Below are 71,860 nucleotides of genomic sequence, written 5' to 3'. Positions count from 1 at the left end.
GACATTGTCCCCACCAGGTCTCTGGAGGCAGAGCCACCCCAGCAGGAGGCAGCTGCCATGGGGGCAGGGAGCAATCTCCTAATCCCTTCTGCTCAGGTGACCAGCAGCAAATTTGCTCCCAGTCAGCTGTCTACACATGCTATACCATGCAGTAATTACTTGGCAATTCATTTGCTACTTGCATTAGCAGGTAGCAAGTTAACTGCCAAGGAAAGAAAATTACTGCACAGTAAGGGTTAGCATGTATAGATAGTGACACTTACTATTCAGTAATTAGCTCTTCTGTACAATAAAGCATCTCATGTAGATGTACCCATAAGGAATAATGCATCAGTTTAATTATGCTTAAGTGGGGTCATAGGTAACAATGTAGCAAAAACAGTTTGTTTTTACTTCATGAATATTTTCTTCGCCCTTATATGTTGCAGTCAGCAACATCTAGTTTTCCAAGGGATATGCCTGACTTTATCTGAGCCATAAAACCTGGGAAGGCATGAACAGTGTAAATGTCTGTACTGAGGAGAAAGACAGTGACTGACAAAACACAGCTGCATGACTGTTTTTTTCCCCCACATGGAAAACCTGAAAACACTATTGCAGTTAAACACACATACCTGGGGAACTCTAAATCCAAAAACAATCGCCTGACAAAATCCCATTGCTGACAAAATCCCATTGTTACTGGGTGTTAGATGCTGGAGGAGGACGAGATGGTACAAGTTTTAGCCGAAAGGTCCAGTGGTTAGGATGTTTCCCCAGGAAGCAACAGACCTAGATGTTTGTACCTGCATCACTTGGAGGGGGTTTGAATCTGTTTCCATCACAGTGCTGTAACCAGCAGTCCACATTTTTTAATACCCTCCCCAGTGCTCCTTATGAACAATGAAGGGAGTGAGATATGTGCAACCAAGAAGAAACATGAAAGCTGGAGGGTGTGTGGCTCAGTGCGATGAATGCTGCTGTGACCAATCGATGCATCTGCAGCAAAACCAAGGAGGTGATTCTTCCACTCTACTCAGCACTGGTGAGACTGCAGCTGAAGTACTGCATCCAGTTCTAGGTGCCATACTGTAGCAAGGACATTGACAAGCTTGAGAGAGTCCAAAGAAAAGCCACCCATATGATTAGCGTCTTACATGGCAAGCCATACAAGGAAAGGCTGAGGGATCTGGGACTCAGCCTGAAGAAAAGAAGACTGAGAGGGGACTTGGTACCAGCTTACTGCTACACTAGGGGAGTACTGTTCACCAGGGCACCCGAGGGGAAAACTAGGAGTAATAGCCACAAACTCCTGGAAGATCGATTCAGGCTCAACATTAAGAAAAACTTCTTCACAGTCAGGGTGTCCAGAATGTGGAATAAGCTCCCTCCAGAGGTGGTGCAATCACCTACCCTGGAAATCTTCAAGAAGAGACATGACAGTCCCTTGACCCCCAGTTGTCTTTCCTGCCTGGTGTAGGGGACTGGACCCGATGATCTTCCAAGGTCCCTTCTGGCCTTACAATCTATGAATCTATGTCCTACTGGTTAAAGTTCTCACCCTACTATTTTTGTATTAGGAGTGCCTCAAACCCAAAATTCGGTCTAATAAAAGATATCACATTTACCCAAAGAACCTTGTCTGCCTCAAACCCAAAAGAGTTGCAGCCCACATCTCCTGATCTTCCAGAAGGTCAGTCTACTAGGCTATTGGCAAGTCTGTGTGCACATTTGTGTGTATGTATGTTTGGGCGAGAGGAGAGAAGAACTCATCCCTCCTCTTGTAACTGGCTGCTGTGCAGACAAGAATGCCAGAGACAAAATGCAAGACTCTGTAGTTTAGCTGTTAGCGAATTTTTGTGGGAGTGGGGATTTGTGGGGTTTGGTCCCTACTTAAGGGACCATTTGTAACAGCCAGAAACAGAGGGATTAATAAGCAATAAATATGTGCTTCTTGGAGGCATTTGGTATTTTGCCTAAACAGATAATATTAGTTAATATAAAGCTTGTAAGTTTGTAAACCACAAATGTAACTTGTCTGTCATAAGTTTAACCAAAATGATAAATTAACTGTTTGTGGAACTGACTGGGCCCCATAGGTAAAGCTGTAACTGTGAGATTAGCTGACCTAATGGTTCCTGCTCAGGGTTCAGCTTTAGCGATGAAAAACTGGATCCAACTGCCTGGCACACCCAACACTTTCCAGGAAAGCACGTTCCAAGAAAGCATATTCAAATGAAACCTAAAAGGGGTTGGGGCTTAGGCGGAGCAATGTCAATTTCAAACCTAAAGGTGCTGCATTGTAATTTGCTTATTGGATAAACCCAAATTTGGGTAGTAACCTTTTATGATCATTTTTAACACCTTTCAATCCCATAGGGTAACAGCTATAAGGTAACATTGTGAGTGGCTCTGAAGCCAACAGATTAGCATAAGACTAGGTATAAAAAGCGCGTGCATCAGGTGACCAGCAGGAAGGAGGGAACAGAATGACCACTGCTGTTCCACGTCCAGACCCTGGACTCCTGCTGTGAGTGAGGATTGGATCCTGATCAAGGGATCTTCCCCAGTAATCCCTCCAACAGCGTCGATCAGGGACGCCTGACTTTGCTGGAATCTCTTGACGTGTACCTGGCATCGAGGGACTATCGATAAATTGCCAACCCATGTCTGTCTATCTGTTGTTTTGAACAGCCCAGTAGCTAATACACTCATAGTGCCCAGCTGGCCTGTGACAACCGTTATGCTGTATTTGCATTTTATGTTAAATAGTCATCAATGCAATATAAAACCAATCCTTAAAAGTCTTCTTTTCTTGCTCTCTTCTAAAAGAAATAGGCCACAAGTGAATTTTGGTGGGAAGGTGTACTATGAGGATACCTGTTGGATTGGGCCTCCCAGGGGTCTTAGGCTGAGGTGTACCTAATTCCTGGATCCCAGCTAGTCCCATAAGTGTGGCTCTGTAGTCTAACACTAGGCTCAGAACTCTTTGTCAGCTGTTCACAGTTTGCTGCTCAACCACCCGTCATTCTATGTGAACACAACTTCTGAGTAAGAGGAAAATGGGGCTGGACGGGGCTTCCTGGGCCATCAAATCAGGTCCATGCATTTGCAGTCAACCGTTTATGAGGAAATCCCCACTTTGAATGAATGGCTTATGAACAACACACTGTGACAGAATGTTGAACTGTTCTGTAATATTTCTATCATTGTTGTGCCTGCCTCAGTTTCCCCAATGGTTCTTGCATGCAAAGTGAGCTTTTAAGAGCAGCTGAAAAAGGTTACATCAGTGTGTCTTTGCCAGTGGATATCCATATGAACACCATGTGCCTCTGGAGGCTGGGGGGGCGTGGCAAGCTCTCTCAGATGGTGGTGGCACTGTTGGTGGCAGAAACATGGCTGCGGCAAGCGGGGAGCTCCCACAGGTGACCACAGTGCTGTCAGTGGCAGAGGCGGGGGGAGGGGTGGATCAGGAGCGCCAACCAGTGGTTGGCGACCACCCGCAGATGCCACTGGCAGCAGCAGCCAGTGGAAACTGGGGACCACCCGCAGACACCACTGGCAGTGTCAGCAGCGCCTTTTTGCAGGGGGTGCACTGCCATACTCAGTGGGTGCATGTGCACCCATGTGCACCTCCTACATATTGCCAATGGATATTCAGATTTGGAGCATCCTCCCTGTCTTGCTGTGATTCACTACCAGTTACACTCTTTTCCCCAAAAGGGGGGCATTGTTCCCACCAAAAGCTGAGCCAGTTTGAGATTACTCATACAACTGTGAACAAGAAGGGGTGTTATGATCAGGGGCACATCCAGAGTTTCCCAGATGGCGGTGAGGGAGCAGCAACCCACACTGCAACACCCCTACTTGCAGCCTCCTCAACCCCATCAGTGTAGACACACCACACTGCAGGAGGCTCTGGGGAGTTTTTAAAGTCCAAAAGCAGGTAAAAATACTTCCTCTCTTCCCCTTCCTGCTCCGAGGTGGCCCCCTCCCCGACTCACTCCTGTGCTGCATTCTCCTCGGTTGGGGGGCAGGGACTTTCCAGAGCCAGCTGGGCTGAGCAGGGGCAGGGCTCAGCTGTGGAGGGTGCAGCAGCAATAGGGTGACAGGAGAGTACCTGGAGAGTTCCCCCAATCCTGCCTGGTCACAGCATGGGAAAGGGGAACCCTTGTCCATCCCTGCAGCTTCTGTCCCTATCCCCAGCTAAACCAAGCCCCTGTGTAAAAGGTAGGAATGGCTTTGATGCTTCTACACCCTCTGGACAGTAGGGAAAGGCAAGTAGGAGATGGGGAAGAGGGGCAGGGGCAGGGACGGGAGTGTTTCTTTGAGCAGGAAAGGGAAGTATTTGCACCTGCTTTAGGAACTTTAAAAAGTCCCTGGAGGCTCCTGTGGTATAGTCTAATCCACAAGCAGGGTACAGCCACACCACTGTCGCATCTCTGGATCCACCCTTGGCTATTGTCTTCAGGCCTGGCCTCCAAACCCAAGAAGCCATTATCCTAGAGCAAAGTGAAACCATTCAGATGTCCATACCCATTGTCTCTGCATAACTACTAAAAAGGATAAGAAGTACTAGTAGTTTATCCTGGTGCCTCTCAAAGTGTGTCTGAATGGTTATCTCAGGATTGCATCATTGTATCAATGGCAGAAAAGCAGCAATGCATTCAGCCACTCATTGAACCCTGATTGGAAGGCCAATGTGTATACGTCAATCCCAGGAAATTTCTGTTCCAGGACAAACACAGGCACAACTTGTCCAGGGATAAATTCAGTGTCTTTAAGCCTTTGTCAGTGTCTGAGCCTTTTTTGGGAAGGAAGGCATACAGTTAAGTCCTATCTGGCCTTCTGTTGGTCTCTGACTGTTACACTGCCTTTTAGAGCAACCGTTGAAGCTATCTTCAGATAATGATTTTTGTTCAAACATGTGCTTTATTTGTAATCTCTCTTTATTTTGACATGTTATAGTTGCATTTTTTGTTACTCAGCAACTCCTGTAGATTTATACAATGTCTGCTCCTTTTGTTTTTGTTTTGCTCCTTTGTTCCCAAAAAACTATTCTGGATTGGTCTCATGCATTCTTGTGAAGGCCACATAGATTCATAGATGCTAGGGTCGGAAGGGACCTCAATAGGTCATCGAGTCCGACCCCCTGCATAGGCAGGAAAGAGCGCTGGGTTCAGATGACCCCAGCTAGATGCTTATCTAACCTCCTCTTGAAGACCCCCAGGGTAAAGGAGAGCTCCACCTCCCTTGGGAGCCCGTTCCAGACCTTGGTCACTCGAACTGTGAAGAAGTTCTTCCTAATGTCCAGTCTAAATCTGCTCTCTGCTAGCTTGTGGTCATTATTTCTTGTAACCCCTGGGGGCGCCTTGGTGAATAAAACCTCACCAATTCCCTTCTGTGCCCCCCTGATGAACTTATAGGCAGCCACAAGGTCGCCTCTCAACCTTCTTTTGCGGAGGCTGAAGAGGTCCAGGTGCCCTAGTCTCTCCTCATAGGGCTTGGCCTGCAAGCCCTTAACCATACGAGTGGCCCTTCTCTGGACCCTCTCCAGGTTATCCACATCCCTCTTGAAGTGTGGTGCTCAAAACTGCACACAGTATTCCAACTGCGGTCTGACCAGCACCCAATAGAGGGGAAGTATTACCTCCTTGGATCTGTTCGTCATGTATCTGCTGATGCACGAAAAAGTGCCATTAGCTTTTCTGATGGCTTCGTCACACTGCCGACTCGTGTTCATCTTGGAGCCCACTAGGACTCCAAGATCCCTTTCCACTTCCGTGCCACCAAGCAGGTCATTTCCTAGGCAGTAGGTATGCTGGACATTTTTCCTCCCTAGGTGCAGCACTTTGCATTTCTCCTTGTTGAACTGCATCCTGTTGTTTTCTGCCCATATGTCCAACCTGTCCAGGTCTGCTTGCAGCTGTTCCCTGCCCTCTGGCATGTCCACTTCTCCCCACAGTTTTGTGTCATCCGCAAACTTGGACAGAGTACACTTCACTCCCTCAGCCACAGGTAAAAGCAAGTAAAAATGGCCAACACATATATGGATATTTAAAAAAAACTTAAAACTATCCACAAAGTCCATACATTTTGAGCCTGCCTATTTGACCAAAAGTTTCATGAGAGAAAATTTTCTTTCTAGATCTAACAGGCTGCCTCCTGTTTTGAGCCCTAATTCAAGCATGTGCTTGTATTTAAACTAATGGGATTCATAGCCTTGTTACATGGTAATTTTGGGCAGCTCCTGGAGCTCTTAATTTCTGGACTGCCCACACATTAACACCTTAAAGTGGTTTTAAACACTCAATATGGGTCTCAAAAGGAGTCCTCTATGGTTCGGTGGTAGAATTCTTGTCTGTCCCACAGAAGACCTGGGTTCAATTTCCAGCTTTTTATACAAATACAGCTATGGAGGCACCAAATGTCCAGGCCTGGTCTACCCTTTGGATTCCATTTCAGTACTCAAAAGGGGGAGATAGAAGGTTTGGGTAGCCTCCACTCCAAAAAAACTTCCTGCCTAGGCATATGCATCATAGATGTTAAAGCTGAAGGGAGATCATCAGGTTCTGCCCAAAGGGCAGGAAGTCAGCTGGGGTCAGATGACCCCCATAAGGTAAGCATCCAGGTGTTTCTTGACTGTATCCAAAGTAGATGCTTGGACCACTTCTGGGGTGAGTCTACTCCAGGCTCTAGAGACTCAGATGGTAAAGAAGTTTTTCCTTATGTCCTGTCTAAAATGGTCTTCCAGCACTTTGTGACCACTAGACCTTGTCTTCCCTTGGAGTGCCCTGCTGAACAGATGTTCTCCCAGTTCCTGATGCACACCCCTTATATACTTCTAAGTTACCACCAAGTTTCTCCTGAGCCTTCTTTTCTCCAGGCAGAAGAGTCCTGTGCCTCAGCCTCTCCTCATAGGGCCTTTTCTCTTGACCTCTAATCACATGTGTGGCTCTCTTCTGGACTCTCTCAAGTTTCTCCACATACTTTCTGAAGTGGGGAGCCCAGAATTGGATGCAGTACTCCAGCTGTGGCCTCACCAAGATCTGGGTGACCTCTCATGCATACACCATGATCCAGAAGGATCAACAGTTGCCAAACTTCTCATGTGGCTCAAAGTTATGCCATTCCAGTGCAGGATTATCTCTGATCCCTACTACCCAGCTCCTGTTCCATTAAGATGTGGTCACTCCCCACAGATGTGCTACTCAAATTGAAGTCCTCCAGTATCCCAGGATCTCTCTCACCCCTCCCTGTAAAGCAGGGATAGAACCTGGTCTGGGTTCACCAGTCTTCTAGTAGCAACTCACAGATACAGTTCCTAGTCCTGTCCCTGCTTGCTAGGCCTCTAGTGGCCAGTCACAGCTGTCCAGGTGTGGGAGTCAGAGAAAGTTTCTAGATGAAGAGTGTGACTGCACCAAATTCCAAGATAGCATTCACAGAGCAAAGAGAGAATGAGACATATTTTTTGTGACTATTTTGACCATACCTACTTAATTGTCATCAATCATCTTTGGATTCCACCTTTCCTGATGATATCCTTATTTTGGAAGTAATTATAGTATTTCCTTTCTTCTATCTTCCATATCTCTATTAATATATTTAATTAATATTTTGTTGGAACCTAGAAACCTAAGTCAGACTAAGCCCCAGTTGTGCTAGGGACTTTGAGTCAGATCCGGAAATGAATTTAGCTTCCTGGGGTAACAGTCTATTCCCTTCCTGGCCATCTAAGTATCTGACATTTTCAGTCATTTATGTGCCAAAAATGCCACCTGCACACGGGTTGGAATTCTATTCTAGGTGTATAGCCCTTCCTGCATAGACCACTATGCATGACTATGCAATCACACAGATTTGGCATGTACAGTAGTATCCAAGGCCCATACATCCATCTCTTGTGGAAGCATAGTAGACTTAAACACCTAGAAAACAGAATTGGCCCAAACCCCTGACTACCGGTCTCAGACTCAGGAACAGAAAAGAGGTATGGGTGGATGTTCACCAATCCTTTTTCTTCATAGGTCAGGGAATAAAGCACTCACCTTGGAAGCTGGTGGCCCTAGGTTCCATCTCCAATTCACCCAGAGGAGGTTTGAGTCTGAGTGCCTCCCAGCATAGAACACTAACCACCACACCACAAGTTAGCCAATATTATACCCCTTCTTCAGCACTTCTTTTGAGGCTAAGGCACTAATATAGTCATTGGAAAAAATGGAGGTCAGTACGGGGGCGGGGGGGCATTGTGAGCAAGGGTCCCAGATAAAACCCAGAGCCTCTTCCCTTACAGGCCAACATACATCATAGGCTAAGTATAGACAGTTACAAAGCCCAAGGCTGAATCAATTCAGTCTTTGGAGGTTAGTCTAAACTGCAAAAATTAAACTTAGAAACAACTAGAGAAACATTCACTTCTCATGCTGGAAATGCAGCTACATACCTACAGTAGCTCAGACCAGAAGCCAGGGAGCACTACAGCATGGCTCTCTGGCACATAGCAAACATGGGCTGTGTGTTTGCTTCCTCTTCCACTCTGGGGTTTGCAGTCCAGAATCACAACAATAGGACTCTGCAGGGTTGTTCATCACTTCCTTTTTCTGCTTCCAGGTGTCCCTGTGATTTGTAGTCCATAATCACAGCCAGCAGTAAGTTTTTAGCAGGGCAGGGTATCTCTGTACTCAGGGGAAGGGAAATTTAACCCCCATCCCTGGCCCTAGACCACAGACCCCATCCACGATTTGCCTGGGTGCAAACAGTCCCTGCCTCTGCTCTCCCCCACCACCCCAACTTTTTCTGCTGGAGCAGACAGTATAGCCAAGCCCAGGGCTAGAAAGCATGCTGGGATGGTCAGGGACTTGGATTTAACTTGAAGCAGGAAGGGGTCTGGGACAGAAGTTTCATAACCCAGTTTGACTCAAATCACTTAAGTCTGATACTGCATTCAATCATGTTTATATTAAACCAGTTTCAGCCATTTTGAAACTAGTTTATGTGCACTGAACTTCTATTCTGTTAAAGGTTTAAGCCAGGTTAAGTAATCAGAAATGTATATGTAACTTATGGCCCTAGCCATTGAGTCATACATTGTCTATTTTTGCTTCCTACCTCCTGGACCCACATATCTCCCACATACTTCCCCTCTCCTAGTTGCCCAGGGAGCCATCTTCTTCAGAGAAAGCAATGAATGATGCCCCGATCTGTGATGTGATGGTTAAAGTGCTAAGCTGGGAAGTCAGGAAGACACACGTGTCACAGGTTCCTCAAGAGGGCATTTGCTTAGTCCTTATAGCCTCAGATAGTCTGAGAACCTGCTGAAGCTAGCTCAGGCATAGCTTCTAGAGAGGGTGAATCCATGGTTTCTTAGTTTCCAAGATATGGTCCCTTTGGTTCTGGTTACCTCTGTGGACTTCGAAGGTTAGTTATGATTTATATCCTTGAGAAAGAAAGAGAGAGGGATTTTCTATCTCCTTTCTTTCCCCATTGTAGTGTGTGCTCAATGCGGGCCTGTTTTTTTTCTTTTATCTTAGTTTATGGTCTTCTCTTTCAAGGTTGTTTTTGTTTTTAAAAATTATGTAAGCCTCAACAAAAATATATCGATTATAGCAAAATAATATCTAATACATTTGGTTACATCAATCACTACTACTACTATTTTAATATAAAGCAATGATACAATGTATTTGGATTATTGAATGTATGGTCTTCCCTTATCTCTTTTCAGGCCTCGTGCTTTGTTTAATTGTGTTTGATGGCTTCCTTTCCTTTGCTGACCAAGCTAGTTGTCACATCTGCAAAGGTTCACACTGCTGTCACTCAGAAACAGGCTTTGAGCCTTCTACTTAACAACACTTCTGCAGCTTAGCCTAGGCCTCTTTAACCCTGCTCCTTCACCCATAGCCCCTAGAGAGATGCCCCAAAGCTCAGGCCTGGGATAAGTTGCTCAGCCCTCCTTTCAGTGGGTTGCCCTCCCCTTCCATTCTCATCATGGGGTCACACACCCTTTTTCAAAATCCTAGATATGCCCAAGTCCAGGCATCTCCCTTTTTAAGTCCTTTCTTGGGACCACAAACAGCTAAGTCCTTTCAGGTGCCGAGGCTAGAGTGTTGTAACTTGGTGTTCTGCTGAGTCTTCATATGCAATTAGTCCACTGATTTCTTAATGGACCATTCCCCACTAATAAAGCATTAATGAATGTTCTTCTTCCAAACAAGCTAGTTAAAGAAACTGAGGCATGCAACATTATCATAACATGAACACATTTAAACTACAAATATTGCACAAACTCATAGTTTATCATGGCAGGTTTGACCTTCCGTTGGATGATGGAGACCCAGTGCCTCCAGCTTCCCAAGTAAGTGCCCTGGCCATACAGCTACTGTGGGAAAAGAAGGGATCTTTCTTTCTCTCTCATTAACACCTAAAAGAAGGGATCTTTAGATCAGTTTAGTGGCCTGCACCTCCTGTAAGGAAGAGGTGGAGGAGACCCTCTTCCACTTTTTTGGACTCCCCCTGGCTGCAACCACCCTTACTGCCCTCAGCACCCTCTTTGACATGCTGGACTTGGACTTCTGTAAATCTGTGTATCTCTTCTCTATCCTGTACCTACTAGCCAACAGGAGTGTGATATGCCTGGTAAACTTCCTGCTGGGCCAGGCCAAGATGGCAACACTGAAAAGCCACAGAAATGGGCTTGCAGGGACCAGGTCTGATGATGCTGTCCAACTCTTCTGATTCCTGTACAGGCCTGTGTCACATTTGAATTTGGACGCTTCACCCTGCAACAAAATGTGTACCAGTTTGTGTCATGCTGGCCCATCAAGGAGGCTCTCTGCAAGGTGGAAGATAGACAGCTGGTCCTACATATGTAGTCCCAATGAGGGGCATTGTACAGGGTTTCAATCTCCAGTGATGAGGTATTTTGTTGCTGGAAAGGTTTTCGTGCTCAGCCTCTGTGAGAGTTACATAACTTTGCACTTATTGTTTGCTTTCAATATTTGTAGAATAAAGTTTTTAAAAAGTCAAAAGTCTTTCTCTTTCTCTCTCAGTCTCATATACATATTTTATTTTCAGTGGGTGAGTCTACACATGTTATTAATGTGAAGCAATAAACTGCAGTATATATTGTGCCAGAGTTTATTGCTTCCAGGCATTGTGTTTACATGTGTGCCTGGGACTACAGTACATTGAGCTGGGTCAGGGCAGCCCCAGCTGGGAGGGGGCCTGAAGAGGCTGTCTTGGGCACAAAGATGCTCCAGCTTGGGGCTATCTGGCAGGCAGCTCCCACACTGAAGCACCCTCATACCCCAGCCAACCTCGTCAGCATCTACATGTGCATTGCTGTGGAGTAAATATTGCCAAAACAGGCTAGTACTTGTATTTACAAGTACTGCACTATGGTGGCATTTATTGGCTTACTGTGGCCTAATAGCTGATGCAGAGAGTTTACTGCTGAGCTTATTAGTCAGTTCTGCAGTGAATGTCTCATGTAGATATACCTAGTGTGTATTACATATCCATACAAATACCAAGGCATCCACAGGTGCTGTGCTACTTAGCCAAGAACAGAATTTTTAATTGGCATTTTTGGCACTTACTCCACCTTGTAGACGACCTAGTGTGGGCACTTCGATCACCATGAAAGGATAGAATACCTCCTCTCATACTTTTGTGGATCTTGATTTATATAAAGAAACAATCTTTATAACAAGATTATAGGAACAAGGAATAACAGCCATAAGTTGACTGAGGGTAGATTCAGGCTGGACATGAGGAGTCACTACTTCACAGTCAGAGTGGCTAGGAGCTGAAACCAACTTCCTAGGGAAATGGTGCTCGCTTCTACCCTGGAGGTCTTCAAAAGGAGGCTAGACAATCAGCTAGCCAGGGTCATTTGACCCCAGCATTCTTTCCTGCCCATGGCAGGGGGTCGGACTTGATGATCTGCTCAGGTCCCTTCCAACCCTACCAACTATGAAACTGAAACTATGAAATCTCCCATCCTCCTCCCCACTTCTTTCTTTTAAACAGTTGATTTTCCAGTGCCTCAGTAGTGCTCTGTGGTAGTTATAATCCAAGACTCAGACCCTGCTCTGCCTCTATACCAGGGATGGGTAAAACCTGGCCTGTGGGCTGGATCCAGCCCATGGGGCCATTCTATCCTGCCCGCAGAGCCCCTAAAAATTTAGAAAATCAATATTTATCTGTCTTTGGTTCTGGTCAGAAATGACAGGAACCAGGGGCAGTAGGACCCAGGGGAAGCCCGTCGGACTCCTGCAACAGCAGGGCCTGCCCAGCCCCGCCCCCCCAGCCAGAAGCCCCAGTAGGGGCTTCTGGCCTGGGACCATGTGGCTGCAACACACCAGAACCACACATAAGGGGAGAGGGGAGGGCAGGGAAGGAGCCTGGGGAAAAGGGGCCCCTTACCCACCCCATGGTTGGTGCCCTGTGCTGTAGCTACTCACAGCCTGCATGGGCGTGCCTGTGCCTGCTCAGGATAGCCCCACATGGGCTGTGAGCGGCTGCAGCAGGAAGCGCTGGCCACCAGGCAGGGGAGGGGCTGCTTTTCCTCACACTCAGCACCAGCTGGTTCCCTGCAGAGGAGCAGGGGGTCAGGGCTGCATGCTGCCCCCTGCCTGTACCGAGGGCCTGGGGGGCACTGGGAGTGAGCGGGTGCACGGGGCCCACACCAATGTCCTGGGGCCAGCACTGGCGGGGCCTAGAGCAGGGCAGCAGGAGTACAGGGTCCCAGCTGGCAGGGGCTCTATGGAGCCAGACCAGCTCCTCCCGTTCCCTGCTGGTGCAGCCCAACCCGGCTCCACAGACTCCTGCCAGCCTCCACCCTGCTTTGGGCCCCACTGGTGCTGACCCTGGGACATTGGTCCCAAGACATTGGGACATTGGTCCCAAGCTGGTGACCAGGGGGCGGGGCACCTGTCAAGGGGCGGGGCTACCCATGAGGCCCTCGACAGCTGGCCACAACTTGGTAAGCAGCCCTCCGCCCGAAATAATTGCCTGTCCCTGCTCTATAAGAATGTCTATGTAGCACTTACACAGTGTTTAAGTGCCCAAGGTCTTGACTGCATTGCAGTGGAGGAATGTGCCAGTACCAGAAGGCCTGGGCATGCCCTGCCCACCCAGTTTGGCAGGTATGTTTCATACTTGGAAGCTCACAAATGATACTGTTCTGAGCTTGTCTCCACCACCTCTTGACAGACCTACTTGGAGACCAAAGGCCTGAGAGTGAGCCTTGTGATTAAACCCAAAGCAGTCCCACTGGCAAACTTCCAAGCCTGGATCATGTCATCTCATCTTGATAGTTTCACGACTGCATTATATATGGGAGATGAAGTCTCATGGTGAAGCCCAGTGAAAACGGAAGAATGTGGCAACATGAAGCATTGCAATCATAATCTCTACACTGGAGGCATTTTAGAATTAAAATATTTTGGTTTTCAGGCCACCAATTTCTGATGAAAAATCAACTTGTGCCACGGTAAAACACATGCTTTTTGTAAGAAATATATATCACTTAATCAAAAATCCATTCTTCCATTATAAAATGTGTTTGAGAAAATCTGTTTAAACAGCCCTAATGAAAATAGAGTAAATGGTAGTCCCTGTCCTATAAATCTCATAATATAAAAGTGTGCATATTACTTTATAGGTAACATTTAGACAGAATCACAGTTCATCTTTTTACTTCCAGTAATACCATAATAATAACCTAAAGACTGGATTGTTTGTGCATCAGTCTTTTCAATAGCTGTAACAGAAGAATGGAGAATTACAGAAGGGAAAGCCTGCTAAAGAAAAGCCATAAATGGGCCTCTTGTGAACTCACCAGAGACAACTACAAGTCTTTCCCACTGTATATAAACTGGCAACAACCCAGTCTGCCTTATAAAAAAAGGGAAGGTTTAAATGCATTCCCACTAAACATTCCCACAAAGAAGATGTATGGATGAAAAGAGAAATTAAACAGTTAGGTTTTTAGTAAGAGAAAGAAGATTCAAACATGTTTTGCATACAAGCTCTAAAGCTATTAAGATGAGTCTAACTATTTTTCTGACTGTAATGAAAGATTAGAAACAAAAGCAAAAATCCCATCCAAAATGTTTTTTTCTATGAAGATGTAAAATGCTGAGAGTGAGAGCACGTAAAATATCTTTTCCTCTATATGTTCTGTACACATTTTCTAAAGTAAAAGAATAATTGTAATTTACTTGATTTTCTAATCTGAATAGAAGAATCACTGTAATAATAAAAAATGTGTAATGATTTTTTTTCAGTGGATAGTACAGAATATATATTTCTAGCTGTCTCATGGGAATATTTTAATAGCTGTGTAGAATATAGAAGTCAATTTAAACTAGAAATATGTAGCAAGATCATTTAGAAACTGAAGACAGAATGACAGCTGGATGATCTTTACCATTTAGTCTATGCCAGTGTCAGAAAGAATATAAATTCACTGCATTATTTAAGAGCAACTCTGGTCCTGAAATTTTGTTCCTCATGAGACTGCAGTCCTAGAGAGATGATTGTTAAAAAGTAGCTTGAACACCTATCTATATAGAATTCGAAAATCTGGCACCAAGTACACACTATTTTTCATTCATATTAATGCAACAGATTTTTTCAAAGTACTTTAGCAAGATGACACACTCACACCCCATCTTCCACATACACAAAAATTTAGACACAAAAGTTTAGACACAAAAATAATCTCTCTGATTTCAGAGCAACCACTCATGGAAATACAGGCACACGCAAAGTTGTGGCAGTAGGCTTTAGTCAGGTCTACTTGCACTCAGCAAAGGTCAGCATAGAGGCTTCTTGAAGGTCTTTTTATCAGATACTGAACCCTACAACAATGACCATACATTTTAGCATCAACTTGGGATACCTCTGGTAAAACCATGATATGCTTATAATGATAAGTGTTTATATCATCTCATACAATAGAGTTTTAAATGGATTTTAGAAAAGGAAGCTAGAAATGTCTAATGTACCTTACAGCACAAAAGTGGGTTTATGTGCACTTGAAAGCTGGGAGAGAAAAAAGGGATGTGGAAATCAGGGCCAGCCTTATGGGTGGGCAACATGGGCTACGCCCAAGGTACCATGGCCAGGGGGGCCTACACACGCACACACACCACACCTACATTCTGGATTGTACCATGCCTCTGCCTGCAGCAGTGCTGCTGACTTGGCGGAAAGGGTGGAAGTTGGCTGGCTGCGGGGCTCGACAATGATGAGGAGGTGCTGCTACTTGCTGGAGAGGTCAGAGCAGGTGGCCTGCGAGCAGCACACACTGCCCTGCACCTGTGACTGGCTCTATGAGTCCTTCTACTGCATGAGCCAGCAGCACCGGCCCCTTGTGTTCTGACTGTTCATCTCTATGTGCATCTGCCTGGTGCTGCTCGCCGTCTTCTTCACTTTGGGTCTGGTAAGAAATGAGCCCCACCATTCCCCCCTTCCTTCTCCCCTTGCCCTGCTTCGCCACCACTGGAGGATGCCACAGGGGAGCAATATTTCCAATCCAGCCCAGCAGTTCCCACCAGGGCTTTATTTCTGAAACGTTTGCTAATACTACTACGTACTTAAACTCAAAAAAAGGGCATCAAAATACAAGTTATCCCAGGGCACTATTTTCCTAAGGCTGGCCCCAATGGAAATACAGAGCTGGAAGAAGGAATTTGACTGGGAGATGGGCTAATAGATTTAAAAATCTACATTGTATTGAAGAATACATCCTTCAAATGCCCCTGAACTACTTTATCTTAGAGTATGGCTCATTTGGGGAAATAGTAACATAAAAAAGCATCTTAGCTTGAGCCTTGTAGTTTATGATGAAATAATGCTAATTATCTACCAAATACTGGGGTGTGCACATTGCACGTGTTTGTGTGCTTAAGCATATATGCTCTGGAATGCAGCGTGTAGTTTCTGGTAACCTCCAAATTCTACTTCTTTAACTATGCTGCCCCTTGCGATGTACAAGCATGTTGGCACAAGCGAGATGCACATAGCTGATAGCATGCAAATTGTAATATCACAAATGCATTTTTCTTCTTAAAAATATAGGTTTCTAATAGTAAATACAGGTAAAAAGCAAAAAAAAAAGTCTTACATAATAGGTAGTGTATGTCCATTATGATTCCACAGTAAAAGGGTTATATAGAGAGTCCATAGAACTGCTGTTCTTTTACCTGTGTTGCAAAATGTTTTTGTGCTTTTCAGGTAAAGATGGTTTAGTAAGCGTTACTGACTGCTTAGCACTTTGATATTATATTTCTCTTAAACCTAGCCAAGTTTGTAATGCGAGAATGCCACTCATTAGACATTCATTACAAAGAGAAATCAATTTTCAGGTATACACAGAATGACCTATCTAAAGGCAAGCTAAAATAATTAATTTGGTGTATGCTTTTTTTACTCTTAAATGATCAAGGGCAGGGGTCAGAAATGTTTTTGCCCAGTGTGCTGCCAAAAACACACCAACCTCCACCTACGCCTTGACTGTGTGCGCCATAGGCAGGGGAGCAGTGATGGACACGATCCTCATTGCTGGCTCCATGCATGCTTCTGGGAAGATGGTATGGGAGGGCCCTGGGTTGTGCTGCCCCAGCCCTTCCTGCCATGTGCCCTGAGGTGCATGCACAGCCACCGCCACCACATAGCTGGTACCAGAGCTCCGGGCCCTGGTGCAGTGGTTTGCAGCCTGCCTGCTGCTTGCAGCAGCTGCCTAGAGACTGGGCCAGCTCTGGCAGGCAGCCAGGAGGCTCCAAACAGCTGTGCGGGTCTCTGCAGCTTTGGCAATGGCCCCATGGCAGTGGTAGTTGTGCAGCACCTCTGGGCGCATGGTCAGGAAGGGGCTGGGGCAGTGCAAACCTGGCCCCTTCCCCACCGTCCGCCTGGAGGCACACGTGCAGCCGCTACCACCACAGAGCCGGTGCCAGAGCTGCAAAGCCCCGTGAAGATGTTTACAGCCTCCTGGCTGCCTGCCACAACTGCCCAAAGCCCAGGCCATCTGTAGTGCGCCGAGGAAAATGGCCTCACCTGCTGTGTTCTGGTACACATGCCAGGGGTTGCCGATTGCTGATCTAGGGCAACTTCCAATGGTGATATGTTAGACTTATTTTAGCATTGACCACTCTGAATTCTCTAATGCTGCTTTGTTTTGCTTGAAAACACAGGCATAATCTCTAGGAACAAAGATGTTTTAGATAATGGTTAGAACTGTATGAACAGGTGAGTTTCACATGGATTGAAGGTATCCTTTTGTGTATGGATTATGAGATTGAGTGTAAACTCTACAGAAAAAGTATCCAGTCATCTAAGGATTTTTAAATATTTTAACATTCAAACATCTTTAATAAATTATTTCATCTAGTTGGGTCAAACTAAGATATACTGGCACTGACGTTGGAGTAAATTCATTGCAATAAATGAGGATCATTCTGAATTAATGTTAGCTGACAGCAGAATTTTGCCCGTTACCTCAAACCTCAGATTTTAACTTAATACAATGTCTGTAGATATTTCAAATGTTCGGGTAGTTTTGTTTATGTATTTTCCCTTCCCAGGACTGGCTGCATAGAAACACTTTTGGAAAGATTTTTGCAGATTATCGCAGATGATGAATTCTTCGGAACTCAGGAATCTACAGACTATGCAATTCTGTTTTGACTTCATTAATAATTCATGTCACAGGAACATAAAATCTACACTCAGTCTCTGTGCTATGTGCATCTTCATGGGAGGAGCAATAGTATTCACACTGGGTGGAAACATGCTTGTGATCATTTCCATCTCTCACTTCAAGCAGCTTCATTCTCCAACCAACTTGCTGATCTGCTCCATGGCAACTACAGACTTTTTGCTTAGTACCCTAGTTATGCCATACAGCATGGTCAGGTCTGTTGAGTCATGCTGGTATTTTGGAGAGGTCTTCTGTAAACTCCATACCTGTTGTGATATAATGCTGTGTACCACTTCGATTTTCCACCTGTGTTTTATCTCTGTTGACCGTTACTATGCTGTGTCTGACCCATTGCATTATGTCACCAAAATAACTATCCCAGTGGTAGAGGTTTTCTTATTAATTAGTTGGTCTGTCCTGTTCATATTTGCCTTTGGCCTGGTTTTATCAGAGATGAATACTGATGGCATTGAAAATTATGTGGCTTCAATTGACTGCAGGGGTTTATGTACACTCATAGTTAATAAGCTCTGGGGAGTGTTAGCTTCTCTTATAGCCTTCTTTATTCCAGGCACAGTCATGGTGGGCATTTATGTCCACATATTTACTGTGGCAAGGAAACATGACACACAAATTGCTAAAGCCTCCAACATGTTAAAACCAGTTTCAGACACAAAAAATAAAATCTCTACAAAAATAGAAAGCAAAGCAACTAAAACATTAAGCATAGTCATAGGTGTGTTTGTTTTTTGCTGGCTGCCATTCTTTGTTCTTACAATAACTGATCCTTTCATTAATTTCTCAACCCCAGAAGACTTGTATAATGTCTTCCTCTGGCTGGGATACTTCAATTCTGCCTGTAATCCAATCATTTATGGTTTATTTTATCCTTGGTTTCGCCAAGCATTTAAAATGATAGTGACAGGTAAGATTTTCAGACCAGATTCATCTACTCTTAATCTGTTTCCTGCAGATACTTAATCAATCAGAGAGGGTTTATTGAATAAGCTAATACATGTCTATGCTGCTTCTAGAGTACTTTTAGAGTAGTTCACATGCAGATTCATGTCTTAATATATTATTATTCAGGAACATACTTTTGAAGAAGCTTGTGTTTAGCACATCACTGGGTATATGGCATATATAATGCTTAGCACTTTGTCTCCGTGAACTTTTTTTTAGAAAGTAGGAAGTGACGCAGTGGTCTAGCCAAATATACAGTGCCTTTAAAAAGATATACTCCTGTACAGATACAGGTAAAATGTGTACATACACACTGTGCTAGATCATTTTGATAAGAATCAGTGTCCAAGTGTCACTTTGAGCCTTCAGGTTTTCTGCTTTTAAATACCCATTTACTATTTAGAGGTCAATGTTTAAAGCTGGCTCTGTCAAAAGAGGACTTGATTGATTAGGACTTAAGCACTGTGTCACGGTGGAGTCCTTCAGGAGGGCCGTGATCTCCTTACGGCCACCTCACTATGCCAAGTCGGCCCAAGGGCACCCTCAAATTCTCGCCCGCCACGTCTTTGATGGTTAGATAAAGTTGGGAGGCTGCCTTACAACTCCCTGGGTACGGTTAGCTGGGACCTCTGTCCCCATGTGTTCCCGGACCCCCTGGGGGTCTCCCGGTATGATGGGTGCTTCCCAGGCACCCTAGCCTTATGGGCTACGCGTGGCTCCTACCAACCCCTAATACCACGCTCCACACCTCGCAGATGTGCTGGACGTTGGTTTGTCACGATACACGCCCGTTCTCCCGGACCTCCTCTGTAATCTAGCCCACTCCTGGGCCTCCCCTGTAGTCGAGCCCACTCCTGGGCTCTCTCTAATACACAGCCCCTCACTGGGACTCTTGTCAAGCCCACTCTGGGCCTTCTCTAAAAGTATTGTCCCACTCAGGGACCCTTGCCTGCTTTGGGACTCTATATCGAGCCTCCGGTCCTTTAGCCCCACCGCACAGCTACCCTCTCTTATTCAGGCTCACTGCGCTGCTATCCCCTTTTGCCGGGGACAACCGCAGCACCTTGCCTTTCTCCTGGGGCGCTGTGCTACTAACCCCTTTCATTGGGGGTCCACCGCAGCACCCTGCCCCTATCTGAGGGCTGTTGCCATACTAGCCTCCAACCAGGCTTACTACAGCCATCTCAGGCTTCTCAATGGTCCCCCTTTTCTGGGACTTCTAATAATACCACCCCCTTCCTGGGGTTCGTCGCGCCCGCGCTGGGGCTTCTCTAAAGTGCGCCCCCCTCCCTGGGGCTCATCACACCCACACTAGGGCTTCCTAGTAGTGCCCCCTACTGGGGCTCATCATGCCTGCGCTGGGGCTTCTCAAAACGCCCCTCTCTGGGGCTGGGGTCTACGCACCTCACAAGTTGCGCCCTCACTGGCACCAGGGTCCCCATACCACTGGGGTTCCCCCTTAGAATACTGCGCCCTTACTGGCAACAGGGCCCCACCCCCTGTGGGTCCCTATGAGGCCTCCTCCAACCCCTTATAGCCTCACCCTAGCCACCGGTGTAATACATAACAACACAAAACACAAGCCTCCTGGCTATAACTCAAACATATGCCCTTTGGCTATAACAACATTGCTCCATGTCACAACAGTACTTGCTGTAAGGCTTCTCTCCGCATCCTAACTGCAGGAGCTCGAGCTCGAGCTCGAGCTCGAGCTCGAGCTCGAGCTCGAGCTCGAGCCCCTGCCCCTGCCCCTGCCCCTGCCCCTGCCCCTGCCCCTGCCCCTGCCCCTGCCCCTGCCCCTGCCCCTGCCCCTGCCCCTGCCCCTGCCCCTCTGGTTGCTGGCAGGGAACTGCCAGCCTGGCCTCAGCCCTGGGCTTTATAAGGGCCAGGCCCTGCCTCCTACAGGCAGCTGACTCTCCTTAGTTGCCCTGGCAACCCGCAGCTGTGCTCGTTACCCTGGCAACCCTCAGCTGGGCTCCTTATGTCCTGCCAGGGCTCTTTCTCTCTCTCCCTGGCATTTTCCACTCCTTAGGAGCAGGGCACTGGGGTGCCCTGCGACACACTGAAACCGAGCAGGGCTATTTTCTATTTGCAAAAGATAATAAAAATGCAGAATGGAGAACACTGTTTTCTCAAGCTGAAGTAAAACTTGTTGATATTTATTTTATTCTAAACTACCCAAAATGTTTTTATATGCAGCAGTCAATAAGCAATTAAAGCCTATATTTGGAGCTCCTTTTGAATGTTCAGTGATTTAGAATAAAGCAGATACAGCGCATGTGGTAGCTACTGAACCTGGAAAATTCTCTCTCTTTCCTTCATCCACCAATTGACCATCCCAGTAACTGAAATCATGTAAGTCCTCTATAGACCCTGTGAAGCTCTGGGGACTGCAAGTGGGCTAGTTTCAGAGGACAGCAGTAAGTATCATTGCTTGACTTGGTTATATTTAACAGCATGATCCAGAGTCCCCTTTTTTTGCAGGGTGATGTCAGAGGGAAAAGGGCAGGCTTTTTGTTGAAGGGGGTCAGTCTGTATCAGTCCAAATACATTAGCCAATAATATCCTTATTCCAAGATATCTAAGATCGGTATCCATATCTCTCCAGCTCCTTGTTACATGCCTAGGGGATTATTTAATATTTGTCATTATTAATTCTGATTTTGTGCTTCTTGTAAAAGTATGTCTCAGGCATACAGGTTTTAGCCATGTTGACCTACAAGCAAAAATATTCCGAACTCTTGGCAGAGTTGATTTCTTTTATTAGACCAAATAAATAGTTGGGAAAAAAGAGACTTTTTTGCAACTATTTAGTTGGTCTAATAAAAGATAGCACCTCTGCCAAGAGTTCTTAATGTTATAAAAGTATGCACATTCAGCCCGAGGCAAGAATAAATTGTATTTTAAGAACAGAGAATACATGAATTGACTAACATATACTATATTACTGAAAATCTACAGATTTTGCACACTGGCAGAAGAGTACAAGAGTGCATAAGCCTTACAGGGGTCATAACTGGGAAAAGGGATCCTTCATTCTGGTGCCTGAACTCACTGCTTGTACATCATGCGCCTTATCAGAGTCCAGATCCAAATCCAAGAGCGTAGTAGTTCAAAAGCAGCTGCCCTATTCCAAGAGAACAAAGGAACCCACTTCTTGGCTAAGCCAGAGAGTGTTCTGTTAGTTTTGTCTCGGTCTGAAGCTATTTAGTATATGTAGTGCTATTAGGTATAGGCAAGTGACTTCATTTCCAGCATCCTATATGACATAAATTCAAGAGTTTGGCTTTGATTTGAAATGCATATGCAGATACAGGAAAAAAAAAATCTGAATGCTGAGCAGGACTGAAGAAGGAGCTCCAGGGAGAGATATGGAGTTTTTGTCGGCGCCAGTGCTCCCAGGGCGAGAAGTATGTTCTGCTTGCTCCAAAAAGCAGCTGAACAGTAAGGGGAATCAGTGAACTCTGGGGAGAGACTATAACAGCCTTGTGTTCAATAAACAGTCTTACAGCAGCATCTTGGTAATCTTCATTAATTAATGTGAGCCTTCTTGAAAGGATGCCTTCATTAATACATTTCAGAATTAACCCTTTGTTAGCAACTGAAGAGTCTGTATTTTATTCTTACCCAAAAAGGCCCTGTGTTGAAATAACCTGAAAAACAAGATCGGCCGGCAGCACACTTGCCTTCCCAAGTATGCTGTGATGCATCTCTCTTCGCTAGAGCTGTGGGGGAACATTTTTCTCAGAAGTCAGTTCACTGAAACATGAAGTTTAGGTCAAATTTAGTGAATAGTTTTGGACATATAAGATTGGGGAAACTTTTCTGAACTGGGGAAATACTCAAACTTTCATTTCAAGATAATGTTTTTCACATTTTAATTTTAATTGGCCAAATTTTACAAAACAGAACTTTAAGTCAACCTGAAACAAAGCTACATTGCTTCTGCTTTGTTTTCAAGCAAAGTAGGAATGTTTCAGTTTGCTGAAATCAAGCCATATCATTTCTTATGATTTGGTTCAGTAACTGAATAAGAAAAATCTGTTATCTTTTTTCCTTCCACTAGAGTGGCACAAGGCTGATCCATAGACCGGGTCAGACCCCATGCCATCCCCACATTCCAGGATCAGGTCCCAGGGCGCTGCTTGGCCTCTGTCTGGCTCCACTGACCAGAACTGGGTTCCAGAGCCATAAGCCACCTCCTCCCAGCACATGACCTGGGGTCCTGCATGACAGAATTGGCTCTGGGGCTCCAAGGCACCTTGACACACTGGGATTGGGCTCCAGGGCCCGGAGCCACTTATGCCTGGTATGGGATTTAGCTCCAGGGCTGCAAGCTGCCCATCACAAGTTCAGGCTCCAATCACAAGATCTTGTGCCCATCACAAGGTCAGGCTCCAAGGCTGGAGCTGGAGCTGCCTCTGGGTAACTCCAGTGGGATCAGACCCCAGAGCCCCACACTATCCCCAGGCTCACATCACCCTGTGCACCCAATCTAGCACACAGGGCCACAGCCCACAAGGTTTCCCACAGATCCATGAAGAGCCCTGTGGGCCAGATGACATGGCACTGGGGGTTATATCTGGCCTGCAGGCTGAGAGTTGAGCACCCTTGCAGTAGACAGTGATAGTACTCAAAGACTTTGGAACCCACTTTAACTACACCATTTGAACACGCCCAATACGTTTACTAAGAGAAGATACACTGCTGTGCCTGCCAATATTCCATGTGGATACGTTACATCCATAAAACTCCACATTGTACACACTTATGTGGGGATTTTATGCCCATGACAGGTGATGTATCCATCAGCATGTGTAACAGGGGACCTTCCTGGGGCCAGTCTGCCACTGGCCCGCCCACCTGTTTCTGACCTAACCGTCCATCTCCCTGGCCTGCCATGCCTTGTTGTTTTTTAATTGGTTCTAAGAAGTCAGGAGGCTGTCCATTCTTGACCCAATGCCAGGGGACACTATCTGCGGCTCCATTCATCACCCACAGCACAAGCTTTGCAGATGGCATCCAGGTGACAATGCTCCAGGCCTACAACCAGACCAATCTTAGCCCTCATTGTCAGGCCTCAGACATACATGCATTCATACTGCCCTTCTCTCACTAGGGCCTTTCATGCATTAACAACTTATACTGCCTTGCTCCCTCTTGGAGCAGGCCCTTTCAGCTCTAAGCTTTATCTAGTGCACACCTTGTGTGGCAAATGTACCATCTTTTGGGCCTCTCCCGTGACCCTCACCAGGGTAGTGGCAAGCCAATTACCTGACCAGGACTAAGAGTGCTCTGGCCCCTCCCGGGGCAACTCTACACAAACTCTCACACACATACCAGCTCCCAGCCCTCTGGTTTCCCCCTCACTGGGACTCCACATCTCTATCCCTTTACTTGGGCCTACCCTCACTGGGGCTACGGGGCTTTCCTCCCCCGTAGGGGCTCAGGTGGCCATAGCCATGCTTGGCCCCAACTGCTACCCATGGTGATGTGGGCGTTAGGAGTTATTGAGGCACCCCAACCCACCTTCCACCGGGGTCGTAACTGGTCTGGTATTTTCCTGGAGGCTCCCACACTACTGGGAGCCCCAACAGGCCACCCACTTCATAATTTCATAGTTTCATAGTAGCTAGGGTCAGGAGGGACCTGAACAGATCATCTAGCCTGACCCTCTGCCACAGGCAGAAATGAATTCTGAGTTCACAAGACCCCAGACAGGTGATCATCAAACCTCTTGAATATGCCCAAGGTAGGAGCGAGGACCACTTCCCTGGGAAGCTGGTTCCAGATTTTGGCCACCCAAACTGTAATATATTGCTTTCTGATCTCCAACCTAAAACTATTCTCCATAAGCTTATGACCATTGTTCCTCGTCACCACAGGTGGTGCTGGGGAGAAAAGAGCTCTGCCTATTAGCTTTTGATCCCTCTTGATGAGCTTGTAGGCAGCCACCAGGTCCCCCCTCAGCCTCCTCTTGCTGAGGCTGAACAGGTTCAGGTCCTTCAGTCTCTCCTCATAGGGCCTGTCCTGCTGCCCCTCACCAAGCGGGTGGCCCTCCTCTGAACCCTCTCCAGGCTGGCCACATCCCTTTTGAAGTGCGGTGCCCAGTACTGGACACAGTACTCCAACTGCAGCCTGACCAAAGTCGCATAGAGGGAGAGTATCACCTCTCTGGATTGGCTTGAGATGCACCTTTGGATGCATGACAAGGTATGGCTGGCCTTGCTGGCTGCAGTCTGGCATTGGCAGCTCATGTTCATCTTGGAGTCAATAATGACTCCGAGATCCCATTCCGCCTCTGTGCTTTCAAGAAGGGAACTCCCCAGCCTGTATGTATGCTGTGGATTCCTTCTCCCAAGGTGCAGCACCCTGCATTTGTCTATGTTGAACCCCATCCTATTCTCATCTGCCCACTTTTGTAGTCTGTCTAAATCTAGTTGCAGCCTCTCTCTCCCTTCAAGTGTGTCCACCTCGCCCCACATCTTATTGTCATCAGCAAGCCTGGACAGCGTGCTTTCCACCCCCTTGTCCAAGTCGCTGATGAAGATGTTAAACAGTGTGGGCCCTCTAAGAAAGGGGTAAAGTTTTAGTTTTAGGTCATGTCCAGGACCAAGAGCTTCCAGTTCCTACCTGAAAGATTTTCTATGCTGTAGTTCAGCCAGGCAACATTCCTGCCTAGCCACCAGTAGCAATCTGCTCTGTTTACATAGACAGCCAGTGTCTGAAAATGGCTGCCACAATCAAGCACGTGCTGGCTGTTTGGCTCAGCCCTTGAAGTGGCAGGCACCAAAAGTACCCTGCCACAGCATGCATTCAAAAAATCTGTTTTTAACATGTGCAAATATTTGTGGGTACAACAGACGAGTCCACCTGTGAAGGATTGATTCAAAATGGTCCATAATGACAACACTGGAAACTAGATGCTCCTATTAATTCAAGAATAAAAATAGCACATATGAGATATGAATAGCATTCTCATCCCAAACCCCTCAGGAGAGACTGAATGAAATATCTCCAGAGGCCAGATGTGACCTACAGGCTTGAATCTGCTATACCTCTGGCTTAGAAGATAGCAAAGACAGCAAGGACTGAGATTCATCCATGTCTTCTCAGAAATTACAGGGAACTGGTTATTTGGGAAGTTCCAGTTTTATCCCTAAAGATGATTCCTGCTCAGTGCTCCAGAGGATGGGGAAGAACACCATGGCATAAGCTATAGATGGTCTGATCATTCGATTCACTAACAGGCTGAGTCACATTCTTGATTGTGGGCTGGATCCTAGCTTTCTTGGAAATTGGCTCTTCACCAAGGAGCCCTTGCAAGAGCCTTTTGCTGATGAAGGAGGCCATATTGAGGCTTTTGGGAGCTGTGGCCTATGGACTTGGTTGGATAACTCCTTACTGCAGAAGACTAAAGAAAGTCCAAAGCTCCTCATCACTTGGCCATGGTGCTCACCTACAAGGCTGTAAAGGCCTTCTTTCAATTTGTAAATAATCTCTTATCTCACTAGAGCAGTTGTGTCAAAAATATGGACCATGGGCTGTATCCTTGGTGCTACACCTGGATCCATAGTTGATTTACATGCTTTATGCGGTATGTGCCAGACTGGGCTTTTGCACAGGGCCTAAGACACACACACCACACAGGCAGCTGCACTCAGGCAGGTATAGCCACACTGGGAGCAGCCTCACCAGTAAGTTGTTCATGCTGGCTGGGGCTGGGCCAGTAGGGATGGGCTGGAGCATGGTACAGACTGCCCCAGTTTGGGCTTAGCCCCATGCAGAGCGTCGCAGGGGCAGCTGCAGACCACATAAATTGGGCAAGCTCTACTGCACACACACACACACACACCCTGCCCCTTCTTCCCTCCTGTCATCCCTGGCTAGCTCCCTACCTCCACACACACACACATGAACACACCCCCCACCAGCTCTCTGATACACCTTCCCACAGACACACATGAACACACCCCCCACCAGCTCTCTGATACACCCTCCCACAGAGCAGGTGCTGCCCTGCAACACCACCCCATTAGCCCAGATTCACCCACCACAGAGCTCCCAACCACAGCTCCCTGTCCTCCCATGGCTCGTTCTACATAGGGAGTTTAAGTGAGTTGTTGCAGTGGTGTTGACCTGGCCCTCAACAACTCATCATAGATTCATAGATTCATAGATTTAGGGTTGGAAGGGACCTAAGTAGATCATCCAGTCCAACACCTTCCCCTGGGCAGGAAAGAATACTGGGCTGATATGACCCCAGCTTGGTAATTATCAAGCCTCCTCTTAAAGACCTGCAAAATAGGAACCAGCACCACTTCCCTTGGAAGTTGGTTCCAGATCCTAGCCACCCTGACTGTGAAGTAGTGCCTTCTAATGTCCAGCCTGAACCTACTTTCAAACAATTTATGGCTGTTATTCCTTGTTACTCAGGGAGGTGCTTGGGGGAACAGGGTCTCTCCCATTCCCCTCTGGTCCACCCTGGTAAGTTTATAGATGGCCACCAAGTCCCTTCTCAGACTTCTCTTATGAAGGCTGAACAGGTTCATGTTCTGTAGCCTCTCCTCGTAGGGCCTGCCCTGCTGCCCCCTGATCATGTGAGTGGTCCTCCTCTGGACCCGCTCAATGTTGGCTACATCCCTCCTAAAGTGCGGTGCCCAGAACTGGGCACACTACTCCAACTGTGGCCTGACCAGTGTCGCGTAGATGGGGAGGATCACCTCCTTGGCCCTGCTTGTGATGAATCTCTGGATTATGACAAGGTGCGGTTACCCATGCTGACTGCATCCTCACATTGGCAGCCCATGTTCATTTTGGAATCGATAATGACTCCAAGATCTCTTTCTGCCACTGTGCTTTTGAAAAGGGAGTTCCCCAGCCTGTAGGTATGCTGCTGGTTCTTACTGCCCAAGTGCAGTACCCTGCACTTGTCGGTATTGAATCCCATCCTATTTTCATTCGCCCACCTCTGTAACCTGTCCAGGTCCAGTTGTATCCTTTCCCTCCCTTCTAGCATGCCCACCTCGCCCCAAATCTTGGTGTTGTCAGCAAATTTGAACAGGGTGCTTTTCACCCCCTCGTCCAAATTGCTAATAAAGAAATTGAACAGTGCAGGCCCAAGGACCGAGCCCTGGGGGACTCCACTGCCCATGTCCCTTCAGATCGAATATGACCCGTCCACAACCACTCTCTGGGTGCGGTCCCTCAGCCAATTTGCGACCCATCTGACTATGTAGGCATCAATGGCACAGTCACCTAACTTTTTAATGAGGAAAGCCCCATAGCCGCAGTGAGGGTAGGCCCCAGTGAAGAAGTAAAGATGTGAGCCATGGGGGCTTTTGAGCACTCTTGCCCCCATTAAAGCTCCCTATGTGGCCTTTGAGCCCACTCCTGCTTTAACTATAACTATTTTTCCTCCTTCCTGGGCAAGTGCCCCAGCCACTCATTTCTTGAGGCTAAAACAGGAGAGAACCCTCCTCCTTTTCCTCTGGCATACAAGACCCATTAATTGTGGGTTTCTGGCTGATGACATTTTGTGATTTGGATCTATGTAAGCACCAGAGTAGGGTGCATGTATGTGAATGTGTACCTGCCTGGCAGGCTCATATCTATTGAGTTTATGATCAGTCTGTGTGTGAACCTGTTCACATTGCAGGGCAAATAGAATCATTACTTGTGTTTAATTGTAAAAAAAAAACACTTATGTGGCTAGAAAACCACCATTTAGGTGCAGAAAGAGAAGTAGGTGCACATAATTTTAAGAAGTAGACATTTTTAAGCATATTGTATCAAATCCTGGAAACTGCACAGGAGCCAACAGGGGGTTTCTTACAAATTTATGTAAGGTTACTAGGCAGATAAGGTTCTTTGGGTGAATCTGATATCTTTTATTAGACCAAATTAAATAGTTGGAAAACAATTATTAAGCAAGCTTTTGGGTTCAAAAACCCTTCGTCAGGCTAAGGAAGTTTCTGCAGTTGGTGTGCGCTCTTCCTGGAATGAAAAGTAAAGAAGCCAGAGGCTGGGCTGGTCTGCATACAAGACAATTAGTCGGTGAAAAGGGTAGTCAGTGAAAAAGGGGTTTTGAACTCGAAAGCTTGCTTAATAATTGTTTTCCAACTATTTAAGTTGGTTCAATAAAAGATATCAGATTCACTCAAAAACCTTGTCTGCCTATGTCCTTAGACCAACATGGCTACAACCTACACCCCTGTAAGGTTACTAAGGGTTCAGGTCACAGGCCAATGGGCTTAGGAGATTGGGAACACTTGGGTGAGTACATTAGGATACATACACATAAGTTATACTTAACAGGTGAGCAAGCATTAAGATATGTACACTTGGAAAAAGCATAACAGGCAATAGGCAGCCACCCAGTGGTAGAACTTTTCAGTAACAGATAACAAGGTAACCAGTAAGAAACACTAACCCCGGACTATTTACAGTGAGGAACATTTGAGCTCTCCTTCAACAATGAAGAACCCTCACACCAGTCTCCAGTCCCACTGTGCACCTGGTTACTGTGCACCCAGGCACTGTGCCTGAGCCCTGTCGCCATGGCTCACAGAATCAGCCCCATTGTGTACCTGGGCCACACACTTAAGCCCCACCATTGTCATTTGCCACTGCAGCTTCTGGATCTCTACCACACATCTCCTCAGCTGCAGCCTCTCAGGATCACCCCGCCGCAGCTGCCAGGTCTCAGCCATGCATCTTGCCAGCTGCAGTCTTGTAGAATCTGTCCCGCTGCAGCACCTGGATCTACATGTCTCACCAGCTGCAGTCACTGCCACTGCTGTGCACACGCTCTCTCTTTACCTTGTGTTGCAAAAACCCCAGCTCCCCCTTCACTACCTTCCTCTTTCCCCAGTGGCCTGGCCTACTGCAATGTAGGGTGTAATCTTGGGTGCCATGCCCATTACAGTATTAAACCAATGTCTAGTGCAGTGGGGGCTAACATCTTGGCAGGTATGTCACAAATTAGCTCTGCACCTTCTCCAAGTGCTGCTCAAATGCCTTTCCTCTTCCTCATCTGCTCCTATGCTTTCTTCTTCCTGCCCTGTGCTTCTAGCCTAATCTGCTGCTCTGCTTTTTGTTTCCTGCCCTGTCTACTATGGTGCTGTCTCTCCTCTTCCTAGTCTATTGCTCCCCACATGAAACTGCCCATACCACTTGTTTCTCACTCCTGATTTACTGCTTTGAATTCTCCTGGCAGTATACTTTCCATTAGACTGAGGCCTTTGTAAAATTATGAATAATTCAGTATTTTTCCACTTTGAATGTATAGATCAAGGAAGAAAATGTAAAATGCTGTGATAGTGAAACTGGAAAACTTCAACATAACTGGAAAAATTGCCCAAAGCTCTGGCCTTGTGAATCTTATGAAAAATGATTTTGGGAAAGGTATACCCTATATCACTCTCTATTGTAGAATGGATTTAGAAAGCCAAAAAGTTCAACTACTTTCAGCCTAATCACCGCTTGATGAATCAGATAAAGCAATTACTCTAGCAGCTTCTGTTCTGGGCCACTGTAGTTTTCGGCCCATAATGCATTTGGAAAATACTTTGAAAGCCAGGAAAGAAAGAGACATGGGGAAATATGGATGGAGCTCTAGGAGGAGTTATGGGCACCTGAAGGATAGTTTAAGGGAGGGAGGATAGAAGTATAGAAGGGAAGTGATGGGCAGAATCCTCTGGGAAGCCAGTCTGAGGGGGAAAGGAGTCTAGAAGAGCTGGCTCTACTTTAGAAAATCCTTATTGAAAGAACAGGAACAAACCAACCTGATGTGAAGGAAGACTAGCAAGTATGGCAGAAGACCAGCTTGACTTAGCAGGGAACTTTTCAGTAAGTTAAAACATAAAGAGGATGCTTATAAGAAGTGGAATCTTGGACAAATGACTAGAGAGGTGTATGAGAGTATTGCTCAGGCATGCAAGGATGAAATCAGGAAGGCGAAAGCACAATTGGAGTTGCAACTATCAAGGGATGTGAAGGGTAACAAGAAGGGTTTCTACAAGTATGTCAGCAACAAGAGGAGGGTCAGGGAAAGAGTGGGTCCCTTATTGAATGAAGGAGGCAACCTACTGACAGAGGATGCAAAAAATGCTGAAATACTGAATGCCTTTTTCACCTCAGTCTTCACAGGTAAGGTTAGCTCCCAGACTACTGCACCTGGCAGCACAGTTTGGGGAGGAGGTGAGCAGCCATCAGGGGCAATATAGCAGGTTAGGGACTGTTTCAAAAACCTGGGCCTGTGCAAGTCTATGGGGCACCCAAGGGTGCTGAGGGAGTTGGCCAATGTGATTGCAGAGTTGCTCGCCATTATTTTTCAAAAGTCACGGCCATTGGGAGAACTCCTAGATGACTGGAAAAAGAAAAATATAGTGTGCATCTAGAAGAAAGGGAAGAAGGAGGATCACAGGGACTACAGACCAGACAGCCTCCCCTCAGTCCCTGGAAAAATGATGGAGCAGGTCCTCACGGTATCCATTTCTAAGCACTTGGATTAGAAGAACATGATTAGGAATAGTCAGCATGGAAACACCAAAGGCAAGTCATGCCTGACCAACCTGATTGCCTGATGACATAACTGGCTCTGTGGATGCAGGGAGAGTAGTGGATGTGAAATACCTTGACTATAGCAAGGCATTTGATATGGTCTCTCACAGCATTCTGACAAGCAAGCTAAGGAAGTCTGGGATGGATGAATGGACTGTAAAGTGGATAGAAAACTGGCTGCATTGTCAGGCTCAAAGAGTAGTAATCAATGGTTCAAAGTCTAGTTGGCAGCCAGTATCAAGTGGGGTGTCCCAGGGCTTGGTTCTGGGGCCAGTTTTGTTCAATGTCTTCATCAATGAGAAGATGGGATGAAGTGCACCATCAGCAAGTTTGCAGATGACACCAAGCTCATGGGGAGTAATAGATATGCTGGAGTGTAGGGATAGGATTCAGAGAGATCTAGATAAATTGGAGGATTAAACTGAAAGAAATCTCCTGATGTTCAATAAGGACAAGTGCAAAGTCCTGCACACAGGATGGAAGAAGCCTATGCACTGGTACAGACTGGGGACTGAATGACTAAGCAGCAGCTCTGCATAAAAGGCCCTGGGGGTTACAGTGGACAATAAGTTGAATATGATCCAACAGTATGCCACTAGCATCCTTGGCAACAAGGGCACACTAGGTTGTATTAGTAGGATAGTTGCCAGCAGACTAAAGGAAGTGATTCTTCTCCTCTCTTCTGCCCTGGTGAAGACACATCTGAAGGACTGTGTTCAGTTTTGGGGGTGCCACTACAGAAAGGATTCGGACAAAATGGAGAGAGTCCAGTGAAGGGTAACACAAATTGTTAGGAGAATGAGGCAAATGACTTATGAGGAGAGGTTGAGGGAACTGGGCTCAGTTAGTCTGGAGAAAAGAAGACTGAGGGGGGATTTAATTACAGTCTACAACTACCTGAAGGGTGTTTCCGAACAGGATGGAGCTAGACTGTTCTCAGTGGTGGCAGATGACAGAATAAGGAGCAATGGTCTTTAGTTGCAGCAAGGGATGTTCAAGTTAGATATTAGGAAAAACTTTCTCACTAGGAGGGTAGTAAAGCACTGTTACCCAGAAAGGTGGTGGAATCTCCATCCTTAGAGGTTTTCAAAACCCTGCTAGCAGAGACAATCCCAGCAGGGTATCGGGCCTGGGGCAAAGCAGCCTGTGTGGGGCCCCATTCCCCATCCCACAGCACACTCACGCTGGGGAATGAAAGCCCCAGCACACTGTATACAGAGGGATGGGTGGCAGCTGGAAATTCCAACTGGAACAAGCAAAGAGTCGTCCAACCCACTGAGTGGGCAGGTGGGCTAAACTACAACCATGGCCTCTCTGCCCAGTTCTGCAGGGCCCCACAAAGCAAGGGACCCAAAGGCAGTTTCCCTGATTCACCCCCACCCTTGGGACAGCCCTGCCTGCTAGACAAAGCCTTGGCTGGGATGATCTAGTTTTGGATGGTCCTGTTTTGAACAGGGCCTAGATGACCACCTGATGTCCCTCCCAACCCTAATTTTCTATGATTCTATTATGCTAAGTAAGAAGGAAGAGCTGTAGGGGGCCAAGGTATGTTTAGGAGGTTGTAAATAATTTAGACCAGATTAGGGAAATTGATGTCATTTCGAATAATCCAAGTTAGAAAGGGTGTTTTCAGGAAGACTGTTCATAGAAATTGTGTGCAGACAGGGAACCATACATGTATGGATTGTGGAACAGATCCTGGATCAGCCCAAATCAAGAGACTGCCAGAGAATTTATGGGGTAGAAATGTTGCAATAATCACCTCTTCTGGATAGTAGGAAAATCTTTGCTTGGAGCTATGTTTGGTTGAGGTTAGGACATTTTATAAGAAAACAGAGGCAATCATAGGTAATTAATGTGATCCAGAGCTTGAGTTTTGAGGTGAAAGGGGTGGATACTTGCTGTCTGTCTGAGCCCAGTATAGGGAAGGCCAAAGGAAACCTTGAATCTATGCAGGATAACAATAAAAGGGATTTCACAGAAGGAGGTGGTCATTACATGTTAAGGACCTGGTGAGAGGACAATCCTAGTAAAGGATTTTCTGAATTTATGTGCCAATAAGAAACTGTATATTTAAGCCTCTTCACATTTTAAAACAAGCATTTGTACAACATCCTCCTGTTATGCCAACAGTGTTTAGTGTACACCCTCTGCAGTGTGGCTCATTGTATGAGCCTCAGCTGAGGGGACTGCCTCTCCATCAGGATGATATATAAGGCATTGATTAGTCTCACACCACCTAGGTGTGCTGTTGGAAGAAGGATCCGTGTACAAATATCCTTGGCCAGTAATGGGTGATTGTGTTTTACTGTAAGTGCCACTTACAGTATATATTTGAAAACATATTATATTTTAGTCTATCATTGTAGTAGATTGGTGAAGTGGAGTGGGGAGGGGTGTAACGGTGGTGCTGATAATGTACCAAAATTAATTTTCTGCACTAATACCAGCAGCTACTTTAATGATTTCATAGAAGGACCCAAGTAAAAGTAAATATATTCAAGTATCCCTGTTTTACTGTAGCTTATTAAAGACATAATCTCTTGGTGACTTAGAATATATTGTTTAATTCATTAGAAATACTACTGGAAGCTTGTAATCTATTTACGTTAACATGACATGGTCATTTCTCCTATTGAATTATGCATACTTAAAACTTAAAAAGGTGGCAGAAACAAAAAATAGGGACCGTGTTCTGGGAAGTGCATTAAAGATCAAATATGATGCACTTAATGTAGAATATTGCTCCTTAAAATGGGTATTTACATATGTTCCTAAAGCTGTAAATAGACTGGAATGATCAACCCGCACCCTGGAATTCTCATATAGAATCAGACATTTATCATTCTATTAGGAAAAGATAATTAGCCTAGAAGCAGCACACACTTTTATTTGTATATCTCTTTCAATTTTATACACAGATCAGGAAGCACACACTAATGTAAATAACTTTCCTACTCATTTTATTTTTGTGTATTTTCCTCCCCAGACCTGGCTGCAGCGCAACATGTTTTACTGATGATCCCAAATCATGAATTCCTCTGAACTCTGGAGCCCACAGACTATGCAATTCTGTTTTGACTTTGTTAATAATTCATGTCACAGGAATGTAAGGACTACACTCAGTCTTTGTGCTATGTACATCTTCATGGGAGGAGCAACAGTGTTCACACTGGGTGGAAATATGTTTGTGATCATTTCCATCTCTCACTTCAAGCAGCTTCATTCTCCAACCAACTTGCTGATCTGCTCCATGGCAACTACAGACTTTTTGCTTAGTACCCTAGTTATGCCATACAGCATGGTCAGGTCTGTTGAGTCATGCTGGTATTTTGGAGAGGTCTTCTGTAAACTCCATACCTGTTGTGATATAATGCTGTGTACCACTTCGATTTTCCACCTGTGTTTTATCTCTGTTGACCGTTACTATGCCGTGTCTGACCCATTGCATTATGTCACCAAAATAACTATCCCAGTGGTAGAGGTTTTCTTATTAATTAGTTGGTCTGTCCCGTTCATATTTGCCTTTGGCCTGGTTTTATCAGAGATGAATACTGATGGCATTGAAAATTATGTGGCTTCAATTGACTGCAGGGGTTTATGTACACTCATAGTTAATAAGCTCTGGGGAGTGTTAGCTTCTCTTATAGCCTTCTTTATTCCAGGCACAGTCATGGTGGGCATTTATGTCCACATATTTACTGTGGCAAGGAAACATGACACACAAATTGCTAAAGCCTCCAACATGTTAAAACCAGTTTCAGACACAAAAAATAAAATCTCTACAAAAATAGAAAGCAAAGCAACTAAAACATTAAGCATAGTCATAGGTGTGTTTGTTTTTTGCTGGCTGCCATTCTTTGTTCTTACAATAACTGATCCTTTCATTAATTTCTCAACCCCAGAAGACTTGTATAATGTCTTCCTCTGGCTGGGATACTTCAATTCTGCCTGTAATCCAATCATTTATGGTTTATTTTATCCTTGGTTTCGCCAAGCATTTAAAATGATAGTGACAGGTAAGATTTTCAGACCAGATTCATCTACTCTTAATCTGTTTCCTGCAGATACTTAATCAATCAGAGAGGGTTTATTGAATAAGCTAATACATGTCTATGCTGCTTCTAGAGTACTTTTAGAGTAGTTCACATGTGGATTCATGTCTTAATATATTATTATTCAGGAACATACTTTTGAAGAAGCTTGTGTTTAGCACATCACTGGGTATATGGCATACATCATGCTTAGCACTTTGTCTCCGTGAATTTTTTTTAGAAAGTAGGAAGTGACGCAGTGGTCTAGCCAAATACACAGTGCCTTTAAAACATACACTCCTGTACAGATACAGGTAAAATGTGTACATACACACTGCTAGATCATTTTGATAAGGATCAGTGTCCAAGTGTCACTTTGAGCCTTCAGGTTTTCTGCTTTTAAATACCCATTTACTATTTAGATGTCAATGTTTAAAGCTGGATCTGTCAAAAGAGGACTTGATTGATTAGGACTTAAGGACTGAAACTGAGCAGGGCTATTTTCTATTTGCAAAAGATAATAAAAATGCAGAATGGAGAACACTGTTTTCTCAAGCTGAAGTAAAACTTGTTGATATTTATTTTATTCTAAACTACCCGAAATGTTTTTATATGCAGCAATCAATAAGCAATTAAAGCCTATATTTGGAGCTCCTTTTGAATGTTCAGTGATTTAGAATAAAGCAGATACAGCGCATGTGGTAGCTACTGAACGTGGAAAATTCTCTCTCTTTCCTTCATCCACCAATTGACCATCCCAGTAACTGAAATCATGTAAGTCCTCTATAGACCCTGTGAAGCTCTAGGGACTGCAACTGGGCTAGTTTCAGAAGACAGCAGTGAGTATCATTGCTTGACTTGGTTATATTTAACAGCATGATCCAGAGTCCCCTTTTTTTGCAGGGTGATGTCAGAGGGAAAAGGGCAGGCTTTTTGTTGAAGGGGGTCAGTCTGTATCAGTCCAAATACATTAGCCAATAATATCCTTATTACAAAATATCTAAGATCAGTATCCATATCTCTCCAGCTCCTTGTTACATGCCTAGGGGATAATTTAATATTTGTCATTATTAATTCTGATTTTGTGCTTCTTGTAAAAGTATGTCTCAGGCATACAGGTTTTAGCCATGTTGGCCTACAGGCAAAAATATTCCGAACTCTTGGCAGAGGTGATCTCTTTTATTAGACCAAATAAATAGTTGGGAAAAAAGAGACTTTTTTGCAACTATTTAGGTGGTCTAATAAAGTATACCACCTCTGCCAAGAGTTCTTAATATTATAAAAGTATGTACATTCAGCCCGAGGCAAGAATAAATTGTATTTTAAGAACAGAGAATACATGAATTGACTAACATATACTATATTACTGAAAATCTACAGATTTTGCACACTGGCAGAAGAGTTCAAGAGTGCATAAGCCTCACAGGGGTCATAACTGGGAAAAGGAATCCTTCATTCTGGTGCCTGAACTCACTGCCTCATCATGCACCTTATCAGAGTCCAGATCCAAATCCAAGAGCATAGTAGTTCAGAAGCAGCTGCCCTATTCCAAGAGAACAAAGGAACCCACTTCTTGGCTAAGCCAGAGAGTGTTCTGTTAGTTTTGTCTCAGTTTGAAGCTATTTATTACATGTAGTGCTAGTAGGTATAGGCAAGTGACTTCATTTCCAGCATCCTATATGACATGCTTGCAGAAACCCCCACCGAAATCAAGTGACAGTGTCAGCAACGTTGCAAAGAAAAAAAAAGTTTAAAACTTGTCTGATGAGATTTTAAGTTTCTCGTATGTACAGAGGTTTAAATCCAGCTCCCCTTGGTAAATATATACCATCAGATTATTTTATGAGCAGTTTGAGAATTACCCTGGTTTCAATTCCCAGGGTAATTTGAATTTCCTTTAAATGTATACGATTAGTATTTGGGACAACCATCACCTTGACTCAGTTTATACAAAGTCAACTCTAAGCCAATTATCCCACAGTACTTAAAATTACTTATACTTTGTAGGGAAATCAGACTAGAGAATCTGGCCCCTTGCTTATCAGCACTTGTTAGTCATCTCTTTTGTTCAGACTATGCCATGAAGCACAAGTATGATGAAAGTCTCATTTTCTGTATATTTTAAATCACTGAACATAAACTCAAGAGTTTGGCTTTGATTTGAAATGCATATGCAGATACAGAAAAAGAAATCTGAATGCTGAGCAGGACTGAAGAAGGAGCTCCAGGGAGAGACATGCAGGTTCTTTTGGTGGCCGTGCTCCCAGGGAGAAGTATATTCTGTTTGCAGCAAACAGCATTTGAACAGTAAGGGGAATCAGTGAACTCTGGGGAGAGGCTATAACAGCCTTGTGTTTAACAAACAGTCTTGCAGCAGCATCTTGGTAATCTTCATTAATTAATATGAGCCTTCTTGAAAGGATGCCTTCATTAATACATAACAGAATTAACCCTATGCTAACTATTGAAGAGTGTGTATTTTATTTTTACCCAATAAAGCCCTGTTTTGCAATAATTGCCTGAAAAAAGCAAAAATTGGCCAGCAGCACACTTGCCTTTCCATGTGATGCATCTCTCTTCGCTAGAGCTGTGGGGGAACATTTTTCTCAGAAGTCAGTTCACTGAAACATGAAGTTTAGGTCAAATTTAGTGAATAGTTTTGGACATATATGATTGGGGAAACTTTTCTGAACTGGGGAAATACTCAAACTTTCATTTCAAGATAATGTTTTTCACATTTTAATTTTAATTGGCCAAATTTTACAAAACAGAACTTTAAGTCAACCTGAAACAAAGCTACATTGCTTCTGCTTTGTTTTCAAGCAAAGTAGGAATGTTTCAGTTTGCTGAAATCAAGCCATATCATTTCTTATGATTTGGTTCAGTAACTGAATAAGAAAAATCTGTTATCTTTTTTCCTTCCACTAGAGTGGCACAAGGCTGATCCATAGACCGGGTCAGACCCCATGCCATCCCCACATTCCAGGATCAGGTCCCAGGGCGCTGCTTGGCCTCTGTCTGGCTCCACTGACCAGAACTGGGTTCCAGAGCCATAAGCCACCTCCTCCCAGCACATGACCTGGGGTCCTGCATGACAGAATTGGCTCTGGGGCTCCAAGGCACCTTGACACACTGGGATTGGGCTCCAGGGCCCGGAGCCACTTATGCCTGGTATGGGATTTAGCTCCAGGGCTGCAAGCTGCCCATCACAAGTTCAGGCTCCAATCACAAGATCTTGTGCCCATCACAAGGTCAGGCTCCAAGGCTGGAGCTGGAGCTGCCTCTGGGTAACTCCAGTGGGATCAGACCCCAGAGCCCCACACTATCCCCAGGCTCACATCACCCTGTGCACCCAATCTAGCACACAGGGCCACAGCCCACAAGGTTTCCCACAGATCCATGAAGAGCCCTGTGGGCCAGATGACATGGCACTGGGGGTTATATCTGGCCTGCAGGCTGAGAGTTGAGCACCCTTGCAGTAGACAGTGATAGTACTCAAAGACTTTGGAACCCACTTTAACTACACCATTTGAACACGCCCAATACATTTACTGTGAGAAGATACACTGCTGTGCCTGCCAATATTCCATGTGGATACGTTACATCCATAAAACTCCACATTGTACACACTTATGTGGGGATTTTATGCCCATGACAGGTGATGTATCCATCAGCATGTGTAACAGGGGACCTTCCTGGGGCCAGTCTGCCACTGGCCCGCCCACCTGTTTCTGACCTAACCGTCCATCTCCCTGGTCTGCCATGCCTTGTTGTTTCTTAATTGGTTCTAAGAAGTCAGGAGGCTGTCCATTCTTGACCCGATGCCAGGGGGCGCTATCTGCAGCTCCATTCACCTCCCACACCACAGCCCAAGAATTGCAGGTGACATCCAGGTGACAATGCTCCAGGCCTACAGCCAGGCCAAGCTTAGCCCTCATTGTTAAGGCTCAGACACACATGCATTCATACTGCCCTTCTCTCACTAGGGCCTTTCATGCATCAACAACTTATCCTGCCTTGCTCCCTCTTGGAGCAGGCCCTTTCAGCTCTAAGCTTTATCTAGTGCACACCTTGGGTGCCAAACGTACCATCTTTTGGGCCTCTCCCATGACCCTCACCAGGGTAGTGGCAAGCCAATTACCGACCGGGGCCAAGCGTGCCCTTGCCCCTCCCAGGGCAACTCTACACAAACTCTCACACACGAACTGGCTCCCAGCCCTCTGGTTTCCCCCTCACTGGGACTCCACATCTCTATCCCTTCACTGGAGCCTACCCTCACTGGGGCTACAGGGCTTTCCTCCCCGTTGAGGGCTCAGGTGGCCACAGCCATGGTTGGCCCCAACTGTTACCCACAGAGATGTGGGTGTTAGGAGTTATTGAGGCACCCCAACCCACCTTCCACTGGGGTGGTAACTGGTCTGGTATTTTCCTGGAGGCTCCCACACCACTGGGAGCCCCAACAGGCCACCCACTCCCAACAGGGTGAAGTTTTAGGTCATTCCCAGGACCAAGAGCCTCCAGTCCCTACCTGCAAGATTTTCTATGCTGTAGTTCAGCCAGACAATATTCCTGCCTGGCCACCAGTAGCAATTTGCTCTGTTTACATAGATAGCCAGTGTATCAAAATGGCTGCCACAATCAAGCACCTGCCAGCTGTTTGGCTCAGCCCTTGAAGTGGCAGGCACCAAAAGTACCCTGCCACAGCATGCATTCAAAAAATCTGGTTTTAACATGTGCAAATATCTGTAGGTACAACAGATGAGTCCACCTGTGAAGGATTGATTCAAAATGGTCCATAATGACAACACTGGAAATTAGATGCTCCTATTGATTCAAGAATAAAAACAGCACATATGAGATATGAATAGCATTTTCATCCAAATGCTTGTGAAAGTGAATAGAATGTCATATTAACCTAGAATAACAGTGTCAACCTCTACTTGCCCACTGGGCTGGATCCATACCATTAGGTTCCTCAGAGGCTGGATTTAGAAACCATTACAGTGGCAAAGAGATCAGTATTGGCACAGAGGCTAGCAAAGCCATTTTTCACCCTCTCCCACTGCTGACATATCCCCAGCAAGGTCCTGTGACCCAGAATTTGGTAGCAGGCCCCACCCTGATTGATCTACTCCCAAATTCCCAAACCCCTCAGGAGAGACTGAATGAAATGTTTCCAGAGGCCAGATATGGCCTGCAGGCTTGGATCTGCTACGCCTCTGACTTAGAAGATAGGAAAGACAGCAAGGACTGAGATTCATCTATGTCATCTCAGAAATTACAGGGAACTGGTTATTTGGGATGTTTCAGTTTTATCCCTAAAGATGATTCCTGCTCAGTGCTCCAGAGGATGGGGAAGAACACCATGGCATAAGCTATAGATGGTCTGATCATTCGGTTCACTAACAGGCTGAGTCACACTCTTGATTGTGGGCTGGATCCTAGCTTCCTTGGAAATTGGCTCTTTACCAAGGAGCCCTCGCAAAAGCCTTTTGCTGATGAAGGAGGCCATATTGAGGCTTTTGGGAGCTGTGGCCTATGGACTTGGTTGGATAACTCCTTACTGCAGAAGACCAAAGAAAGTCCAAAGCTCCTCATCACTTGGCCATGGTGCTCACCTACAAGGCTGTAAAGGCCTTCTTTCAATTTGTAAATAATCTCTTATCTCACTAGAGCAGTTGTGTCAAAAATATGGACCATGGGCTGTATCCTTGGTGCTACACCTGGATCCATAGTTGATTTACATGCTTCATGTGGTGTGTGCCAGACTGGGTTTGTGCACAGGGCCTACTCCAGCAGACCTGGGACCCATGCTGCATGCAGCACCCACTCCAGCTGGTCCAGACCACAAGCCACAGCTAGCACCTGCTTCAGCCCCTCCAAGGCCTATGCTACATAAAGCATCTAACCAGAATGCATCTTGGACTGGCTGGAGTAAGTGTCATACATGTAGAGTGTCCTAGACCAGCCCTGCATGGGTACTGTGTGCAGCACTGTTTTGGATCAGCCAGTACAGGCATGATATGTCCTGGGCTACCTGGGCAAGCACTGCATGATCTGTGTTTGGCATGTGGGAGGGAGAGGGGGGTCTGTGGACTTGATCCAGCCTGCAGGACCAACCCAACACCATTCATCTGACCTGTGGCCAGCCCTGCAACACTCATCTAGCTGTCAGAGACACCCTTGTACTAGAGAACAATGATGGAGGGAACAAAGTAGAAACAGCGTCAAGTAGGGGAGAGAAAAGATGGCAAATAGGGCTGGCAAGCCTAGGCTGATTTGGGAAATATAGGAGTTTATCTAGATTGAGTGGGCACACCTATATGTACAATTAGCATGGCTGAATAAACTCCAGCACAATTTGTGGCTGAGTTTATTGCTACCAGGCACCGGATTTACATGTGTGCCCAGGACCACAGCATGTTGAGCCAGTGTGATGCAGCCCTACCTAGCAGGGGCCTGGGAGGGTACAACCTGCCAGCGTGGAGCTGCTTCATCCTGGCTTAACATGCTGAGAAAAGGCTGGCTGGGAAATGCTGGTGCTGTAGTGTGGGGCTAGCTGGCAGGCAGCCCCTGCACTGTTGCACCCTCATGCTCCAGCCAGCCCTGGTCACTCTACACATACACTGCAGTGGAGTAAATAACTGTTGGGCAGTACTATCCTATGGCAGAGTTAATTAGTTTACTCTGGCCCAATAGTACCTCACATGTAGACGGTGACGTTTTACTGTAGAGCTAATTACTCAACTCCACAGTAAAGTGCACATGGAAATGCCCTCAATATGTAGTATCTACTGTACAAAATAAAGTTATCATGATAAAACCCTATACATTAGGTCCAGGGCTTCATAAAATTATTCATAACCTGATTTTTTTCATTCCCAATATTTACCTCAAAGAACAAGATTAAAAATGTGGTGTTAGCAAAATTAAAATGCTTCAGCATATTTGGAAAATGTTTCCAAAATAATGGCCTTGTGCCCCTGATAAAAGAACAGATTTAGAAAAGTTTCTAATCCTTTAGGGTAGAAGTTCAAAAACTATATAATGAGTTCATTTGTAGAATGGGTTTAGAAAGACAAGAAGTGGAACCGCTTTCAGCATAATCCCTTCTTGAAGAAACAAATGAACTAACTGCTATAGCTGCCTCTTTTCTGGACCTCAGTAGTTTTTTTGGCCCACAATGCATTCAGAAAACATTGTGGAAGGCTGGAGAAAAGAGAAACATGAAAGGAGATGGGGGAGGAAATGGATCCTGGTGAGGATGGGGTGTAGGCAACTAAGGTTTTTTTAATGAGGGACGCAGATGTAGGGAAGGAGAGGTGTCAGAGGTGAAATGGATGGACATCAGTGATCTGTTTGAACCTGATGTAGGAAAGGTTATGGGAAGCTTAGAATCTGTGCAGGGTGACAGTGAAGGGATGTCACTGGAGGAGATGGTCATTGGATGTCAGGACCTGGTGAGATGAAGGTCCTAGGAAAAGAATTTCTGAATTTCTGTGCCAATAAGACACCGGGCTTAGCATCTTTGCTTTTTAAAACAAGCATCTGCACAACACCCATCTGTTGTGCCAACAATGCTTTGGGCACACCTTCTGAAACACTGCTCATTGTATTATCCTCATCTGAGGGGACGGCCTCTCCATCAGGATTATATATAAGGCATTGGTTAATCTCACACCATCCAGATGTGTCTTTGGATATGCTGTTATTAGAAAGATTTGTGCTACAGACAACCTTAGCCAGTAATAGGTAATCCTGTTTTACTGTAAGTATCACTGATTTGAAAGTAAGTATTATATTATTATATGTTATTCTACTGAGGAGAGTATCATTGTTGTAGGTTGGCAGGATATGGGGTGATGGTTGTGTTGATTATGTACAAAAAATAGTTTTCTCCACTATTTCCAGGTGCTACTTTAGTGATTTTATGGCAAAAAAACAAAGTAAAGATAAATACCATATATTTAACTACAATTTTCTAACAGTAGCTTTTTAAAAACATAATCAATTGGTGGCTTAGAATAAAGTGTTTAATTGTCTTATTCATTAAAAATACTACTGGGAGCTTCTTACCTATCTATGAGAGTGTTTCAGAAAGTAACAGCAATTTCAAAATAAAACCATATGGTATACACTGATCATTTACTGAACCACACCATTCTTCTTTGTAGTCGTAAATAATGGGTACATTTGACAATGTTGCCAATGGTGTTCTCCACTGCAATGTAGTTTTCTACTAACTGCAAGGAAAACAGTTTGATTTTTAAACTGCCACTATTTTCTGAGTACCCTTCCTCACCTGTCTCTCCGCTATTCTCTTTGTATATAAGCCTGAAGCCTTACAGATCAGTTTTCCCATTGAATTATGCTTACTTGAATCTTAAAATAGTCAGTAATAGTAGCAAATAAAAGAGACAGTGTTTTGGGAATTGTATTAACCAGGACATTTGGTGCACCTTATGTAGAATACTGCACCTTAAAATGGGTATCTACTTATGTTCCTAGGGTTGGAAATAGGTAAGAATGACCAACCTGGCCACTGGAGCTTTCCTTTGAAGTAAAAATATATATTATTTTGTTAGATCATGGCCATGTGCCCAGAGGAAGCACAAGCTAATTCAAATTGGTCTCCTAAGAACAAAAATTATTTCCATTACTGAGTTAGAACTCCACGGCAAGTGGAAATTTACAAAAATCAGTGTTTTGTTCTATGGGAGTCAACAGTAAAGAGTATGGAAGACTTAGCTTTCCACAACTGGGGTGAGGCCAATTTCTCCATTTTAAAGGAGAACTCAATCTTGACTTACCTATATACCAGTATAAGTCCTTCTTCAGTTTCCCAAGCAGTAACAGAAACAAATACTGTACTTTTATCTGATAAATAAAAATGAAAATATGCATGAAAAGGATGCCATAAAATATGAACAAAGGTAAGAATTTCTGGGTGATCTCTTTTTTTAGACCAACTGCCTGGTTGGGATAGAGTTAGACAAATTTTTGGATATCTTTGGGTCTCTGGGAGAGAAGCAGGCAGAGCAACACAACTATGTATCCACAAAAATTGTTGCCTCTCACATATTTCCTGGACCATCACAGCTACAACATCGCTTCAACACTACTGTAAAATATAAACAAATGTATTGATAAGGTAACTATGCTAAGAGCATAAGAAATGCCATAACTGGTCAAACTACAAGTCCATCTAATCCAGTATCCTGTCTGTATCAATACCAAAAAGTGGGTGTTAAAGGAAGAGTGTTTATGCAGAGCACAACCAGAAGGATCCATCCTTCAGAGCTCCTCTTCCTCCAGCAATCTGCTTTAGTCCAGTCCATACTCATAATAATTTTTCCTTGTCATTTAAAAGATGTAATGTTGTCCATGATATTTGGAATTTATGCACATTTGATTGGAAGACAGAGGGGTCTCTCTCTCTCTCTCTGTCTTCTACTCTTCCACCCTCTCTTTTCTTATTTTTCAGGTAAGTGTCTGGGTCCTTAGCTGAAGGCTGGACTATTCATTAGGCATACAGAAGAAGTGGCAAAGAAAATAAATTAACTCTGTCAAGGAGCTTGGTATTAGACAAATGATCACCTCTTTGTGCTATGAGACAAACGGGTCCTGTTACAGAACACTACACCCCTTCGGGGTCCAGCTGACCATCTACCTCTTCTGTGCCATAGGCATGATGGTCACAGTACTGGGGAACCTGCTGGTTGTGGTCTCTGTCTCCCATTTTAAAGCTTTGCACACCCCCACCAACTTCTTGCTACTCTCTCTTGCCTTTGCAGACCTTTTCCTGGGACTAACTGTACTGCCCTTCAGTACTATTCGATCTGTGGAGAGCTGCTGGTACTTTGGAGACTACTTTTGTAGGCTACATACCTTTTTGGACACACTCTTTTGCTTGACCTCAATACTTCACCTATGTTTCATTTCCATTGATCGTCACTGTGCTATCTGTGATCCTTTGCTTTACCCCACTAAGTTTACCATAAGGGTGTCTTGCATCTACATAGCAACAGGGTGGTGCATACCTGTGATTTACACATCCATCTTCCTGTATACTAAGGCCATTGAAGAAGGACTAGGTCATTTTTTACAAGACATGCCTTGTGTTGGGAGCTGTCAGCTGCTCTTTAACAAACTCTGGGGCTGGATAAATTTCCCAGTGTTTTTCTTCCCCTGCCTCATAATGATAGCTTTATATATAAAAATATTTATTGTTGCAAACAGGCAAGCCAGACAGATAAACAGCATGAATAAGAGTATTGAGTCTCAACTAAACTTAGGAGCACCAAAGAGAGAAAGAAAGGCAGCAAAGAGCCTTGGGATCGCTGTAGGAATCTACCTCCTTTGCTGGCTACCCTTTACCATAGACACCATGGTAGACAGCTTTCTGGGTTTTGTTACTCCACCCATACTGTTTGATGTTCTCATCTGGTTTGCTTACTTTAATTCTGCCTGCAATCCCTTGATTTATGTGTTTTCCTATCGTTGGTTTAGGAAGGCAGTGAAGCTAGTTATAACTTGTAAGATCTTTGATTCTAGGACAGCTACAGTAGACTTGTATCAGGAATGAACCTAGTGCTTCTTATTTGTAAATTTAAACGTGTCTCTCATAAGCATTAAAATGGTAATAAACATGGAAACTCTTTCACGTTAGTCATGTTTAAAAGTATTAAAAAACAATGAGAGTATAGTAAATAATAAAGCCCCTGGGAAAAGGCACCAATCTGGATTCTTTTTGTACAACTGAAGGATCTAGTATTAAAAGTTGTGAGTTGACACCATCAATTATTATTTAAAAGCTTTGAAAACCTGGACCCAATTCCTGGAAGACAGCAACAGAAAATATCCAGGAAATACTGGATTACAAATCATCAAAACATTTCTCTGAATGGTGATTTGACCATTTAGTAGGCTGCTGTTTTTCATCTCTGTATTTTCAAAGCAGGTGCACAGGGCAGAGCCCAAACTTAATACATACTTGTTTTCATTTCCAGAGCAATTACACTTGCTTATACATTGTACATTGTCCATGTCTTTACTTGGGAGAGTTGGGAAACTTTTAAAGTGCTAATACTGTAATTTTGGATAATAACACATCAGTCTTATTGCTAGGCGCTATAAAAATAATCAGTATGTTTCTGAAATAGATTGGTTGCTTTCCTCTTTCTTCCCATTTCCGTGAATGAAGAAAATAATGTCCAAAGTAAATAAAAGGTAAACTGATCCTTTTTTTACATCATCAATGTAATAATAATTTTTCTATTTAGCCCATGTTCTAAAATCTGTGATATATTTTAAAGAAAAAATAACAGTGTGCTTTACCTTTCTTTGTAATTAAAAGCAATAGCCATATTCTTAAGGAAACATGTAGATCCTCATTTAGCAAGGTACTGAAACACATGACAAATTTCAAGCTTTTATGAGAAATCTTATAGGTTTAAACATACCCTTAAATACCTGCCTGATTGGCAGCTTGGTCTAGATGGTGAAATCCTCTCCATAATCATGTGATTTACAGTGTGAATTTCAGCAACAGCAGAGAAAGTAAAGATACCTAACCTGCATTGTAGGGTGAAACTTGGATAACTTAGTAGTTCAAAAATTGTTGAAAGCTGTTAATTATTTATTTAGTTGTTTTCAGTGGTTTGCAGCTAATAATTAGACAATCAGTATGAATCTGTTCTAAAGCTTATTCAAGTTAGTGGGAAATTTTCCAATGACTTCAGGGCTTAGGCCCTGTAGTATAAATACAATAAAAAGAGTTCACCTGGCAAGAGTTATATACAGAATCAGCAAGGTACAAACCATAATGAGCTGAATGACATAGTAATTACCTGGGCACAGTCTCTACAGGACATGGCACACAAATGTTTGGTCTTAAGGAGAAGGACGAAATTGGCTTTGATGGACCACATCATATGAAAGCAGTTTCTGTGGGACTTACAGCCAGAGACCTAGAATGCAGTATGTTGGAATAACCTGGCCATGTTGGCTGGGCTTTTTTTTAGTGGAAGAGCTAAACCAGAGGAAAAAAGGAACCGGAAACAAAGGAGGTAAGGGAATAACAACCCAGGGGACAGGAGAAGGGCCCCAAATAGAGGATAAAAGGGGGAGACATATATTGGACTGGTGTTACAGGTGCAGGAGGTCAGGGCACTTCAAGAGTCTGCCCCAAACTAGGAAAAAACCACAACCAGTACCAGAAGACATGAGGCTTAGAGGGCCTGAGATTGAGGAGGCTCCAGAAAAGAAGCAGATAGACTGCAGTTATGGGAAGAAACATAATGGGGGCCAGGAACTGACCCGAGGCACCCCCCCCCCCCTCCATAACAGACCTTCAAATAGCTGGGGGGAAAACAAACACTGTTGTGGACTCAGCCTGCACCCAGACCATAGTGAGTGAGGAGGTGATATCCCAGAGAGAAAGAACAATAGTAGATCAATGACCCCTCATTTGCCTACATGGCCAGACCTGCTACTATGAGTGAGGGTGAGTCACAATTTTCATTCTGGGGCAGACCTATATGATGCCAGCCCAACTGTTTCCAGCACTGTCGTGCATGGTAATACTGGAGTTCAACTTACCCTGTTTCCAAGAGATACTGCAGATTAGTTGGGGTGAGGGTCATCTGTGGGTCAAGAAGTGGGAATGCAGATGGGACCAGCCAAGGGGTTAGTTGGACTGGAGACTGAGGATCCCCACACAGAAGCTCTGGAAGAACCTCTGGATGTTGAGGAAATCATCAACCTTTGCCAGTTTGATGTGGAACAAACCTGGGAGGAAGGATTCTAACAAGCTCTACATGAGCCTGAGAGAGGCAATAGCTGACCTGAGGCCAAGAAAGTCATAGCCCATAGCCCAAGGGAGGCAGAACCAGGCCAGGATCCCAAAGCCCAAGAGGGTAGAAACCAATGCCTGAGAGGCTGAGACTAGGGCTGGCACCCAGGGGCCTGGTGTGGAGCATTGGGCCTAGGCAGAAAGGAGTCAGCTACACAGGTAGTTTGGGTAGGACTATGAGGGGTGGTTTCTGGAGGTCCCCTTAGTGCCTGAGGGGCATGTGACTGCTTCGAGTCCTGCTAGGGGTTAGGCTCAAGGCACTGACCAGGCTCAAGGGCCTGGAGCCCTTGCAGGGCAAAGACAGGGGCCAGGAAGCCCAGCATTCTGGTAGAGGGATGAGAACCAGAGCTAGGGGCCCAAAGCCCATTAGAGAAAGAAGTGCCTGTGAGAAGCAAAGGAAGGGTCAGGGATCTTTAACTGTGATGGGTGAACCTAGGGGCCAGGGATACCAAGCAAGAGGCAAGAGGTGGAGACCCCAAGAGACTGAGTCGAGAAACGTGCCTATGAGAAGCAATGCAAGGTCAGAGACCAGGAAGGGCAAACTCCGGGGCTTGGAGCCCTGAGCAAAAGGCCAGGGGTGGACTCCCCAGAAGACTGAGTCAGCAGAGATACCTATGAGAGGTGAAACATGGTCAGAGATGTGTTGCCTGTGAGGGGTGAACTCTGCAGTCATGGACCCCAAGCAAGAGACAAGGGATGGAGACCCCAAGAGTCTGGATCAACAGGGCTGGGACCCAGAAGCCTGGCCTGCTACAATAGGCCTAGGTAGCAAGGGGAAAGCTAGAGAAAAGGGGTGAAGGCTGGAAATGCCAAGACCCTTACAAGTGTGTGAAGGCCTGAGGTAGCCAGGTATTGACTTGAGGCCCCATCTAAGTGTAAGTGCTTTTAACAAGGCATGGCAGATGAGAGGCAATGGGGTGGGACCCTGGGAGGCCAGAGTGAGAGCCTGACAGGATAGGGATGATCTAAAAGGGGGTGTGATGGCAACCCCAGGCACCTCACCTGTTACAAATGTCATCATAGAATTGACAGGGGAAAAGCGGACAGGGAAGAAATAGGGTGCAGACAGAAGTGCAGCTACCAGATGTAACTAAGACCAAACAGAAGTTCACTGTTGGCTCCAGGAGGGAGGGGAATCTAGCTGCGGGCTGGGAGCCTGCAGCCTGGTTCCCATAGCAATGGCCACGGCTCTGTGCCAGGGCTCAGTGTTTTCAGAATGGGAAAAGGGAAAGGCAGTGGAGGGAGCTTTTCTTGGGCCTACCAAGCTGGTGCTGAAAGGTGGGGTGAGTGAATTGGAGCCTCCCCACCTCAGGAAGTTTCCGGTATACTTGCCCCACCCTCCAGGGGGGCTGAAAACCCCCCAGACTAAACTCCCTTCGCTCCTTTTCCCCGCTTCCATTCTGAAAACAGTGAAAGTCTGGGAGCTTTGCAGACACAAGTTACAGTAAATGCTACATTTTGAAATATCTTTATCTGATACCTCATGCAACAAAGGGTCGGATTTTTATCCCATCAGCCATTTTTTACATGAATGCTGCGTACTCCCAGAGGCTGGGGGGGGCACAGTGACCACCCATAGGCAGAGGTGGTGGCGGGGGCAGCAATGAGCGGGGAGCTCCCGTAGGCAGGGGGCAGCAGTGAGCAGGGGAGCTCTTGCAGGCAGCCACGGCAGTGTTGTTGGCTGGGGGGGAGGGTGGCAAGCGCTGACCAGCAGTCAGCGACCATCCACAGACACTGCTGGTGGTGGTGGTGGTGGTGGCCAGAGGTGATCAGGGATTGCCTGCAGATGCCGCCGGCAGTGCTGGCAGCGAAGCAGGGGCGGTGAGTGGCAACCACCCACAGGTGCCGCCAGCAGTGTCAGCAATGCTTTTCAAAGGGAATGCCAATCTCAGGGGGGTGCATATGCACCTGGGTGCACCCACTATGCATTGCCAATGATTTTTGATGCTGTCTGCAGCTATGAACTTGTGTTTGGTCACAGCTATAGACTGCTTTCTGTGGTCAGATCAGACAAAAATTGTCAATTCTGCCTGCACCCATAGACCATAGAGGTTTGACTGCCCGGGGTTGCACAGGGAAGTGTCAGACAATTGTTTGTCCTTCTTGTTACTTAGTATCCCAGGGAAAGTCTCCTAGAGCTCTATTAGTGCCCCTCCCACTGATTGAACTCCATTTGAGAGAATTGCCATAGGTATTGCGGCATTCACTGGCATCTTTGGAATGATCTCAAGGCACCCTGGTTGCGAGTCATGGCCCTAGAAAAAGTCCAATTGATACCCGGGGGTGCTATTATGGGGATTGGGAACTGCTCTGCAGGAGATGCTGTGCTTTAGGGACTCTCAAGCTATCACAGGCATGACCTGGACATAAGGGGTAGTGGCTCAGAGTCAGAAGTTTAGAGCCAGTGGTCTCAAACCAAGAGTTCAGAAACTAGGGGTTAGGCAGGGAGTCAAAGAGGTGCAGGTTACAATCTTGGAGTTTAGACACCAGGGGCTAGGCAGGAATACAGGCAGAAGCTGGAGGCTAGTGTAACCCTGCTTGTGTTCAGTGTATGTTTGATTATGGTTGTGTTCTACACTAATAAAGGCTACTGATATAGGACAAGTTCTAAAAGAGCTGGGATAGGCAACTGGAAGAGGAGCAGTGGAGACCCCAAACAGTGGCAACCCGAACAGCGCTTCCTAGAATCACACCCTAGCAGTCCACTCCAGCAACAGAAAGGCAGCAACTCCAGTGTGGGCCTCCCTACCCAGCACTTGCTACTTTGGATGGTGTAGGTGGTAGAATCCCCCAAACGGAGGAGCATCCCCAGAAGTGGGAAGCAACAGGGCCTCTGTGGTGGGCTGCACTAGTCAGCCCTTGGTGTTTTGGCTGGTAGCTGGTAGAGTCCCTGGATGGCAGCCTTGGGTGAGACTCCCTTCCTAACTGACTGGGCTGAGTGATAGTTTCCTGGGCTGGTTTGCTGATGAATGTGATTTTGATCTGGTTTGAGCTATAGTTCAGAGTTAGTAGTTAAGTTTTCCTTAACATGTATGCTTACTCTCGTTTTCCCTTTTAATAAATCCCTGTTTCAGTTTAACATTTGATTGCACGTGGGGAAATTTAAACATTCGAACATCTGGTTAAAATCTGGTTTCCCATATTTCTGGATGGGGGCTCCAGCTAAATTTGAAAGTTGAACCCTAAAAATTGAACCCGGCCCTTGTTACTGCCATCAAGTGCTTGGCAGAAGGACTACACCAGAAACTGAGCAAAGGTTCAGGAGAGGTCTAGAAGCTAGGCAAGAGAGGAGGACTGGGGAAACCAGGAGCAGTGAATGGGTGGGCAGGGGTAGAAGCTGGAAAGATGGCTAGAACCAGAGCTACGAGTCTAGAAGCGCAGCATCAGGCACACTGAGGCTACAACAAACAGCTGTTTTGTTGGGAGCCTACAGAGCGCTGCAAGGGCTGCTGCTTACATAAAACAGCCATACCCAAGCACTTTCATGGGCACCAGCTGGGGGCATTCAGGCAGTTCCACCCAGGGAATCAGAGCCAGCTGAGGTCTTGCCTTCTGTCCTGATTCCTGTATTTGTATGCAATCCATACAAATATAAATACTTGTTTTTTCCCTGTCCCATATGCTGACTACATCAATATATGTCTTTCACAGCCCCTACCATGAGGGGATGGGATATTTTGATTGTGGCTGGAAGACTATAGACTGTTTATTTTACTTTTGAAAACTTCATGATTAGCCTGTATTGTGTGTGCGCCATGCAAACATTCTTGGTTGTAGAGTGGTCATTTCAGGGGAGTGGACTCTTAAAGCTCTTGTAGATGTGTGGGGAGCCTGCTTTGACGTGCTGGAAATCCAGCACATTAGAGCAAGCTCGATTAATCAACTCTACTCGAGCACAGAAATTGATGTGCTCTGGCAGCCTTCTTCATGCTGAAAAAATGGTGGTGGGGCGCTTTGAATGAAAACACATTTGATGAGTTTTAGTTCAAAGCACCCCTCCACCATTTTTCAGTGCAGGGACGCTGATACAAGTGACACGCAGAAACTTTTAATTAGTGCAACTCGCTACTTAAAGTGCCCAGTGTCGAGTTCCAGAGCACATGTAAAAATGCCCATAGATTTTGTGGTTATACAGTTTTATATTCAGCCATATTTTCATAAAAAATATAAAAACAAATTTAAAACTTTGAAAAATATTTTGATTTGATTTGATCATAGAAAAACACCATATGACCAATTTTCCCATTTGCACTCATTCTTTTATTAGCTAAAAAGTGTAACCAAAACCCAAAATAAGAGTATTTTTGAAGAGATTTTTTTAAAACTGAAAAATATACATTAACCTTAAATATTTCAGCAAGCATACTGCCTTTTGTTGGACAGCATTGGCCTTACAATATACAGATTTTTTACTGGGTAATGCATGACATAAATTCCTTGTGGGTTAATCGTGTTGCAAAGAGTAAGTTTTATAACTACCTTCTTTATTTATTTTTTGCTGCTTAAAAGAACACAGAACCTAGGCAGTACTTCCACTGGTCTCCAAAATTTGTTTTTTCTCAGAATGTTTTAGTTAAAAAAAATGAAAAAAGATCTTTTCTTAGCTCTTTCTTCCTTCAAAATAAGCTGATGGATTTTTCAAGTTAGAGTAAAATTGATCAAAAATCAAAATTCATTTAGATAAGAAAGTTACTGAACCATTAACCCTCAGAAAGAAAGCTATTAAAAAGTGATGGTGCAGGTTTGTGCACAGTAAACTTAAGTAAAAGAACTAATACAATAATACAAAAATAATCAGTACTGTAGATTGTTCATTTTAATGATATATTATTGATTATTTCCATTAAATATTTATATTAACTGAAATATTTAAAAATACATGGACTTTACAATCAGAGCCAAATGCAATTTTCATAAAGAGCCAAAAATGTTCATTGTCAAAGGTGGCAATACAGCAACCTAAAAAACCTTCTTAAACACATTGGTAACCCTCTGGGATGCCTAATGGATTATTTAAATACAATACTGAGTTCTCGTCATTCTGAAAATAAGTTCATGGTTGAACAGTCAAGTTTCAAGATTTTACAACTAACAATCACTTTCATTGCTTTGCGAAACCAAGGATAAAAAAAAGAGTAAATCAAAGGGTTAATGGCAGAGTTAGAATAAGCAACCCAAACCATAATATCAAAGGCAACTGGTGGAGTTATAAAGTTAAGGAAGGCATCAATTATTACAGTCATAAAATAGGGTGACCAGAATATGAGGAAAGCAATCACAGCTATGCCCAGTGTTTTAGCAGCTTTTCTCTCTCTTTTCCCCACTCGGTTACTGTAATTATCTGAGGACTGTGTTTTGTTGCTCACACTCTCTATCAATCTAGCTTGTCTTTTAGCTACACTGAAGATCTTGCTGTTAAGTACTATCATTGTAAAGAAAGGTATGAAATAAAGAAGAGATGAAATGAACACCCAGGTCTTGTTGAAAACAAGCTGACAGCTTCCTACACAGGTGAGAGCTTTCACTAATTCTTGTAGCCCTTCATCATTGGCTCCAGTAAAGACTACAGAGAAACTGTACACTATTGAAAATGTCCAGGCAGCAGCTGCAAACATTCTTGAAACAAGCATGGTGAACTTTAAGGGATAAATTAAAGGATCAGTAACAGCAACATACTGATCGATGGAGATGACACATAAGTGAAATATTGATGCATAACAAAAAAATGCATCTAAACAGCTGTGGAATCTGCAAAAAAATTCCCCAAAATACCAGCAAGTTTCAACAGATCTTATAGTGCTGAAAGGCAGCACTGTCAAACCCAAGCCAAAGTCAGCGCAAGCCAAGGAGGCAATTAAAAAATTAGTAGGAGAGTGAAGCTGCTTGAAATAAGCAATTGAAATAATTACCATTAGATTTCCTCCTATGGTAAGAATTGTCAGAAATCCAAAGACAAAGAACAACGTTACTTGGAATGGAAAAGACCAGACTGTTTTATAACAAGATCCATTAATGTGCTCAAAGCAGTACTGTAAATCTTCCTTTTCAGAACAAGTTGAGTCCATTATTTCCCTCAAGCTCTTAATTTTGAGTTCTTGAATGAAGACTTCTTTCTAGGAAAGTGAGTGTGAGCTCCTACTTCCAACTCTTCCTGAAAAAAAGTAACTATGCATGTTAATAGAATAACCCTCCAAGCACATATTGAGTACAGCAATTAAAATGAAATCAGAAAACAAAAAATGTGAAATGTATGATCTCCATTTAATAACTGGCAAAATAAATTATTATACTTAGGATATCTCGATTCTGCACTGGAATTGTTCCCTACTTGCTATGACTTTCCTTATGCATTCCCTTTTGAGAAACTCCAGTACACATATCAATGTGAACAGAGATGTGAACAGAACTATGAGGGAGGCTTGCAATTTATGTGACTTTTTCTCCCCTGGGTGCTTTTGAAACAGGTTATTACAGACAAGTTCTCATTTCTCCCAAAATAAAAACAGTGAACCTGAAGCAGGTATAACTATTTTCCCAAATAAACAAGCCCATACAGAGTGAGGATCATTTTTACATCATACATGCTGAAAAGCAAACTTGACTATTAAGGTCCCAAAATTTTATGGTGTTTTTGGTAATAAAATTAGAGGCCATCCTCCCTGCTCTTTTTAACCAGCTTTAGCCATGTTGGCTAAGTACAGAGAGTCAAAAAGTCTGAGACTGAATAAATTCACTCTATGCAAGTTAGTTTAAGCTGCACAGAGTGAACCCATAAGCAAGTGAACAGATGTTCACTTTTGATTCGGGAAATGCAGCCACATGGCTGCAGCATCCCAGGCTGGCAGCCAGGGGCAGAGCTAGAACATGTCTCCCTGCTCAGTTGAAGCAGACAGTTTGGGCCAAGGTTAGTCCACCCACCCTGCAAGCAGGGGCTTGTGGGGAAAATGCAAAGCATATTGGGATACTGGGAGACTGGGAATTAACTTGAATCTGGAGGACACCTGATACTACATCCATCCAGTTTTATCTTAAACCAGTTTTGGCCATTTATGCTCACTGAACTTCTGTTGTATTATAGATTTGAAATGGTTTCTGCTCATTTATACTGGTTTATGTGTAATTTCTGTCCCTATCCCCTAGCTTCAAAGGTGAGGGACAGAAATTAGACAAATTCCTGTGTGATATATGTGGAGCAATCATGTCCTCCATCTGCCTTCCTCAGCCTTCATTTTTCTAGGCTGAATAAGCAAAGCCATTTCAGTCTCTCCTAATAAGATTGACTCTCCATTACTTTGACCACCATACTGTACTCTACATCATTTTTAGTTTCAATATGTATTTCATGAACATCAACAGCTGGAAGTGTTCACAGAATTTCAGGCAAAGTCTTGTTAGTGCCTTGGCAAGAGTCTCCATTTCTTCTGGAAATGCCTTTCTTTCTACAAGTTAAGATTGTACTTCAATTTTTTTTTAAAGATCCAACTTTTTCATGCCTACATCAATTTTGTGGGTCATTGTCATGCTGAAATCGAATGAGATATCTTGCTGCCAAGTGGAGAGTCCCTGGGTCACAACAGTAAATAGTCTTTTTCACTAGACCTTCTTCTCATGTTTCTACCGCATTTGAGCATTTTGTTATACATGCTTATGCTCTTTTATTGTACTTTGCAAGATCTTTCATCCTTCAAGCAGCGAGCAATACAGCAGGTGTTGCATAGTCTGAGGCACTAGGCCACAGTTACAGGTGTTTGAACCAATGGTATAGCTGCACTTCTTCATTAGTTCCTTGGAATGTCCAACTCCAGTACACAGGCGATTGAGACATTGCCACATTTGCCATGGTTTCTCAGCCCCTAGTGGTAAGCACCGCTGTTGGAATGTGCGTTTTTTGCTGTCGGGTATTTTCTTCAGCCTCTCATTCCACATCTGTAGTGTCTCCCTGGATGTGGCATCAAGAGGTTGGGTGCTGGTGAAGAAGCTTCTGTGGGCTTTTGTGTACTGCCGGATAGTTGCACGGCATTTTTTGTGTGCTGCAGGATAGTTGTACAGCGATTTTTTACTAGACCATAAAAGCCAGACCCACAAAAGGACTTAGATATGGGTATAATAACAGGTTTAGGGATTTGACCCCATGTCTGATGCCCCCTGGCAATCAGGTTTGCCTGTTGTACCCTTTGGCTTATCTGCTACTTCCCCCCATTTTTCCCCTGCCTGCCAGACCTTTGATGGGAAGCATTATTATAATTTGGGAAGCTGCCCTCAGTCACTGGAATAGCATCTTAGGTGCTTCTCTCTGCCAGTCACAAAGATGCTATTCCAGTGACGAGGGCCTAAGTCACATCAGACCCAATCTACACTCATTTTAATGAACCTTGCTAGTAACTGCTTCCTAGCCTCCTAGGTTTTCTCTACTCTCTGTAATCCAAGACTTTATTAGGCCTAACTGGACTTTTACTTGTCAGCCCTTCCTCAGTCCTCCAGATCCCTTGTCGTCTCTATCTCTTTCCACTGGCCTTCCTCATCCCACAATACCAATAATCAACCTTGCCCTCACAAGGTGCTTTATAATGGCTTCTCAAGACTCCTGCCCCATAATGGCTGTGGCCAGCACAGTGCTCCTCATTTCAGTGGTCTTCACTCTCCCCTTCTAGCCACTCCCATGCCTTAAGGGCAACATAGAAAATGGGATCACTAGAAAAAGGGTGTATAAAGAAGAAGACTAACCTCCCACCCCTGGGGACTCACACAACTCAAGCAAAACCTCTTGTCCCTAGTGGGAGGCTATCCCAGACATACACATAAGGGTTGCCTTATATCCTGTTTGAGTTCCTACACAGCAATCTAGTCTACCCCTCCATGGGGTTCCTCTCCCATGGGGCATCTGGAGCAAAATGCTATCAATTTAAACAATGCAACTCTGAGCTCCACCCCTTTCCATCACTTGATCCGACTCCCTCAAGTTTCTCATTAGCCCATCAGCACCCTACAGCTGTGCTGCAATCCTCTCAGCTTGCTGTAGTCCTCTCCATTTTGCTGATGCCTACAGCTTGTACAAGCTCCCCACCTTCAGCTTTGTAGTTCCTATCCTTGGCTCCCTTAGGCTGACAAGTCTTCATAGCTGGCTCTAAGTCAGCTGCCTACAACTGTTTGCAGCTATCTAGTGCTGTCCTCTCGTCATTTAAGTAAGACAGCTTAGCAGTTCCTGTAGCAGTACTACAAGGTATTGCCATGCCTGTGTTTTACACCCCTCCCTCTGAGAACAGAATTTACAAGCCCTGGTTAGACATCTAACATTCCTTATGCAGTTCATGGGGAGAGGTAGGCACCAGTTACTGGATTCACAACAGTCAACGTGCTGAGCAGGAGGAGGCTATAGCTAGCCAATAGGTAGCCTCTGAAATCCTTCCTCTCAATAGACTTGGAGGTCAATGTAAGAGTAGTAATCATATTTCAAAAACTTCTCTTTTATCCAAGCTTAAAAGTCATCTCTCTGACAAAAGATAAATTGCTCATACTTTGCTTTTATGACACAGGTGATGGATGAATTAGTGCTTCTATATTGTTATATGGAGTCATTGAATAAAATGCACATATGTGGCTGGCAGTCAGGACTCACTAAAGAATAATTTCATATTTGATTTCATCGTTTTGAAAGGTTGATCTTAGCTGGACTTTTGGCAATTCACACTATAATTCCAGACCTAATTTTCTTTGCTAATCAATTCCCTTTTCCTTTGAATCTCTTTATTTATTACTAATATCCATCTCAGGAATTTTTTTAGCTCCTTAGATATACAGCAGGGGCAGGCAAAACACAGTCTACAGGATGGATATCACCTACTAGACCATTGTATCCGGTCTCGGGGGGCCCTTAAAAAAATTTAGAAAATTATTATCTGCCCCTGGCTGCCTGTCAAAGATGACAAGGTACTAGTGGCAGTAGGACCCAGGGGGAGCCAGGCAGCAGGACATAGGGGTGGCAGGACCCAGCAGACACAGCAGCAAGACCCACCTGGCCCTGCCTGGCCCTGCCCCACCCCTAGCCCATAACTGGAAGCCTCTGCCTAGCAGAGGCTTCTGGCCTTGTATCCATGAGGCTGTTTCATAGATTTCATAGATTTCACAGACATTAGGGTTGGAAGGGACCTCGGGAGATCATCAAATCCAGCCCCCTGCCCCAAGGGCAGAAAGTCAGCTGAGGTCAAAGGATCCCAGCAAGGTAAGTGTCCAAATGCTTCTTAAAGGAGTTCAGAGTGGGTGCTTGCACCACCTCTGGAGGGAACCTATTCCAGGCCTTGGGGGCTCGGACAGTAAAGAAGTTTTTCCTTATGTCCAGCCTAAAACAGTCTTAGAGGAAATTGTGACCGTTGGTCGTTGTCATCCCTCAGGTACTCTGGTGAACGATGTTCTCCCAGATCCTGATGCATACCCCTGATGTACTTATAGGCTGCCACCAGGTCTCCCCTGAGCCTACACTTTTCTAGTATGAAGAACCCCATACCTCTCAGCATCTCTTCATAAGGCCTATTCTCCTGCCCTCTGATGATGTGCATGGCTCTCCTCTGGCCTCTCTCAAGCTTCTCCATATCCTTCCTGAATTGTGGAGCCCAGAATTGGATACTCCAGCTGTGGCCTCACCAAGGCCGAGTACAGTGGGAGGATGACATCCTGAGTTTTACTTGAGAAGCATCTATGGATGCAAGCCAGAGTTTGGTTTGCTTTAACACAGCAACTTCAAAGCTAGCCACATCAGCAGGCATCTGGGTTTTCTGTTTCCCTCAGAATAATGGAAAAACCCATGGATTACCCCTTTTACCTAGGGTCGGGGGAGCTGTGCAGGGTGCAGGGAGTGAGGGGCACCAGCAGGGCTGGGGGCTGTGGCTTGGGAGTGAGGGACCTGGACCTGCATTCTGTGACCTAAGGGGGTAGGGGGAGCTCTGATTTTCCATGATAAAAAACCCCAAATCACATACCAAAATTTATAGGTATTTAGAATGTATTTTATTATAGTGACTGGGGCACTGGTAGGCTTCAAATTGCTTTAAAATTGTGAATATATCAATAAAAATTGTGTTCAATTGATTCCTATGTATATATATATAGTGGTGTTTCATTTTAATCATCAAGATGAACATGAGCCTGCAATGTGATGCTGCGGCTAGTAAAGCGACCAAAACACTGGCTTGCATCCATAGATGCTTCTCAAGCAAATCCCAGGACGTCATTCTCCCCTTGTACTCGGCCTTAGTGAGGCCGCAGCTGGAGTGCTGCGTCCAGTTTTGGGCTCCACAATTCAAAAAGGATGTGGAGAAGCTTGAGAGAGTCCAGAGAAGAGCCACGTGCATGATCAGGGGTCAGGGAAGCAGACCCTACGACGACAGGCTGAGAGCCCTGGGGCTCTTTAGCCTGGAAAAGCGCAGGCTCAGGGGTGATCTGATGGCCACCTATAAGTTTATCAGGGGTGACCACCAGTATCTGGGGGAACGTTTGTTCACCAGAGTGCCCCTAGAGATGATGACTAGGTCGAATGGTCATAAACTACTACAAGACCGTTTCAGGCTGGACATAAGGAAGAATTTCTTTACTGTCCGAGCCCCCAAGGTCTGGAACAGCCTGCCACCGGAGGTGGTTCAAGCGCCTACATTGAGCACCTTCAAGAGCAAAATGGATGGTTATCTTGCTGGGATCCTATGACCCCAGCTGACTTCCTGCCCTTTGGGCAGGGGGCTGGACTCGATGATCTTCCAAGGTCCCTTCCAGCCCTAATGTCTATGAAATCTATGAAATCAATTTGGGGGCTTTTATAAGAGAATTTGCCATTTTTAATAATTGAATTTGTGATTTTTATCAGAAAAACCCAGGATCCTTGCACATCACTTTTGAACATACTGTTGTCTGTATATATTGGTGTACTTTTGGTGTACTTTAACCATGCTAGTCCAAAGGATCATCAGGTTTATATGAATCTTTGATCTTCTCAAACAATGTTATTTGTAGTAGGGGTGGAACGCCGTAGCCGTGATAGTTCAGGAAACATATGAGAAGAAAGGATTTTTCAGCGATATGTTTTATTGGACCATTTGTATAGTGTGTGGACCCTTCCCTTCCTAGTACCTACCATTATGGCTGGGCTGGGGGGCAGATCTCTTCTGGACTTGCTTCTCAAATGTCCTAAAAAGTCCACTGTGGCAGAACTAGGGGTAATTGTACCATCCTGAGAAGGCAGGAGAAAAGTCAGGGCTAGCAGTTGCACTAGCTACCAAGTTCAGCCTCCATGGAAATGGGAAAGAACTGACAGTGATAAATTGTGAGTACACTGTGTGGGCTAAGCTACTCAGTGTGTAGGCTTTCCATAAGGTAGCTTGTTTGTCCCTTCTTCTCCCTCTTTAATAAACCCTGTTACAGTTTACTGTTGCTTGCAAATGGGAAGTTTATTCAATTTGGAACATTATGATAAGATTTATTTTCCCATGTTTTTTTTTTTTGGGGGGGGGGGGGGGAGCAGGGACCTGAACAAGGATAGAAAATGTGTGTATAACCCCTAAATATGAACCTGGTTTTTGTTATTGAGATCCAGCCTAGGTTACAGTATACAATTGTTCTAATAAAAACGATCTATCTGCAGAAGGGGCATGGCAAAACCTTGGTCTTGGCATAAGAAAAGGTGTCTCTGGACATGTGGTATGCCCTAGATTCTCAGAAGTTGAAGTTCAGGAGGAACAGGTCCACTTCCTGCACAGGGGGTGAATGCTGATGTTGCCACTCATCCCCTCCTTTCCTCTGCCAGAATTCAGCAGGGAGTGGAAGGGAGGGGAAAGGCGAAAAGCAGCAGCATTTATCCCCAGGCTCTGGTACCACATGAAAGCAGGGCCTCTAGCCAGATCCCATCCTGATCAGCTGGCAAGCTCAGATCCTTATGCTCATGCAGAGCTCCAGCAGAAGCCTGCACTGAACAGGAAGTGAGCTCAGATCTCAGGCAAAAGGCATGGTACAGCCAAAGTTGGGGGAGAAAGGGGCCTCGTTGCCCTGTTCCTGGATCTGCTACTGTATACAGCACATTTTTTTTACCAATTTCATAACAAACAAAATGTTGAAAGAATGTATTAATCTGTATGAAGTGTTTGTTAGCAACAAAAATTTGCACAAAAAGGAAAACAAATAAAAGCAAACAAATGTAGAAAGCAGTTTAATACTAATTTTCTTTTCCTAAAAAAACTGTTTGTTTGTTTCTTTATCCATATAGATTTTCCCACTCCCCTGTCCCCTACCGAGTTAGTAAGGAATACCAGGCAATTAGAGGTTCAGTTCTCTTCCAAGAAGTGAAATGGCTCCAACTCACTTTAACAAGAACAGTATAAGATCCCTACTCCTTGATTTTCAAATTACAGTCAAGTGATGAAGTTTCAAAAACTAACCAGGTAACACAGTTACTAATCCTTAACTCTGTTTATAAAAAGAATTTGTGTTAGAAGATGGATGATATTTAGTTTTGTGCAAAGTATTACTTCTGCATTCACAGACCAGTATAATTAAAAATGAGGTAAATGTCAATGAAACACATTTTTATTTTTAATAAAATGCTACTTTAAATTATAAAAGTTCCATATATGTCATTGAACATCTTTAAAATTAGCCACAATCACAGTTACAGATAATATTATATCGATTAAGATCTAAGTAGACATTGCAAAGTTCTAAACAAATAAGAAGCAGGAATATGTACAGGGCCCCTAAGTGAACTCTCATTAGAGCATGTTAGCATAACATTTAGTTTTCATTCTGAAAATAAGTTCATTGTTGAACAATCATGTTTCATCATTTTGCAACTTACAATCACTTTCATTGCTTTCTGAAACCAGGGGTAAAAGAAAGAACAAATCAGAGGGTTAATAGCAGAGTTTGAATAAGCAAACCAACACATAATATCCACAACAAGAGGAGGTGATATAGAGTTACGGAAAGCATCAATTATTACCATGGTATTATAAGGAAACCAGAATACCAAGAAAGCAATCACAGCCACTCCCAATGTTGTTGCAGCTTTTCTCTCTCTTTTGCTAACTCTGTTCCTGTAATTATCAGAGGTCTGTGATTTATTGCTCATCCCCTCTATCACTCGAGCTTGCTGTTTAGCCATACTGAAAATCTTGCTGTAAAGTGCTATCTATCATTGTAAAGAAAGGTATGAAATAAAGGAGGCCAGCTATAATGACCCAGATTTTATTGAAAGTAACCTGGCACCTCCCTACACAGGAGAGAATATTCTCTAAATCCTGTATCCCTTCTTGATTAGCTCCAGTGTAGAATACTGCAAAACTGTACACAAAAGAGAGTCCCCACGAAGCAGTTACACACACTCTAGAAACAGGCACTGTGAACTTGAAGGGGTAAATCAGAGGGTCATTGACAGCAACGAACCGATCAATAGAAATGAAAAACAAGTTAAATATTGATGCATAACAAAATAATACATCCAAACAACTGTGGAATCTACAAAATGTTTCTCCAAAGTACCAGCAGCTTTCAACTAATCTTACAGTGCTGAAGGGCAGCACAGCCAGACCCAGACCAAAATCAGCCCCTTCTAAAGAAGCAATCAAGAAGTTTGTAGGAGAGTGAAGCTGTTTAAAATAAGTAATAGAAATAATTACCATTAAGTTTCCTCCTATACTAAGAATCGTCAGAAAACCAAGAACAAAATATAAAGTTACTCGGAAAGCAGAAGGCCAGACTATTTTAGTGAAAGACCCGTTAATGTCCTCAAAGCAATAATGCAAATCTTCCCTTTCAGGAAAAGCTGTACCCATTATTTCCTTCGAGGTGTTCATTTTAAGCTATTGAAGGGAGGCTTCTGCCTATGGAAGATACATTGCTCCCAACTCCTCCTGAAAAAAAAAATGTTTTATGTTAATAGGATAATTCCCCAGGACCATTTTGAACACAACATTGAAAATGAATTGAGAATGTAAAAACAATTCTCATAGGTAAGATTTCCATTTAGGCATTTTCCCCTTGGTTATTTAAAAGAAGAACTAAAATACTTGGGAGGGGGGAAATAATTTTTTGGTCTAAATTCCATAGTAAAATTCATTCCTACTTGTGAATTTCCTTGTGCTTCTCCTGAGAAACTCCAGTTCACAAGACTACGTGTGCAGAGATGTGAATAGAACGCTTGATGAGCCTTACAATTTATACAGGTTTTCTCCCCAGAGTTCTTGTGGCAAAGGGAATGACAAAGCAAGCTCCCTCCTCTTGAAAAGTACAAACAGTGAATCTGAAGCTAAGGTAGTGATCTTCCTAAAAAAAAAGAAATGTTCCTATGGTGATGGTCATAAGCATTATTTGCTAACACTGGGCATATATTATTATTATTACATAGTATGTGCTGCAAAACAACAGCTTACATTTGTGTCAGTTGTGCAATCATTATCTTTTTTAGTAACAACACTTGGCGGTGGACTGTGTTGTATACCAATTTTAATTTTGTGACTTTACAGTACAGCCTATGTGATGGAGTAAATATCAGGTCCTGAGATTGTCATAACATAAATGGACTGACTGGAACTTCTTACCAGTCTCCTTTAATATTTATGGGGAACAGCAGTGTCCCTTTTCACCTTTTTTTCTTCTAGGTTAAACAATCCAAGCTCTCTCAGATCATTTAGGTAAAATAATTTCTCCATTCCTACAAGCAACTCAGCTTTGTATGTGTTCCTGTTAGCATGTACTCCTTTCCAGGCACCTACAAGAGGTGTCCGGAATAATACGTGGAACCAGAACTGTTACCAGGTTTACCCATCCCTTTGGGGTACGCCCATTTATTAGAGTTACATTTCTGGGGTCGCTGTAATTCTATCGATGTGCTGCTTGTGTCACTTGTGTTTCTATATGGAGCTGTATCTCTCCTTTCTGCAAGTCCTCACCCCCACAATGGAGCTACCTTGTAGGGTTTAGTTTCAATGGGGCTGGGTTCCTCCAGCTACCGAATCAATCAAACACATACACACATACAGGTTAAGAGAGCACATCTGAGTCAGGCCGGGTTACTCAGCATTTCCTGGCTGATACCCTCATAAGCCCCAACCTCAGCACAGGAATAGAGTATGTTTGAGGCGGCTGGGTCAGTCACCATTTACAGGCTGACCCCCTCATATACTACAGCTCAGCACAGGAAGAGCACGCACACAATCAATAAAACAGTCAGACACACACACACAGGTTAATAGGGTACCTCTGAATGGGCAGGGTTAGTCAGTACTTCCAGGCTGACACCCTCATGGGACCCAGCTCAGCACACCCCTTATTTCAGCAGGACAGTAATAAATGCAGTTAGACATACACACATGCATGTTAACAGAGTGCGTCTGAGCAGGTTGGGTCCAATCAGCACTTTTAGCTGATACCCTCATGCACCTCAAAACTCAACACATCCCAATCTCTTGTCATAAGTGTCTTAGTAGTAACTCACTTGATGAGATAACCCCACAGGATCTTTGAGCTTTACAGGGATCTTTGGCTTAAGTAAAAGAAGTGTTGTTACAGAGCAGGTGTGGAGGCAGAGGAGAAGAAAGAGTAAACAAGGTTTGGAGAGAGAGTATAGCAACCAGCTTGACTATAAAAATTATTTTATTGCCAGGTATATGAAACTTATGATGATACTAATAGTAATAGCCATAAAAGGGAAAACAAACAAAACAGTTACAATATTACCCAGTTTCAATTAGGTATTTGGGGAAGTCTAGCTCACATTTGATCAACAAAGGTCAGGTTTAGAAAGCTGTGCCTGGAGTAAGGCAGACAAGGTTCTTTCGGTGAATCTGATAACTTTTATTAGACCAACCTACACCCCTGTGCCTGGAGTAAGACAGAGTAGGAGAGAGAGGGATTGAACCAAGTCTGAGGTTTAGAAACAAAAGAGGGATAGAGAGAGAGAGGGAGTTGGGGGTCTCATCACTCCAAGGTTCCCAGGTATTTCTTGACAGGCCAAGCCCCCAGCATGCTCATTGAAGGGATTCCAGGCAGAAAAGGAGTGGAACTGGTGCAGCTTTTGCATCCAAGCACCAGGACAGTGACTGAAGCTGAGGTAAGGGGGGTTTTTTGGTAGGGCTCAAGGGAGAATACTAGGTTTGTTTATGGGTAAATGATGGCTCATACGCTGGATAATAGGAACTGATTGCCCCTGGCTATGGGTGGCATTACTCCAAGAGATCTCACAATGCAACAGGCAGATTCAGTGTTTTGGGTACCAATAAAGGAGTCTTTTCTGCAAATATTTTGCCTGATGCATTTTACAATAACATTTCCATTTTTTTTTCCTGTTAGTATCAATTTTTCCTCAGCATCATAGACTTGGCTCCTAGTGATTGACAGGTAGACACAGGTCTTGCTCCTCATCTTACTTCCAGATAATAAGGCTTACAGGACAGTCTTGCTATTATTTCCTATGTATTAGACATTGTGCTTTGTTATTAAAGTTTCCATTACTCCCATCATCAAGAACATTTCATTTTTTCTATATGATATCCCAATCAACTTCTTTATTGGCTTTGCTTCTAAAATTAATGGCAGCCATAAATTTCAACACCAAACTTTAACCCATAGTTTCCCTGCCATGGATAACCTTTGGTGTCTTCCCTTTAGCAAGTTCCTTACCCATCTTATACTTCTGGCCCTATCCCCATCAGCTATAGTTTTGTTGCCCTGAGGGGTCAGGCCAACTCTCAGGATCTCAATATTGTGCTGTTAGACAGGAGGGTGTGACACAATTGCACATATACAAACACACAAATCAATTAGGTGCATACACACACACACACACTACCAGCTCAGGCATGTACACATCCAAACCAGCGTAGGCACATGCATACCTATCACTAATTCAAGCACATACACTATAGACCCCAAAAGTTAGACACAGATCACTAATTTGTATATCATGCACATAATGCCATATATATATATATATATATACACACACACACTCACCAGTTCACACACATACAACCCACATACACACAGGTAAGTTCCTAACTTGGATGGTACAGTGTGTATGTGTGTGCTTGGGGTACCTGGAATACTTGGGAGAAGGTCCAGGTGAGAGAGAGAGAGTTAAAGTGCAGGGAATTAAAGTTGCTAGAACCCGGATTAGAACCAATGGGCTACAGAGAAGCTGGCTAAAGAACTGAGGCTTGGGTTTACTTAAGGTAGACTGAGACTGAAACTAAGGCAGACAGCTAGGATACTGGGGGGGGGGAGGGGAAGATAAGTGGTGGCAAGGAGGAGACAGCAGGAAAGAAACTGAGGCAGAAACCTGGTTTTTCCAGGGAAAAGGAAAAGGCGGTGAGGATACGATAGTGGCAAAGAAACAGGGGGTTTGGAGGCAGAGAGGAGCTCAGGACAGATGTTGGAGGGGGCAGTGAGCCAGAAGCAGGAGAGGGAGAAATGAGACAGAAGTTAGAGGGGCAAGGAGCAGAGATTGGAGCAGGGCTGAACCATAGTAAAGCAAAACCCAACTCAGGGGTCCAAATAACAGTTTTATTACACAGACAACATACTACACAGCCCCATGAAGTTATTGGTTCACACACACACACACACACACACACACACACACACACACACACACACACAGACTAACAATGGCAGCAGGAGAAAGAGACTCAGTGGAAGGGCTGGAGTCCAGGTAGGGAAGAGAAGCAGAGTCCAAGTCCTTGGTTGAAGAGGGGGTGGGGGATGATAGCTACCTATCCAGGCTGGAAAGGAGTCCTTGTCCAGTAGGTGTTGTCCGGGGGGGGTGTCGCTGGCAGGGCCTCTGGGTGGATAGGTGGTGTGGCATGGTGCTGGTTCAGATGGAGAGGGTGTCCCACTGAGTCTGTCTTCACTGCCCCTTTTTATAGGAGCAGACCTTGCGTGACCCTAGTGGCAGGAGGCATGCCCAGGCAAGGGTCAGCCCCTGGCGTACTGAGCATATGTGCTCCATGCAGGCATGTGCAGTTTCAGGTGTGTGTAATGGTGGGGTACAATGGTAGAGTTGCTGGATCTGAAGGGTCTTTTGTCTTTCAAATGCTGGGTTCTTATCTCTTTCCTGGGTGAGGTTCGTGGTTCCTGGATGAATCAATGTGAGGTGAAGGCCTTGTCATTACAGGCCATGCAGTAGAGGCCTGCTACCATTGTATTTCAGTCATTCCCAATCATTCTCATTCATCTGGGAACCAATTTACATGGGAGAGATACGTGAATCATACAGTTGAAACACAGGGGATGCCTGGGCAGAGGACACAAGATGGAGACTTGACATTACTTTGGTTCACTTACAAACACAGGCCTAAACCATACAATATCCATATGAAACAATTAAAAATCAATACAAAAATGATAATAATACAATATACAACAGTGGATATCCAAAACCAAAAACTTGCTACCAAAATAAAAATGTTAAAGCTTATCCTAAGTCTGAGCTCACTTATGCTTGTCTATAGGGAATAGAGAAGGAGAGAAAGAAAAGCCAGAAATAATTGGGCAAGGGAAGGGAATGCACATCTATCATATATATTAAAATAGAAAAACTGGTGGTTTTGCTACAGTTTCACTAATAATTTCCCATTTCACTCAGCATCCAATTGCTACTCCTCTTCTCCCCTTTATAAGCTTTACAAAATTCTGCTCCCTGCAGGTTTATTCCTAATATCTTTTTCTCATGTGGTTTTACTAATGAGGTCTGCCACCCTTCCAGAGAAGCTTTTTCTCTTTGTTTGAGTCACAGGTTCCAAGGTTATTTTCCCAACATTGATTTGAGGTAAATAGTCTTTTTTCAGTTAGGGTGACACTCTGTTCCTTTCTTGGTCATCCAAGGGTCCAGTTTTAAGCTTTCACATGACATTTTCATTGTCCAGGTGCCGAAAGTATACCTACTGACAGGTAGGAGTTCTATTCCTGGCCTTGTAGCCTGTATACATACACAGTTTTCTACACATTCACTGGCAACAAAATGAAAGAAGAGGGCCTTCCTGTCCTTCACCTCCAATAATTGAGTGACTAGAGCACTCACCATGGGGGAGATAGAGGCAGAGAACCTGGGTTTTGGATGTGCCTCTGAGCATGGAAGGGAAAGGAGGGTAATTCTTACCTTCTGTAGGGACTCTAAAATGTCCCCATCTGCTGCACCTGCACATGGATCCAGCTGTGCGTACAGGCTGCGTGACTAGGAATAGAATCCCTGCCTCTGAATTTTTTGGTTGTTTATGTGCCTAATTACTTACCAAAGAAACTGAAAAATAGCATCACCTCTTGTTGCTTTCAGTGATGAGCTGACAATGAAATCTTTTGGCTATAGCATCTAGGACATACAATTATTTGTATCTATATCTAAAAAAATACCACGTGAAGCTGCAGCTTCAGGGGAAACTTCTCTCAGGCCCACTGCTGCAGTTTTGCCAGTGAGTAAGAACCAATTAGAAACCAAATAGCTTTTATTTATTGTAAGTTGCCTGGTCAGTCTCCATGACAGAGGGTAGGACTGTCCAGGCAATATAACAGGGAACCCTTAGTCCTGTCACTATTAAGAGGCAGGAAAACAGGGAAAAAGAGAGAGATTCTTTTAAGGCCCAGACTTCTGTGGTTTGGAAGGGCAGGGGTAGGACTACATAAACCAAGGGCGGGCAATTATTTTGGGCAGAGGGCCGCTTACTGAGCTTTGGCAAGCCAATGAGGGCCACATGACAGGCAGCCCAGGGCAGATAAATATTAATTTTCTAAAATTTTTAGGGGCCCCACGAGCCCCTAAAAATGGCCTGGTGGGCTGCATCCAGCTCCCAGGCCGCATTTTGCGCACCCCTGACGTAAACTCTGCTTCCAAGCAGAGCAGGGCAGTCCTGCCTGGACCACAGAGAAGAGAAGATCCCCTTTTCCAAAGAGTACGCTTCCTGTGAATGAGAACTGCAGGAGTTACAGCCAGAAAAATCCAGCAGAAAAAGGGCTAGCTTCAGAAAAAGGACCTTAGTTACTCGGGAGAGAAGTGTGACATTAGTGTGGGCTCCCAGCCCAGAGAGACATCTGAGCCATGGCTGCAAAGCTGTCCAGGCTCAAGCAACTTTGCAGCCAGGGGAGAATTGTCCTCCACCTGTGTGCCTCCCAGTGGAATGGCAGGAGTGCACCAGGTTGGGGCTCTTCTCCCATGGTAGAAAGCCTCGGTTGCAGGAGAAGGGTCCCCTGTTCATCCCATCAATGAGCTGATTGCTGAGATATTTACATGTTGCAGGGAATTCTCCCAGAGCTGGACCCCTTCAAGGGCTCTGGGAGGGTTCCTGCCTTAGGAGTATACCCCTCCTGCTAATTAGCTGATTTGCAGGCTAGGGGGCAGGGTCCCTGACAGCACACCCTTTGATGGAGCATTAGGGAGCCAGTGCTCTCCCCACTATAGAATACCGGGTGTGGCTCTGTCCTAAGAGAAGCTTATGCATTTAAACTATGCAGGAGGAGGAAGATGTTTCTCTTAGGCAACAAATTTAATTTCTTGTAGGCAGAGCCATTTCACTTCCACAAGAAAGCCCTTGAAATACTCTCCTTTCTTTTTGCTGGGAAAAAGATTTTTTTCCTCCAGGCACAAATGAAACATCTGTTTGTGTTTTTTGCCTCCTGCCAGGCCTCCCAGGATATTCACTACATCCCTGTTACATTCCCAAAGTGGGTCTGACCATCCAAAGACTGCCAGCATAACCCTGTTAAAGAGCTCTCTTTCAATATTCACCTGTAATTCTGGGAGTCTATAGCAGATATTCTACTACACCTTTTGTGCAATTTTTCCCCAAATAGTTTCTTACTGATGTCACGCTTAATTCTTTGTTTACTATCTATCACATGATTAATGTACAACTCGACTTTACCACCTTTACCTTGTTTCATCTTCCTTAAACTATATGCAGGTCAATATCCACATTCTGGTCACAACTGCCTTTTCTGCTATCCCTGCAATATCCTAAGCAGTTACAAAAAAAATCAGTACATATGCCATGTAGGTGTAAAGTGAAATAGATTTTAGCCCAGGCTCCCAATTCATGCTGTTTATCTGTCTAGTTTGTCTTCTTGCAGCAACACACATTTTCACAAATGAAACTATCATTATAAAGCCAAGAATAAGTTGCAATACCATCAATGAAATCAATTACAGTGTTTGGTCATCATTATATCATCTATATTTGCACTTTAGTGTATGCATGTATACACACATTTTTAATGTTAGAAACATATGTGTATATAGATTGGGAGTTTACATCGTGAAGAGATAAGATCAGAGTTCCTCTTCCAAAACTTTTATGTCAAGTCAGCTTTTGACCCAAAATGGTGCTTCAAAGGAAGATACATGTTTTGTGAAAACCTGTTCAGGTTTTTACTAGTACTGGAATAATGTTGTAACCATGAAGGTCCAGGAAATATGCAAGAGGCAAAGACTTTTGTGTGTGATATCTTTTATTGGATAAACTAACCTAACCATGCTAGAGTGAATTCAGGGTACAGTCACACCCTGCTTTTGTGACCAAAAGTTCTGGTGACAGCCTGCAGACACATGAGCACTGAGACTGCTGCCATGTATACAACTCACTTTGTAGCATCCTGGATCTACTACTGCAACCATGTTAATATTTTATACTCTTTTATTTTTTTATTCCTCCTTAGGAAATGCCTCATTTCCTCATTGGGATTTGACTTCCACCTTTTGAAAGATGCTTTATTTCTGTTTATTGTCTCTGTAATTCTGCCATTAAACCATGTTGACTTTCTTTTGGTCTGCTCGCTTTCTTTGTTCTTTTGCTTTTTTTTTTCTTTCTTTACGGTATGTATTTGCACAATGCCTCCAGTATGGTGTTCTTAAGCAGGTCTTGTGCTGCTCACAAATTCTTCTCTTTCGGGGTCCCTATTAACATCAGTCTAACTAGCTTTCTCATTTTGTTGTAGTCTCCCCTTTTAAAATTACAGGCTAAAGTGGTAGATTCTCTTCTTCTCTCACTTCCTACATGTACATCAAATCCAATTTCACTGTGGTCATTATATACAAATATTATACATTTGGAAAATTTCAGGGGGGGGGTTCAGTGAGAGTTATGTAATTGTACAAATCTGTTCTAAATAAGAATGTACTTCAAAACACAGTTAGATGCTTTCCTTCATCAGCACATCTATGAAAACTAATGCTTGCATTCTAAAAGATATTTACCCTTACTTCATTCACTTAATATTGTGTTCCCGTTTGCTTCAGGAACTTTTACAGAATCAGAACAATCCATTCTACTTGTAAAAATTATAAATAAATAAAAACCTAAAAGTGCAGGGATTCTTTGCTGTAAGCATTAATATTTGTAGTTTTCTGGTTTTGGAAGGGACTGAGTATCCCAGAAGTAAAGAAAAGAAGAAAATCTTGATGGTGCCATGTAGCATAATATGACACAAACATATATTCACCCTTGGAAGAAATAATGTGTTCACCCTAAATGTATTATTCAAGATGCCAGCCAAATGGATGGAAACCACATTTTCTGCCTCCCCCTTCTCAGACAGATCTAATGACAAAAAGTAACATCTTTATTTATATCACATACCTGCAGACAGTCTATAGAAATAGTATAGAGGTAAGGTAAACAGAACTATGTATTGGTCACAGGCTGCATACTTATTTATATGCCTCACTTCCATTTAAATCAATTGCTGGAAGGTACCTAAACACTTTAAAAAATCTGGGTTTTGGTGTACAGGATGTCTGAGGGT

General features: G+C 44.3%; 4 protein-coding genes and 1 pseudogene across 4 annotated transcripts; 3 read left to right on the top strand and 2 right to left on the bottom strand.

The window, feature by feature from the left end:
* The first annotated feature begins 17,620 nt into the window (after positions 1 to 17,620).
* Positions 17,621 to 18,667, top strand: LOC132250007 (trace amine-associated receptor 4-like). The gene has a single exon (XM_059726024.1). The coding sequence runs from the start codon at positions 17,621 to 17,623 to the stop codon at positions 18,665 to 18,667; it is 1,047 nt and encodes a 348-aa protein (XP_059582007.1).
* Positions 18,668 to 34,176: 15,509 nt separating this feature from the next.
* LOC106739730 (trace amine-associated receptor 4-like) lies at positions 34,177 to 35,524 on the top strand. The gene has a single exon (XM_014604784.3). The coding sequence runs from the start codon at positions 34,245 to 34,247 to the stop codon at positions 35,286 to 35,288; it is 1,044 nt and encodes a 347-aa protein (XP_014460270.2). The 5' UTR covers positions 34,177 to 34,244; the 3' UTR covers positions 35,289 to 35,524.
* A 9,215-nt stretch (positions 35,525 to 44,739) lies between these two features.
* TAAR5 (trace amine associated receptor 5) lies at positions 44,740 to 46,444 on the top strand. Its single transcript, XM_006270539.3, has one exon. The coding sequence runs from the start codon at positions 44,837 to 44,839 to the stop codon at positions 45,830 to 45,832; it is 996 nt and encodes a 331-aa protein (XP_006270601.1). The 5' UTR covers positions 44,740 to 44,836; the 3' UTR covers positions 45,833 to 46,444.
* A 6,692-nt stretch (positions 46,445 to 53,136) lies between these two features.
* Positions 53,137 to 54,165, bottom strand: LOC102559257 (trace amine-associated receptor 9-like). The gene has a single exon (XM_006270530.3). The coding sequence runs from the start codon at positions 54,163 to 54,165 to the stop codon at positions 53,137 to 53,139; it is 1,029 nt and encodes a 342-aa protein (XP_006270592.1).
* A 7,709-nt stretch (positions 54,166 to 61,874) lies between these two features.
* On the bottom strand, positions 61,875 to 62,958 carry LOC102561561 (trace amine-associated receptor 9-like; annotated as a pseudogene).
* Positions 62,959 to 71,860: the final 8,902 nt, after the last annotated feature.

This window comes from Alligator mississippiensis, chromosome 1, assembly GCF_030867095.1.
Source record: "Alligator mississippiensis isolate rAllMis1 chromosome 1, rAllMis1, whole genome shotgun sequence".
Taxonomy (NCBI): domain Eukaryota; kingdom Metazoa; phylum Chordata; order Crocodylia; family Alligatoridae; genus Alligator; species Alligator mississippiensis.
This window is presented reverse-complemented; position numbering and strand designations above follow the sequence as displayed.

What these genes read in the sequence shown, in the direction of transcription:
- LOC102559257 (XM_006270530.3), bottom strand. Translation starts at nt 54,165, where the DNA reads ATGGACTCAACTTGTTCTGAAAAGGAAGATTTACAGTACTGCTTTGAG.
- TAAR5 (XM_006270539.3), top strand. Translation starts at nt 44,837, where the DNA reads ATGATCACCTCTTTGTGCTATGAGACAAACGGGTCCTGTTACAGAACA.
- LOC132250007 (XM_059726024.1), top strand. Translation starts at nt 17,621, where the DNA reads ATGATGAATTCTTCGGAACTCAGGAATCTACAGACTATGCAATTCTGT.
- LOC106739730 (XM_014604784.3), top strand. Translation starts at nt 34,245, where the DNA reads ATGAATTCCTCTGAACTCTGGAGCCCACAGACTATGCAATTCTGTTTT.